The 72,089-nt window shown below is 35.1% G+C and overlaps 1 pseudogene; it reads left to right on the forward strand.

Annotated features, from left to right (window-relative positions):
- The first annotated feature begins 16,526 nt into the window (after nt 1–16,526).
- Nucleotides 16,527–38,137, forward strand: LOC110199054 (START domain-containing protein 10 pseudogene; annotated as a pseudogene).
- Nucleotides 38,138–72,089: the final 33,952 nt, after the last annotated feature.

The following is a 72,089-nucleotide window of genomic DNA, read 5'->3' on the forward strand; positions in this document are numbered from 1 at the left end:
CACATCCTTTAAATACAATGACCAGAGAAGCTAGTAATTGTATTGTTTTTCATTTATTTTAGTTTAAACCATACCTCTAGAGCGGGAATATTTAAGAGAAAAGAAAAAAGATATAATTCTAGTCAAGTAGCCCCTCTTAGAGGAGAATAGAGGGCCATCCTCATGAACCCTTTTCTTAGCTGTCTTCCAGGCATGAATCAATGTCTCCTTTGGAGATGAGTGTGCAATATTCAAGATACATCTTTCTATACTTCAGTTAACAATATTTAGACAATTCATGTGGATACATACATACGTATACACACACACACACACACACACACACATATACATATACATACATATATCTTAAATCACACACATACACACATGGCTTATGCATAAACAACTGAATTCAAGATTGAAAAACACTTGACAATACACACAAGGAAGCAATTCAATTTTGGAAGAATATAAGTATGTGATGTGCTCTGTAAATCTTAATGAGTCATTTTAATATAAGTTATTACTATTATTATTATTCTAAACTCCTTGGAGATCTGTAAACTAATATAAATTACATACAAAATAGATTTCTGGCACATATTGTCTCCTTGCTGTCATTGTGTTCATTACAAACTTTGAACACAACCAGCTCTTTTTTTATACAAGTATATGTTTTTTAAGGTTATTAGGCACAAATCTTCATTTTCTGAGTCTTTTTTTTTTAGGCAATTGGGGTTAAGTGACTTGCCCAAGTTCACACAGCTAGTGTCAAGTATTTGGTCTGAGGCCAGATTTGAACTCAGGTCCTCCTGACTTCAGGGCCAGTGCTCTATCCATTGGGCCACCTAACTACCCCGCATTTTCTAACTCTTGAAACTTCAGGTTTCACAATACCTCCTGAGTAATGAATTTTAACAGTAAACTTTCCCCTTAGGAATGTATTGATACCACAGATTTTAAATATATCACATTAATGCCAACTTATTTAAACTAAGACCTACTACAAAATAAATGTCAATTGTGTTGTAGGATTGCAAAGAAGAGAGTTAGAACGAATCCTTTTGTTGTTTTTGGTGGTGGTGATAATGGGTACACCATAAAATAATATTTGATATAAGTCAATGGTGTCTAGAGGATAAAGTACTAGATTGTGAGGAAGAAGACCAATACTCAAATCTTGCCTCTGATCCTTGAGAGCTATGTGACCCTGGATAAGTCACTTGAATTCAATGAGCCTCACACAACTTCCTAGAAGATAACTATTGTCTTAAGTGAGTAGTCATCTGTAATGTAAGGGGAAGTTTCCTCAGCAGGAGTCACATATACCAACAAAATAATGTAATATCCATACACAATGAACCAGTTTCTACAATAATAAGATACTCTTTTTAGGAGCTGCAATAACTATTTACCAAATTTGACATAGTGACCCAAAAATTATTAAACCATTTAACATTTATAATTTATTTCAGTACTTTGTAGAAAATGGGAGAATTACGTTCCTTCTATTTCAAAGAGTTAGTAAATGTATGAATGGGGGGAGAGAGGAGTGAAACAAACCTCTAAGTGCCTACTATGCACAGAATACTGTGCTATGTGCTTGAAAGACCACCAGGCCTTACCATATGCCCTTTTACTTCACCCTCCGAACACCCAAGCATAGCCATCTGGTGTGCTGATGCACTCTAGAGACCTTTGACCTTGTAATCTGCTCTAGAGCTAAACTCTCCCATTTGTGCTGTCTCCTGTAATTAGAATGTGAGCTCTTTGAGAGCAGGAATTAACTTGCTTTTCTATTTTTATTTCAGGACATAGATAGTATTTGGCATATAACATCCTTCATATTCGAAGAAGACCAATGACATCACGGGATGCTGACTTTGGCATGAACTGGATTTAATTGAGGCAAAGTCATAAGCCTCTCTCTTCCAGAGTTATCATCTCTTTATTCTTTCATTGGATAATGTCAAGTTTAGAAAAGCTGTGGTAGTGATCTCAAAGGATTGAACATTTAATAAAAGGATAAATAAGATAGACAGGTTTTATTAAATACAAAGCATTACATTGAAAATACATCAGAGAGTTACAAAACAAAGCACTATGTGATGCTAGCGGGAATTCCCATGATGCTATTCCATCGAATAGAGTTTTTAGAAAAATCAAGGTATTGCTACATTTTCTATTTCCTTTCTTTTTCTTTTCTTCAAAAATCTTCAAGGATCTATGATTTATCAGTGTACTATCTCCACAAATTCAGATGAAAAATCTTCTATATCTTAGCAAGTAGTCATAGTCACAACCATAGACAACTAACATTTGTTAGGAACCTACTATATGCCAGGCACAATGATAAATACCTAAGATACAAAGAAAAGCAAAAAAAAAATGTCCCTTGCTCTCAAGGAGCTCACAGTCCCATTGGAGAAGACTAAATATAAAAAAAAAAACTGTTGGCAAACAAGATAAACACAGGATAAATTGAGAGTAATCTTAGATGGAATGGGTGTGGATATTGAGGGAGAAGGATTTAGGAATGAGAGACAGCCAATGAAAATATTTGGAGCTGGGAGATGGAATGTCACATGCAAGGAGGTCTTCCTGAGGTGCTATGCCAAAAAGAAAAACAAACAAACAAACAACACAACATTAACTGGTAGAAAATGGTCTAAAGATGAGCCTTTCCAAACTTGGCTACACTGGTCTTTCAGTGAGAATAACAACTGTCTGCTACTGGGCTTCTGCTCAGTCTTGCAAGCTTGGTAGGCCCTACCATACTTTCCTCTATCCTTTTGTACCTCTGTGCCTTGATCAGGCATTGTAGTAGGATGTTTATGGAGTTTCCACTCTCTCCTAAACTGAAATTAAGCATTGTCCCATTGCCAGTTGGACAAATGTCCAATGATCAAGTAATAGTTTTCTGCATATTGGCTTGTTTGCCTTCTGAATTCTTGGATATTTGACAAATATTTCTATTCAAAATTAATTCAATGGAAAGATTTTTAGTACTGCCACAACTAATCTATCTGAAACCATTCTGTTAAATATGTGAGTAAAAATATGTAAGATTCAACCCCAGTTCTTCTAAATTTAACCCCTCATCTAGTGTGATTTCCATTATACCACACTGCCTACTTAGCTGGTCTTTTGAAAACAGATAGAACATGTCACCAGGAAAGTGTCTGAACTCTTTCAAGTTTGACATAACTTGAAATAGCATGTATTTCATTTGATAAAACCCATATAACTCAGGATTGCCTCCGTATCACAGTGACTTACTGAAATAGAATTTCTGCAGAAAACTGATTACTCGTAATCCTATAGCACTTTAATGCTTACAAATTACTTTTCTCACTCTGTAAGGTAGGTTATGCCAAGTGTTGTTGTCCCTATTTTGTGGATGAGGAAACTGAGACTCAGAGACTTTTAATGACTAGTGCATGATCACCAAGCTAAGTATAAGGGATATGATTCAGCCCTAATAAAAAGGCAGCATGTCCTCATAAAGTTCTGGATTTGGACTGAGGAAGATTGGGGAAGACCAGGATTTGAGTCTCACTTCTGATACTTACTGGATTCATTACCATGAGCAAGTCATCTAACTTCCATGCATCTCATTTCCTCATTTATAGAATGAATGGAATGGGCTAGATGGTCTTCATAATCCCTTCCACCCCTAAATCTATGATCCTATGAACCTGTAAATATATCAACAGCTCTCTTCCCCCTTCACTATTCAGTATTATAATTATGTGAGTGCACATATCCCATAACACAACTAGGGCAGGGGTCATATTTGATTTCAACTTTGTTCTTTTCTCAGAACCTAGTAAATTGCTTGAGCATAGTAAGCTCTTAATAAATGACACTGACATTTTAATTTGAATCTGTTTCAGATCTGATAAACTGTTGAAATTCATTTTTGCCAAAAATTCTATTTCTGGGAAAGGGATTAGTTCATTATTTTAACAGCCCCACTGTTACTTTTCCACCCACCCCCTATCTCTGTACTGTTATCAGGTTTCTTTGATGTCTCAATGTTCTATTGAAATAATAGCAGAACATTGTGATCTGTCTGGCATCATGGGGTGCATTGGAGATGTATTGGGCTTGATGTGCCTGGCATGCTAAGAAATACTAAAGCAATTCAAATGATTCACTTTTTGTTATCTTTACATTTCCAGTTCTGGTTCCTCAGCCAATTTTGTATCTCCCAATTTGGGAAGTTAGGGGGAGTTATCTTGGGGAGCTGAGGGTTATGTTTATCATCTGATTGTCTTGCCACATCAGAAAACAATGTCATGCACGCAAGCCTGTGAGAGAAATCTTTATTAAAATAATCATGTTGAGCAGCAGCCAACAGTCTATTTATGTTCTGTGCTAGAAGCTGGGCCTGAGGATGACTCACTTCCAGTTATTCCATGAAATGCATTTATAACAAAGGTCTGTATTCATTGACAGTCTGAGATATAATCACAGTTTCAAACTCATAATATGCCAAGAACAGACACAGACCCAAGAACAATGATTCTGTGAACAATAACAATAATTTTTAAATGACCAATTATATATCGTAAATTCATTGAAAAAAATCTGTAATATTATCTGGGCTAGTTTTCTTCTGGATGTATCTGAAATGTGATTTATCCTCCTCATCTGCTAGTATGAAGAGGGGTAATTTGATTTGATGTGGCCCAATGCCATGCAAACGAGAGATATGCCAATAATCTAGGTTCACTCTATCTATTTGACAGATACATAGTATTTAAACCAGATGAAAAATCAACATGTTTATTTTTCATCAAGTTAAGGTCAGCAGAAATATTTCCATGTAAAGTAATATGCCAACTTCAGATATCGTCTTGTGAAGGTTAATTTGAATAGAAAAAAAAAATCATAGCACAGTCCCAAATCACCACCAACTCCCTGAATCTTGCATTCAGCTACCAACATATTTAATACTGTCACTTTAAATAGATAAGTGATGGGATTTAATAAATCTTGCATTCAGATACCAACATATTTAAAACGATGGCTTTAGACAGATAAGGGGTGGGATGTGGAATCTTTTTTGTTTTGAATAGAAATATGTATCAGATATCCAAGTATTTAGAAGGCAAACAAATTAATTCATAGAAAACTATCACTTGATTATTAGACATTTGTCCAACAGGCAATGAGATAATTCTTAATTTGTGTGTGGGAAAGAATGGGAGACTATAAAAAGTGAAAAGTTTACTTATTCCTTAAAGGTGAGTACAGGGTGAGGCTTGTAAATAATGGACTGGAAAATATGGTTCACATTTAAGAAATGGAAGAGGATTATTACTCAGAAAATGTACTGCACAGTCAGCTGATTCGGAAACAACTCTTATGTTGAAATTGAGTCATTTCATGTTCGTTGATGATGATGATGCTGATAATGTTGTTGTTGGTGATGCTAATGATAGTTCACAGTCATATAGTATTTCTTTTGTATGGAGGAGTAAGTTTGGACATGGTGAACACAGGCCAATACAAATATGAGCAATATAAATGGCATGAGATAAGTATATAATAAACTGTAATGATTTTGTGGTTGGAGCAAAAGTCGCAAACAATACTAAATTAAAAGAGAGTAGAAAGGTGAAAGAACACCATATGCAGTTACAAAAGCTCTAACCCATTCAGATGAGTTACTATGCTGACTAGAGGAAAGAAACTTATTCTCATGACCATTATTCTTTATAAAAAATTATCAAATCTAAAGGATACTTCATGGCTCTTGACTTCTGTCTAAGGGGAGAACCCTGATAGACAATGGCAGCAGCAATTTGGAATACAAACTTATTTATAAAATATTGTGTAAGGGCATATCAGAATATAATCAATGAATTCTCATAGAACTGTGGAATCAATAGTGAAGGGAATATGAATTTTTAGAAAGCTAGGAGTGAGAGTCAACTAAACCAAATAAACCTGTGGCCACTGGTGGCAAATTGGATAGAGCACTGGGCCTGGACTCAGGAAAGCTCAAGTTCAAGTCAGGCCTTAAACATTAGTAGTTGCGTGACCCTGGGCAAATCATTTATCTCCTATTTGCATAAGTTTCCTCAACTATAAAATGGGAATAATAAAAGCACCTACTTCCCAGGGTTGTTGTAAAGATCAAATGAGAAATATTTATGAAAGGTATTTACCACAGAGCTTGGATACAGTAAGAGCTGTATAAATGCTTATTTCTTACTTATGTAACCACTTAAAGAGCATATTATAGATGAAACTGCATAAGAGGAAACAAAGGGAAAGAAAACAGAACAGATTTTTCAGCCTTTTCATAATAATCAATTATTATTACTATTGATAATGGAGCTTTAACATTTGGACTAGAATACTGCAGTCCTCATATGCTATTTCAGGAACTGAAAATGGCACTCAAGAAAAAGTTGAGCAGTAAATGGAAAATACCAAGGAAAATTAACTAATAAATATTTATTAAATGTTTACTATGTAAACTCAGAAGAAAAACATGAAAGTGACAGAATTTTGAATATAGGAAGACTTTTTTAAAATTTTAATCCTTAATTTAATATGCCAAATAAAAGTAAAATTATACATAATGTACAACAGAAAAAGATGACTACACATTAAACTGTAAATATGTTACATAAAGCTTGCTTTCCCTTTTAAAGATTTAGCAAACTCAACATGTAACTTTCAGAACTGTACTACTTATCTGTATTTACTTCTGGCCTTCCTTCTCTTCCCCTCTGTGCATTTAAACAAAAAAGAAAAAGAAAACTTTAAAGACTATTTTTTTTCTTCCTTTCCCCTTTTTATTTTTGTGAGGCAATCAAATTAGTAGTTTCTCTCCTTTTCCTATCCCACAATTTTTTCTTAATATGGGAATTTTTTTTTTTTGAAAAATGAACATAAACAAAAGTTCTACATTGTTGAGTAAAACAAATTCCCAGGCTATATATGTCCAAAAATGATATCTCATTCTGAATCCTGAGTTCATCACCTCTTTGTTAGGAAATGGGTAGCATGTATCAATAACACCAATTCTTTGAAATGGTGATTAATCATTTCATTGATGAGAGTTGTTTACCTTTAAAACCAATTTCTCTTTAAAATATTATTGTTATTTTATAAATTATTTTCCTGATTGTGATAAGTTCACTTTGTATCAAGTCCTAAAAGCCTTCATAAGTTCTCTGGAGCCATTCTTTAGTTTTTGATATGAACCAAATTAATATTCCATTACATTTATATATCACAATTTGTTCATGCAGTTCCTAATTTGTGGATACCCCAATTATTTGCAATAATAAAAGAACCAATATAAATAATTTGGTAAATTTTTCCCTTTTTTTCATGTCTGTGAACTTTAAGCCTGGTAACTGTATTTTTAGGTGAAAGAATACACACTTTCTACTTTTAATAGAAATTTTATCAAAGAGTAGTTGAGATCTGTTGTTTTATCCAACAGTATGGTATTATACTAGTTTGCTTCTTTATGTTGCATACTGCCACATTGATCAATTTCTATTTTTAACCAATAACAGAGAGGTTTGATGACCTGTTTTGTAGAATATTTTGAAATCTATTATTGTTGGTCCCTCTTTTTTTCTATTATTTTCCTTGAGATTTTTTATTATTTGTTCCTCAAAAAAGTATGTTATTTTTTTCTTCTAGGCCTCTGAAGTAATTAATTGTTTGTTGGTTTGACTGGCATGGTACTAATTAAGTAAATTGATTTAGGTAGTACTGTCATTTTTATTGTATTGGTATGGCTTAATCATGAGACATTAATATTACTCCAATTGTTCAGGTCTTTTAAAAAAGTCTCTATAATGAGAAGTCCACGGTTGCAGTCATATAGGTTCTGACTGCCTTGGTACATAGGATCTCAAATATTCTATACATTCTGCACTTATTTTGAATGGAATTTCCCTATCTCTTCCTGCTGGGTTTTGATGGTAACATTTAGAACAATTAATGATTTATGTGGGTTTATTTTCTATCATGCACCTTTGCTGAGGTTATTAATGGTTTCAATTATTTTAGTTGATTCTATAAGTTTCTCTAGAGAGGCTGTCATATCAATTGCAAAAAAGTTAGTTTTGTTTCTTCTTTGCCTATGCTTATTCTCTCAATTATTTTTTTTTCTTATTTCTATAACTAGCATTTCTAGAAATATATCAAATCATCATGGTGATATTTTTGCTTATCCCTAATTTTACTGTAATGGCCCCTAGCCATACTCCATTATATCTAATGTTGCTTGTTGGTTTTATATAGACAGTATTCACTATACTACCTTTCAAAGGTTCATTTATTCATATGTTTTCAATATTTTTAGCAGAAAAAGATGGTAAATTTTATCAAAAGTTTTTTCTAGCATTTATTGATATAATCAGCATAGATAAATAGCTATGCACATATACACATATACATAAATATGTGTGTGTGTACACACACACACAGACACACACACACGCACACACACATACACATATATATCAGGCAGCATGATACAATGAATAAACAAATTTTTTTTATAGCCAGGAAGATCTTAGTTAAAGTTTGATGTCTGATACATAATGACTATGTGACCTTGGGCAAGTCACAATGTTTTAGTGTCCTACACAGCTCTCTCAAACTATAAATTTACAAAGGAAACACCAGCCAGAACTGGAAGAGGGAAATTTCTCACAAATTAGTTCCCTATAGCAATATAATCACTGGTCCAGTCCCTATTTATTATTGATGAAATCATATACATACATATATCTGGAATAATTCCCAAAGAGTTCTTAAACTACCTATATCCAATGACCCAGCAATGCTACTACTTGACCTATTTCCAAAGACAATTAGTGAGAAAGGAAAAGAACCTATATTTTCTTCATTTTTTTTCTTTTGTTGTGGTGAGGCAATCAGGATTAAGTGACTTGTCCAGGGTCACACAGCTAGTAAGTGTCAAGTGTCTGAGGCCAGATTTAAACTCAAGTCCCCTGACTCCAAGGCCAGAGCTCTATCCACTGCACCACCTTGATGCCCCTAAGAACCTGTATTTTCTAAAATGTTTGTAGTAGTTCTTTTTATGTTGGCAAAGGATTGTAAATTCAGGGGATGCCCATCAATTGGGAACTAGCTGAACAAGTTGTAGTATATGATTGTGATGGAATATTACTGCACTACAAGAAATGATGAGCTTAATGATTTTATGAAAACATGGATAAACTTATATGAAATAAGAAAGAGCTAAATGAGCAGAACTAAGAGGACACTGTGTACAATACCAGCAATATTATTTTAAGAAGGACTTTTAGTGAATACATTATTTTGTCTATTATAAATATCCAAGTTAACTATGAAGGAAATATAAAGAAACATTCTATCTGCATCCAGAGAATGAATTAATAAATAGAAGTATGTATAGAACAATTATACATATATATGTATATATATATATACATGCATATTCATATACGTATATATAAATATTCTATACATACTTTTATGTATGCCTGTGTGTGTATGTGTGTGTGTACCTATTTAGGTCTCATTATAGCCATCTCTTGGGGGGGAGGGAAGAAATTTGCGTGATAATTTTACTTTTTTTTTAAGGAATAGCGAGTTGTATATAATAGATTTATAATTTCTGTGCAATCATCTTTTTATTGTACTATGTTATGGAAATGATTGTTTTAAATGAAATAAAATGGATTAAAATGAAATTAAAATTATTAAATATTAATTACTAATAAGTTAAAAACAAAGTTTGAAAATATATTGGATACAAATTTACTAATGTATGTATTTTTCAATAAAATGTCATGGTTTTAGATTTCCTTATATATATACATGCACAGATATACATGTACATACATGTATATTAGAGAGCATTATATTTATTTTTTGCATGAATATTATATGTGCACATTTTATGTATTATATATATGTATATGTATTAAGTATTGTATTATATAAAATGTATTTTGATCATAGTCCAAACAAATTTCAAAATGCTTTGTCTTTTCAGTGTTGTTTTGCGTAAATTAAACTGGTTCTGTATATTTTATTCTTCATCAATGTGTAAAAATTTTTCAAATGTATCTATTTGATTTGTTTTTTCATACAAATTATTAATTGCACTACTACTTTATTATTCACTTTAGTTTAATTTTGCTTTCCTTACTCTTTATCAGTTTATATTTTTTTCACTTCATTTTGAAATCTATTTTAGTTCTTAGGGCACAACAGAACTCTATCACGTTCATGTACTCCAATTTATTCAGCCATTCCTCAATCAATAGGGATCCTTTTAGTTTGAAAAAGTTTTACCACTGTAAAAAGAGATTATATAAATTTTTTGAACATATAAGACCTTTTACAATTTCTTTAATCTCTTTTTGGTACAAGCCTTACAATGGTATAGCTGGGTCAAAGGCAATGCATGATTTAGTATAATGTAAATTGTTGCCAGGAATATTTTACTAATTCATAGATCCACCAAATTTGCAACAATGTACCTGGTTTCCCATATCACCTACCAGATTTATCATTTTCCCTTTGTACTATCTTTGCCAATCTAATATATGGCAGGGGAAATCTCGGAACTTCTTCAATTTGCATTTTTTTTTGAAATTAATAGTGATTTGGAGCATTTTTCATAGGAGTATAGATAGTATAAATTCTTTTTTTCTTGATAACTGCTTGCTGATATCTTCAAACCATTTACCATTTAAGGAATGACTTATTCTCATAGGTTTGGTTCTCCTCTTTATATATGTAATGATTTTTCCCCAGTTAATTATTTCCCCTTTACTCTGGTTTTACTGAATTTGTGCAAAATATTTTTTAATTTATTTTATGTAATAGAAATTATTCATTTTATCTTTAGTAATACTCCCTATTTTTGATGGTCATAAACTTTTCTCCTAACCAGAGCACTAATAGCTTTTCCTTTGTTTCAATGATTTTTTTATTATGTGAACTTTTATCTCTAGGTCACATATCCATTTGGAGCTTTTCCTCACATGAGGTTTGAGGGGTTGGTCTAAAATGAATTTCTTCTAAACTGCTTTCCAATTTTCCTTCATTTTTTGTTAAATAGTGAGTCCTTTCAATAGCTAGGGTCTTTGTATATCAAATACTAGGATACTAGACACATTTGCTTCTGCATGTTGTATAGCTGATCTCTTCCACTGATCATTTCGATTTTTTTTAACCAGCACAAATTGTTTTGAAAATTACTGCATCATAGTACACTCTGAGACATGATGATGATATGTTCCCTTTGTTCTCACATCTTTTCATTATTTCCCTTGTGATTCTTGATCTTTTTTTCTTCACCTAAATTTCATTTGTTTAGTTCTATAAAATAATCTTTCAACAGTTTGATTTCTATGACATTGAATAAGTAAGTTAATTTAGGTAGATTATCATACTTATTTTATTGATTCATTATACCAATGAACAATTTCCCCCCAATAATTTGTCTGTACTTCTATGAACAGTTTTATACACTCATGTATGTATATCTATGCACGTGTATACATATATATGTATACATCTGTGCATGTCTATATACATATGTACACATATGTATTTGGAAATGTATAAATATTGTACATTTCAAAGTAAATTCCCAAATATTTTATACATTTTCTAGTAATTTTAAGTGGAATTTTTCTTTTAATTCTTCTTGCTTGATTTTATTTCTGGCATATAGACATACTGATGATTTGGGTAGACTTATTGTATATCCTGCAAGTATGCTGAAAGTACTATTTCAATTAATTTTTTAGTTGGCTCTTTAAAGTTATTTAAGTATATAATCATATAAAAATAATGGTAGCTCTTGGTTACAGATATACACTATTTTACATTTTAATAAATACATTTATTATTCTTATCTCCTAAAATACAAACTTTTTTTTTTTAATTTTATGAAAAGTTTTTTTTTTCTGTATCTGTTGGAATAATTGCGTTTTAAAATTTTGTTATAAATATGGTTTATTAAGTAAATTATCTTCATAAAATTATACCAACCATCCAACTTTGGTATAAACCCAATCTTGACATTGTATATAATTTTTGAGATGTGTTCTTTTAGGCTTTTTGATAAATTTTATTTAAATATTTTGCATTAATATTAATTAGTGGTATTGGTTTTATAGTTTTACTTTTCTGGTTTGATTCTCACTGGTTTATGTATCACGATCATATCTATGCCATGGATGGAATATGTAGGAAGCTTTCATTTGCTATTTTGACAGTTTTCATATTACTGAACTTAGTCATTTTCTGAATTTTTGTTAAAATTCACTTGTGAATGCATCTGATTATAGATTTTTCTCCCACTTTGGAATTTGAATTATTGCTTATTAAATTTTTTGGTTTGAAATTGCATTGCTTAAATTTTCTAATTTTTGTTCTGTTTATTTGGGTATTTTATATTTTTGTGTACATTTATTTATTTCATTTAAGTTTTATATGTATTTACACATATATGTATGCAAATGTACATATATATCTACATAGGGTTGGGCAAAATAGTTTAACAAAATTCTTTGTTTCTTCTTCACTTATTTTGAAGTTATGTCTGTCAGTTTTGATACTGGTAATTTATTTTTCCTCTTTCTTATTTTTAATGAAATTAGCTAAAAATTATGGATATTATTTTTAACAAAATAATTCCTATTTTTATTAACTTGATGTTTTGTTGTTTTCAAGTGCATAAATCTCTTCATTCCTTGATTTTCAGGATTTCTATTTTCATTTTTAATTAAGAGTTTCAAATAAGTTGGTTTTTTAGGGGTTTCTTAAACTCTATTTGCAAGTCATTGATTTTTTTCCTATTTTTTTTAATAGAACTGTTTAGAGATATACATTTTCCCCTAAAGACTATTTTAATTTCAAACTTAAAATTTTGTCATATTGTCTTACTATTGGCATTATCTTTAATAAAATTTACCATTTTAAAAATTGACCTTTGACCCATCAAGTCTTTAGGATTAAGTTATTTATTCTCCTTTGATTTTGAATACTTTTTAGTGGATCTTTACTTAATAAATTTGTTGTTGCACTGTGATTACAGAAGTATCTTTGTAATATTTCTGCTTTTTTGCTTTGCCTTTTTATGCTCTAATATATTTTCTAATTAGAAATTTCATGTTCTAATACATGACTATTTTTTTTCAAAGGTGCCACAGATTCTTGATAGGACGCCAACCTTGTCATTGTATGTTTCTTAGTATGTAATTGCAGTTTATTTGATATGTCTTTTAATATTTTCATCAATAATCATTAGTATTATGAATTTATTTCTCTTGTTCAGAAGTGTCTAACTCTTCATGACCTCATTTGGGGTTTTCTTGGCAATGTGTCATTTACTTCTCCAGATTATTTTACAGATGAGGAAACTTAGGAAAACAGGGTTAAATGATTTGCCCAGGGCTACATAATGTCTGAGGCTAGATTTGAAATCAGGAAGAGAAGTCTTCCTGACTTTAGGCTTCAAATTCAATCAGCTACACCACCTAGCTTCCCTTCCTATTTTTTTAAATTTTTTTCTGCCTTACTTCTGACTGTATTAAGTAGAAAGATTATATTTATATATTAAAAAGTTTGCTTATATCTCCTTTTTCTATGTAAAAAAAAATAGTTTATATGCTATCATATCTATTTTTATTTCAGTGTTCGATTGAATTTACTTGTAAATGTATTGGGTCCAGGATGTTATTTTGCTTTTGAAAGTTGCCTTACTGCTTGTTTGTTTTGTTTTTTTTTCCTGATAGTGGGCTATTTAAAAAAAAATCTATATTTGGTTCCTTAATCATTTTATTTTATATTTTGTAAATATCCATTTCACTTAAGTTCCTTCTCTTATTGGCACATAATTAGGATAATTTCCTTTATTACATCTTCAGTTGTAAATTTCCTTTTGTTTTAAGTACTGACCATTTGGTTTTCCTCCTTTTATAATCAGTCTAGCTATTTCGTTATATTTTTTTTATAAACAACTCTTAGTTTCATATATAATTTCTTTTTACTTTCAAATTTATTAATTTTTTTCTTTCATTTCAGAATTTTTAATTTGGTTTTTAGTTGGGATTTTGATTTTTTTTTCCCCCAGGCTCATTCCAAGGTGCTTTATGGGATACACATACACACATATGTGTATAAATGTGTGTGTATATTATGGTCAATAGATTATGTTTAACATTTTTGCTTCTTATTTAGTTTGCCTGTGAAGTTCTAATACATGATAATTTTATAAAGAAATTATGTACAGAAAAGTTGGATATATACTCTTATTTGTTCCCATTTAATTTTTGAAGATCTATTTCACTTAACTTTTCTAATATTACTACTACTACCACCACCACCACCACCACTACCACAAGTACTACCAAATTCTTTCTTAATCATCTTGCCCTCCTTTTCTTCCTCCTCTTCCTCTTTTTTTCCTTAAATTCATCTTAATCTTTGAGGAGCACATTGAGGACCCCCATTGTTTTTTAATATCTATTTATTCCTTTAAATAGCATTACTTTTCCTTTGAATTTTTATATTCTAAGCCATTTAGTGCACATATTAAGTAATGATATTGATTCATTATCTTGGTTGCCTTAGAGGTTTGCTTGTTACATCTTTTAATCATGACTGTATTTGTTTTCACCTTGTCTGAGATCATGATTTCTATCTTTTTAAAAAATATATCTGAAGTATAATAGATTTTATCAAACCTCTTTCTATTTCAATTGTGTTTCTTATGAACAGCATAATTTTTTTTTATTTTGCTTTGTAATCTATTTTGCTATCCACTTCAATTTTATTCATGTTTATCCCATATTCTTCTTTTCTTAATACCAACAAAACAGTATAGACCAACCTGAACTCCATCTTTGAACCTTAATATCACTAGGGTACTAAGATACTATTGTATCTTTTCCCATTAGATTATGAAGACTTCTTTCTATAGCCTGGGCTGTGTGGTTGCTAGTCTGACTATTTGAAGCTCAAGTGTATTTATTTGCCTTTCTGGTTCCTTCTTACCCCTGAATTTGCCTTTCAAAGCTTCTACTCAGCTCTGGCCTTTTCTTCAGCAATGTTTGAAAAAAATGTTTTCCTATTATATCAAAGGTTCATTTTTTTTTCCTTGTAGAATTATGTTATTTTATAGGGTAAGTTGTATTTATTTATAAGCCTTTAGCTTTAAAAGAATTTTTTTTAAATATCATATTTCAAGATCTCTCTTTTTCTTTTAATTCTGTAGCTATCAAGTTCTATGTGACTATGACTGCAATTTCTTGGAACTTGCACTCTTTCTTACAGCTTGCAGCATTTTTTTCCCTTTTACTTGGAAGTTCTGGATTTTGGCTATGATACTCATGGGAGATATTATTTTATTTTTCTTTTAGGAGGTAACAATTGGATTCTTCTTCATTTTTTTTCTTGGAATATAGTGTCCAGATTTATTTTTACATAATGATTTTCAGATAGTATGATGATTTGTAGAATATTTTTCCTTTCCTTATTTTCTAGATCACTTTTTTTAATATATGCCTTGTATTTTCTTTTTCATTTCCCCCAACTTTTAATTTCTTGTTGATGCATGAAGTCATTGATTTCTATTTGTCCTATTGTAATTTTCAAAATCCAATTCTTGAGTATTACCACCATTCATTCTAAAGTAATAATTCTCTAATCCATTATTTTCTTCCTAGCTTTCATCTCATTTATTGTTATATTTTATATCTCTACCTTCATTCCCTCTAGATACCCATGTAGTACTTGTGGCCAAGCCATTATTTTCTCCTGTGATTTACTTATATATATTGTGGAGTTTTTATTTCTTCCGGGTTTATTTCTTGAGTCTGTCTCAGAAAATTATAACTCTTCATTTCATTTGTCATTGTTTTTCTGTTTATTCATATTTGACACTATATATTTTTGTCAAATTCTGCTCCTTCTCATACTCTTAGATGATGTGGCAATACCTTCTTTGTTGCCTTTTTGCATAGTCTCAAACCTAGAGTTTCTTCCAATCCTTCCTGTGACTTTTCACATGCCCTAACTAGAAACCGTTGAATTACTGTTGAATTGTCATGAACAATAAATTAAAATCAATTCCCACCCCTTTTATAAATTCTTCATAAAACATATTAAAAGAAAATTTCAAAAGTTTATTTCATTTTCAAAGTGCTGATGACTTTTTTCACCATGTGTCACGCCAGTGAATTATTTTGTAGTTACTACAATAGTTTTATTGATATAATATCTTACAATAAACACAAATAACAGGCCACCAGAACTATCCAGCGTGCTACTCTGACTGTTAACACCCACTTCATCATAATGATTCTGGTAGTAGGCTTTCTTCAAGATTCCAAGTGTTTTAGTCCCCAGGTATTACTCTGACCATATCTTCTTTTTTGCCTCCTGATATAGCTTAATGTGAGTATTTTGTACACTAGACATCCTGGGTGCTAATTTGCATATCTCCTACTGTGAGTTCAGGTGTAGGAAGCCTGGCTTCTGGGTTGAGCATGGACTACTTGGGCTTTGGATTGGCTCTGTTGCCTCCTGCGGGTCTGGTGCAAAATTGCCTCAGCACTATGCTGGCAGATGCTGGCACCTGCTATGACTCTGGGTTTACCCGCCTGTATAACAGATGCTTATATGGTAGTCTGGCCTTATCAACTGTTGTGGTTCAAGAAGGCTACCTAGTGGCTAGGATGTCCCTGTTGCCTGTTATCTCTGGGGTGGAAGTTGCCTTCAACTCTTTTTTATGTTGTGTGTCCAGGCTGCTTGCATGCTAAGCCTTCCATCTATCCTGGTTTCTCTCTCCTCAGAGGCTCTACCATTTTCCAACAATAAGCTTGTGGAGTACTGGACTAGATAGAGGATCCAAGAGCCATTTTTATCCTCTATTTTATTTATCACTCTAACTTATAATACATTTTTAGAGCTTTTCTGAGGATTTGTGGGGATTCTGGACTGCTGCTGCTCCTAATACACTGCCATTTTAGTAAAAAAAAATATAAGAGATTGAATTTAGAGAGATGGGAACAGGCCAAAGATTAGCAAATATCAGAAATTATATTATTTCCAAATGTAGGTGACCTGAAGTATATCAGTGACTTTGGACCCCTATATTTACTCATTTCTAAAATACATAGATAAATATATAGTGAGATAGCGATATAGACAGGCAGAGAGAGGGAAAGAGAGAGAAAGAGAGAGAGAGAGAGAGAGAGTGAGAGAGAAGAGAGAGAGAGAAGAGAGAGAGAGAGAGAGTGTGAGAGAGAGAGAGAGAGAGAGAGAGAGAGAAGGAGAGGGACAGAGGAGAAAGATAGTACCCCAGAATTCTTAGTGCAATTTTAAGCTTTATTTTTATGTATATATGTAGCCACTGATTGAATATATTGTCTTCCCAATGGAATATAGGCTACTTGACGGGAAGGGCTGATAAATTTTTAGTCTTTGTATCCACATTGCCTGGCACAGAAGTGATTAATCAGTCTACCTATTTGCATTTTAAATTGATACTATATAGGGAAATACACACATATGCACACACAAATATGTTTTCTACCATATATACATGCATCAGAGGCAAGCACTATAGACACAAATATAAGATGAATCTAGAAGATAATAAAGGAAGAATTGGGCTAGATTGAATTTTGAAAATTTTGCATTGGTTTCAACAATTCCAAGTTGCTCTTTAATAATACAAAAGCTCACATTTTATACATAAATAGTCTTCTAGTTTTGTCATATGGCTAAAATCATGCATTATCATAATCTCCTAAGAATAAGAATTGCTGATGACAAAAAGGGCAATGAACAAAGCATGATAGGCAAGATCAGTCTGTAGAATATTAACTATGACTTCTTTGCTAAAAGTGGCATAAAGGAAGGAATATCATTCAGGAAATGTATGATTAGAAAAGAAGGTGAGCCAGTCATGAGTCAGATTACTGACCAGTACCCACTGAATACAGTGAGAATGGGAGGGGAGGACAGGGGTGTGTGAAGCAGAATACCTAGATGAGTATCTCTGACATTTTATATAGATCCCTTTGAGAAGGTTTATCTTAGGAAATAAAGATGAACTGCACTACGAAAAGGCATGAGTAGGAGGTTATGTGGGACACTGAAAGGATTACTCACATGAATCAGAAATTTTTTAAAAAATTAAAATTTCAAAGTGATATTATTATTAGCCAAAAAGGACAAAAGATAGGTCTGTACAAAGTGCTATTAGAAATCTGAAGAGGAAAAGAGACCATCTGACTGGATGACCTCATTGAATTCAGAAAGAAAGCTCAGAATGTCTCAAGAGTGCTTTCTTTTATGAATTCTGCTTCATGTCCAACCCACTGTCCAATGATTCATCTTGAATCAGAATGGAAAAACAAATGAGTAAAAATATTCTCATTAGACAAGTAGGGCAAAAAGTGTGCCTTCAATGTGTCTTCAAACTACATTCCAAACTAAAGCTAAATGGGATGGTGATAGAGCTATGGTCCCTTGGACTTGAATTAGAGATGAGAAAATATAAGCTGTCTTTTGCATTTGTATTCCCAACACCTAATCCATGTCTGGCATATGATAAATTCTTATTATTTATTAATGTTTTTTTTTAAATCAGCTAGTTCATTACAGAGTTCACTCCTATAGTTCCTTCAGAAATCTGGGAGGTGACTATATTCTCCATCTTTAATGTATCCACAGCACACAAATTTGTCTTCCCTTATTGCAATTAGACTGTGTCCTGATGAAAGAACAAACTGGATTGGGAGTCAGGAGACCAGTTTCTCCTTCTTACTCTTTGGGAAGATGACTTTACCTCTCTGGGCTTCATTTTCCTCATCTATAAAATGAGGGAGTTGGTCTACTTGAATTTTAATGTCCCTACTCAAAGTTGAAGTGAAGTTAGATCTTTGTGTATGTGCATTAGTAGACTAGGGGGCACAGCGTACAAAATTGAGACATTCTGACATTTGCTACTAGAGTTACTTCATAACATGCATGCAGTTATTTAAAGTTACATTTTGGTACAAAACTACTGTAGTGACTTCCATTTTTTTAGAGATGGCAGCCTCACTGCCACACGGATCAGTAACTGTACTTCCTGTTTCTCACACAATCTATATCTTCGATTATAAGCACTAAATTTACTTTGTACAATGTGTGCCTTTTTTACATCTTTTGCAAGATCATATTTATTTTAAAATAAAACATTGGATAAATTCATTTGTATTAGAAAAGAGTTTCTGTCCATATTTAAGGATGTTCATTGATGAATTTAGAATTTGGTACAGATGTTGTTGTGTTTCTTCTGGATGTTGTATCTCTTATTGGACCTATCCAGATGAAGAGACTTGAAAGAACCCCACAGAGGGGATAAATTTGGTCAATTGTACTACTTATCTCATAATACTAGCCAACTGAGAATTGTGTGCTCAAAACAACACATTTGAATTAATTAATGTCCTACTGTAGAGATGACAGAGGAACATTTATTAATTAATGCATAGATACACTCTTTATCATTAAACATTGGTTATCGGCTAAACAAAATTCTTGTTAACATTAGCCTCTAGCAGCCTGATGTTGATTACAAACCTGTTTTAACAGCCATGTGGTACATGATATCAAGATTTTTGGAACAACATTATATTCATATATGTATGTTTATGTGTATACATATAGATATATGATGTAATATATATTTATATGTATGCATGGATATATTCAATTTAACAATAATTTACTAGGCACCCACTATATTTTCAATTGTATAAACATTTACTAAGTAACTTTAATAAACCAGGGATTGTGTTAGACTCTGGGTATACAAAGACACAATCAAAAAGTTTATAATCTACAAGTACATAGATAAGTGAATACAAAATAATTTCAAAGAACTTTGAGGGTAGGATGAATTCTAATGACTGGATAAGTCAACAAATAAATATAAAGGTAATGATATAATGATACAATGGGATAATTCCCCTCTATTTGCAAATGAATTAAGAAAATTGGGAATCCAGCAGACATATAGGCAAGATCTGTAAAGCCAGGTGTCAAGTTGCAAGATGAAGAGAGAACTTCAATTCCATCTGATAGTCATTTCCCCAAATGTTTTATTGTTTTTCTTTCTTTCTATGGAAATTAAAATACATCCTTGAAATTCGTAAGACCACTGAGCCTTGTGGGTTTTCTTTGAAATTTCAAAAGGCTTTCCTGTATTTGAACACCATCAAATCACCACATCCTGCTGTGCCATCTCAGCTAATGTAAATCAGAGAAATTACCTCAAAAGGCTCTCACTGGCCTAAAGAAATATTAGAGAAATCTTATAAAGCACATCAAAGCACCACCATACTCATCAGAGGTGTCATAAAGAATGCACAAAGGAACACAGGGTAGTTGAGGAGCTGAAAAAAATACCCATTTCCATATCTCTGTTTCCAAGGACTTTGTCACCTAACCCAGTATTGTTGTAAAAGACTTCTGAGCCTTCTTTTTTGCTCCTAGTCAATCTTGCTTTCCATCCATTGTGCTCACTGGATTGGAATATGGATAGATCATTCTTCCTAAGGAATCACTTTCATCTTGGCATTCTCTTGAACAAAAACCTATCAGATAAAGTGCCACTCCTCAGCCCAGCTCCCAGGATCATCTATTTCCCTGATTCTCCTTACCTATTAAAATTGGTTTCTACCATTCCTGAATATAACTGACTCTTACTAGTATAAGGTATTAGTGACCATCTTCTTTGCCTCCTCACTGCCCTTTTCATATATTGTGTGCATCAATGCATATTTCATTGAACACAGTACCCCTCAAGAAGACCCCATCCAGAAGCAGAGATTGAGCCTCAGACAGGATTTGTTACAATGTGATGTGACATGATGCTAAGAAAACATGTCTCACAAATAGAGGAAGGTTGGTGGAAATGCCTGCTCCAAAGGAATTGTGGGAAGTTTTTAGTATGTTAGGATCTAGAGGGGCCCAGATCTCCCACAATAAACCCAGTCTAGGAAATCAACAAAATAATAATCAATACATGATTTGTAGCATTTTCCAATTGATGGACTGAACTAGGTGGTTGGGCAGATAGAAAGAATGGAGTAAATATGAGAGATGTCATAGATGTAAAAAAGATAAGACTTAATGAATGATCGAATGGAGAGGGCATTGCAGTGTAGAATTGAGAATGACTGATGTGGACCTTGGTGACCAAAAGAATGATAGTACTCTATAAAGAATTGATGGACTTTGGACAATAGGTGGGTTTTTCAGGAAATAGACTGAGTTCTATTTTGGAAATATTGAGTTTGTGATACTTATGGGATATCACATTAGAAAAGGCCAACAAGGAACTGGTGGTATGGAATTGGAGTTTATCAGAGACAGTAGGGATGAACCTTTAGATTTGGAGTGCATCTGCATAGCAATATTGATTGGACTGATGGGAAGTGATGAGCTCACTTATGAGAAAACATGGAGACAGCAAAAAGAAAGATCTGGGACAAAGATTTGGATTATACCCACAGTTAGAAGGCAGGATATGAATGCTGATTTAATAAATGTGACTAACAATGAGTTGTCAGATGTAGAAAGAGAAGCAAGAGAGAAGAATGTCACCAAAACTCGTTGAAGAAAGAATATCCAAGAGTAGGTGGACAAAATATCAATGCCCCCCGTAAATCAAGTAGCATGAGAACTAAAAATAAGGCATTCTGATATGGCAACTAAAATAACATTGGTAACATTGTGCAGAGAAGTTTCAGTTGAATGATGAAGTCAGAAGGTAAAGGGCTGAGGAGAGAGTATGGAAACAAAAAGTATGGACAGATTTTTAAGAGCTGTTATGATGAAAATTAAGTATAAAACACAACATAAATTTGGGCTTTTCCTGGAAGGTGATGTAGTATAATGGACAGAGTGCTGGATTGACATCAGGAAGACCTGGAATTGTCCCTGGCATCCAGAATACTTGGTTCAAATCCTAGTTCATTATTGTGAACTGCATCATCCTAAACAATCCACTTTAATTCTGTGTGCCTCAGTTCCCTGAAGATTAGGTACAATTATAAAAGCTCCTATCTCACAGGGTTGTTGTAAGGATCAATGAGATAATATATGTAAAGTGTTTTGCAAACTATTTACATATGTGAGTTATTATAATTATATCTAAAAGAAAAGATCTTTAAGGCCCCTTACAGAATATCCCTTATATGGCTTTTGAAGAGTGTATACCACAAAATAAAAAATCTAGGGGCTAGAAGGGGACTTGGAAGCCATCTCGTACAACTCTCTCATTTTATAAGTGTGGACAATGAACCCCAACAAGACTAAGTGACCATCTCAAAACCATACAGGTAATAAACAGTAAAGAAATGATTGAAAGTACTGTTCTCTAGCTCCAGAGTCACTCTTTACCATGCCACTTCCAATTGCAAGCTAAAGTAGTTTCCTTTTCATTCTGCTTCCTATGAATCATTGATATTTAGGCATATTTGGCTTAACTATCATATTACATATACAGTGAAATGCTCTAGAACATATCGTAATGAAACTTAGAGCACAGCATTTGGTTTAATGCTAACTCTTTCTAGTGTGTCTATTTTCTTGTTATATTAGTAATAGACACAATCCTACAATGAAATCAATGAAAATATGCTCCCTTTTAAAAGCAAAGTACTCCTTTACTTGAAATAAATTACTTCTGCTAGGCAGATCATTTGACTCCTGAGAACAGGTAATTCACATCAAATAAGCATGTACTTTACTAGAGCTAAGCTATGACTAACAGTAAGCTTTTTGATTTGTATCACTGTGCCTCAGTTTCTTTATTTATAAAATATGATTAATATTATTAACCTACTTCATAGACATCTATTATGAAAAAAGATACATTGTAAGGTGAATACATTTCTCATTACGTTTTTGAAACTCAACTTTCAGTACTCAGACACTTAGGCCACTTCACCCATATCATTAAAAAAAGACCTCTCGAGTTTCATAAGTGTTCAGGAGTTATTTTTTAGTGTTGTTGCTACTGCTGCTGTTCACTTATTAAAGGCCTACAATTGATGGGGACTATAGGATAGAGGGAGCAATAAATAATGTCATTTGCAATTGGACAACTCTTATAGAATTGAATTCTTTTCAACTGGGTGCTTTGTCTAGTCAATTTCATTCTGGCAGCTTTGAACAGGAACTTGAATGTTTCCTCCTTCCTTCTGTTCTTTGTTAAAATGATTTGTATGCTTACTTCCTACACATCACTTGATAAATGAACCTCACATTGACCTATTATAATCTGTTTTGTGTTTCCTTAGACACACTTCAGATCACTTCATTTTCAATTTCAGGTTGATTTTAGTTTTCTCAAAAGTGAAATCCTGATAATGTTAACTAGTATGCATGGTGTGGATAGGGTTATGTAAACATGTGCATCGCAGTCCTCCTAATGTCACTCAAATCTAACCTGATATTGCCTCTTTTCTTTGGCTTGCCTTTGAAAAAAACAGTTACTCATGTCAAATTACATTCGAGTTCTGGGTGTTTTGACTGCAAAGACAAATGTTCAGATGCTGAGGTCTAGGGCTGTTACTATAAAATGCATTTAAGTGGTAACAATTTGGATTCAAGTTCAGTTTACAGGGCATCTTTGAGCTAATTCATTGCACCCAAAATATCATAGTACACATCAGGAGAACTGTGTGACATCATTTGGGAATGAAGTATTTCTATAATTAGAGAGTGATAGAAAGGTCATCAATAAGCAGGATAAATAGCTGTATACTTGCTTCCGGAATCTGCCAAATTTAACCCTGAATTAGCTGTATTGTTCTAGAAAAATGGTAAAGTCATATAATCATATAGGTAAAGATGGTGAAATTTGACATTTTTATGTTTGCAGTCAGGTGATTGAAGGCCACAACATCAAAGTGGTTTGTGTGGAGTCAGAGACGTAGTACAACAGAGTCAGAATCAGTTCTGACTTCCAGCCAAATGGTCTAACATTCCCTCAATCTAATATTATTCTTGTGAACATTAGCAGGCAGAAAACAGAAAAGAAGCAGGTAGAAGAAAAGGAACACTTCTTTTTCATTGCCAGACTCTTTATATTAATATTAAATACAAAATAAATGTCATAATATAAAACACGAAGAAATATTACAAATATAATCGCTAATAATTGTCATCTTTTTGAGAAGGTAAGCTTCCAATTAAATAAGTTGACACGGTTTCGTCCAGAATTTTTCTGAACTCCTTAGCATCACAGAATTGCAGAGTTGGAAGAGTTCCTAAGTGGCCAATTGTTGAATTCATACCATTTCCTCTATAATACATTAAAAAAAAATTCTTGCTTAGATGACTCCAATGAGGAAGAATTCACCAACTCCTAAAGCAATCCATTCTGCTTCAGATAACTTTTTTTTTGGCTAGGCAATGGGGTTAAGTGACTTGCCCAGGGTCACACAGCTAGTAAGTGTTATGTGTCTGAGGCCAGATTTGAACTCAGGTCCTCCTGAATCCAGGCTGGTGCCACCCAGCTGCCCCCCAGATAACTCTTAAATATTAGAAAGTATTGTTGTGGGGTTTTTTTGTCCCTTTACTTCAAGCTTACTTGTTTCCTTTCCAGTTATAAGTCTACATTTTTTTTTGACATTGCTTTTCAAGCTTTCTGTTAGTGGTAGATGCAAAATCATGTACAATCCTCAGTGTGACTTCTCTTCACTTGATTTTTTTTCTTTCTGGATACTTTCAGTAATTATTCTTTCAACTGGATTTTTACAACATCTCTGGGTTATGATTTTTTTATAACCACAATTTCTTTTCCATTTCTTCCTTCTAGTGCTTTCATTTCAATTATAAAATCATTTAAAATGATTTTACCACCTTTACTCTTGCTTCTTTCCCCCTCCCCCGAGTAATTCTAGCTGAAATTTTGTCTAAGCTGAATGTTTTATTGAGGACTTGATTGTAGATATTTTGGAGTCATTCTCTTTTCCCAGGTAGGTGTCACAGTCAATCTAACACCTTTTTATGATGGTATTCTTTTTTATTTACTCATATTTCTAGTCTTGCTTCCTGAATTAAGACTTGGTGTTAGGGGCCAGGCTCTATAAATTCCTGAGTGAAGGTCTGGATCTTTCTTGGTTCCATTTTGTATTTCTTTTGTGTTACCTTCCATTTTTCCTCCAGGTACTGAGTGCTATGTTCTTCAAGGATCTAAGGGCAGTTTAAGCTGGACTATACCAAAAGCTTTCTGATCTTAACAATCTACAACCCACCTGGGGTAGCTTTTCACACTTTCTTCCTTCCTCTTCACATCCCTACTGCCTTTTTCATATTCACATTTGGGTCTGACAAATATAATTTTGAACCTCCTCCTTTTGAAGTTCTAATAGAGTCTTTCTTGTTCCACCCACCCTCTGCTAGAAGGAAGGTTCTATGTGTTTAGGATGATAGAACTGCAGACTTTACCTTGATCTGAGACCCATACCTGGTTTTACAACTGTAGGCTTTAGATTAATTTATATGCTGGTTCTAAGACCCTACTTCACAATTGTAGGTATAACTGTTGTCTCTTCTGTTCCTGCTCCAATCCAATAACCACTTCTCACCCTAGTGAGCCATTCCTGCACTAGGTAGATCCTATGAGGCAAGTACAAATATCATTCCCATTTCCCAGATGAAGAAATTGAGGCAAAACAAAGAGTAAATGATTTAATTATAGTCACATAATTAATGAGGTAGGATTTTCTCTCATGTCTTCATAATTACAAGTTCAACACTATTTTTCTTATCCCACACTGCCTCTAATTTATTAAATGCCTACACAGTACTTCTAATCCATGACACAAGTTGATTTAAAAGAGATCTAGGGGCTTTAATGTACTGCAAAGCTACAAAAGAGTCAATGATATGACACAGATGCCAAGATGGTTAATCTGACCTTACGCTATACTTACGAGAGAACTGGCATCTAGGATTAGAGGTGATAGTCCCACTATCCAACCATTGGCGAATGGTTGATCATATTTGGAATATAGTGTAGGCTTCTAGGTGCCATATTTTACCAAATATATTAGTAAGATGTATTCACAGGAGAGTAATAGGATGGTAAAGGGTCTTGTTATCATGCAAGGATAAATTGAAAGACTAGAGAAGCCTTGAGTGATATGACATATACACAAACACATATACATACATACTGTCCATGGAGAAAATACGTGTGTATGTACATATATATATATATATACATATATATATATATATATGTGTGTGTGTGTGTGGGTGTGTGGGTGTGGGTGTGCGTGGGTGTGTATGTATGTATGATATGTGAAGGGTTGTGATATGAAATGAGAATGGAAAAAATGAAATGTAGTCTCAATATGTCTAGTTGGACACCCCCAGACCCATATTCCTACTCCCACCCCTTCCTGATCTTAATACCCCAAAGTGCTCCAACCCTGTCAGATTGCTTTCCCAAACCACTTGACTGTTACAACTACACTCACAGTTCTAGGTGTAACCCTTATGGCTAGCTACTGTGGGTCTTGAGTCTCTACCATTGTGTTTTTCAGTGATAAATCAGGAAAATGAATTGAATTTTAACAAAGGCATTTACTTGAAAGGCAAAGTAAGAATAAAAATGATTTAACCTTCTATCCATACATATGGTGATTAGCTCTATCATCAATGCACATACTGTCCATGGAGAAAATTGATCATAAATTTAAAACACCATGGTGGGGAACACATATGGCCAAAGCAATTCATAGCATTGGAATAGTAGATGGTATCAATGTATTTTTTTTTCTTTTCAGGGACTATTCCATAAAGTTCAATAATGGGACTAACCTCTGGGCTAGACTAGACTCCTCTATTTTGTACTACATATATCCGTTAGGTTTGATTTCTTCTATGCTGTATTGGGCCACTTTGCTACTGGCTCCTCTGCTGGGTCAGGTCTTTTTGGTGCCACAGTAATGGCATACTTTTTAGAAAGGACAAGAGACCCTTAGCCTGGAATTTGTAAAATGACCTCTGATTGTTTTCCGTTCACTAGTCACTAAGGGACTTCAATCTTCCAGCCAGCAGGTACCAGTACGAAGTCATAACCTCTCTTCTATCAGGCTCTGAGATCCTTTCTTTGAACAATTTCTCTATTTCAGAGCTAAGTCCCCTCAGTGACAACCCTCACTTTAACTTATGGTGATTAGTATATTTATCAACTATGTATTGCCGTAGGTTAAGTCAATAAGGCAATAAACATTTTTCCAACAATCACAAAAAAAAGTTTTCTGCTTGACAGCTCTCCATTTTTGAACTCCAAAGTTCTATTGATCTTATGCAGATGAGCAGCTGAGAAAGTAAGCACTGAAGCATTCTTTTGCCTGGGAATTACAATATTTTCAGGGTACTTTATTATTGTTTGTCAGATTCAAATCTCTCATATTTTTGTTTTTGCTACTTTCAATGTGAAAAAGCAAAGTCTGACAGGTCATACCCTCACATAAGGAAAATTTTCCTAATAATCAGCACTATTCTAAAGTGGAATGGTACGGATTACAAGGTACCAATTAGCCAACAAGTATTCATTAAGACCTTTACTTGCCAAGCACCATACTAAGTTCTGAAGATAGATCTAAATAGGTAGGCAAAAATAGCCCCTACCCTCAAGGAGCTTATATTCTAATGGGAAGGCAACATGTAAATAAATAGGTACATAAAAAGTATAAATAGAAAGAGTAGATCAAAGGTGAAAGTACTGGGAAAGACAGCAGTGGCTTCTGAAAGACAGGGAAATCTTCTGGCAAATGATGGTATCTGAGATGTCTTAAAGGAATTCAGAGATTCCAATAAGGAAAGGTGCAGAGAATGAGTATTCTTGGCATAGGGAAGTACCCAGTGATTACAAAAACATGGAGATAGAACATAATGTGTTATTTGAGGTACAGTATGTTGGATCAAAATGTTCCAAATTCTGGAGAGCATTAAATGACAAAGGACTCCACATTTGATCCTGGAAGTAACAGGGAGTCACTGGACTTGATTGAGTGGGGGATGACAAGATCAGATCTATGCTTTAGGAAAATCACTGTGGCAGCTGTGTGGTGAAGATGGTTTACAGCAGGGAGAGAATTGACACAGAGAGAATAATTAGAAGGCTATAGTAATAATCCAGGTGAGAAATAATGTGGGCATGAACATGAGTATTGACTCTGTGGGAGAAGAGGTAGGACTATATATAAGATTCTTATTGGCGTATTCAAATCTCTCATGTATCTTTGTCTTTGCTGCTTTCAATCTGAAAAATTAGCAAAGTCTAAAAGGTCACACCCTTACATAAAAACAAATCCTTATGATCATCATTATTCTGAAGTGTAATGGGCTGCCCTGGAAGGTTATCAATTGATCAACAAGTATTTATTAAAACCTTACTTTATAGAGATGACAAAATTTAGTTTTTGAAGCATGGAGTTCCTTTTCACTAAAAGTCTTCACGCAAATGCTGGCATGACCACTTGTTGGGTATCATGCAGAGGAGATTCTTTTCATTTCTGGGTTCATTTGGCTTCAAATATTCCTCCCACTACAGAAACTCTCTGATTCAGAGAAAAAAAAATCAGATTAACCATGGGAGAGATGACTGAATCCCCCTAAATAACCTATAAAACCACTTTGAATAGTCATATATGCTAAAGGATTATCTAGAAAAGCTATCTCCTCACCAGTCCTTTATGGGGCAAATTTTAAGATAAAGAGATTTTTCTCTTATTGAAGTGACTAGTAGGCTATATTCTCCATGGTTGTTTAACTACATATGGGAATCTTAGGAAACAAATAGTAGCCATTAGAATACGTTATGTGTGTGTGTGTGTGTGTGTGTGTGTGTGTGTGTGTGTGTGTGTGTGAGAGAGAGAGAGAGAGAGAGAGAGAGAGAGAATGAGCACTACATTTATAACAACCAGGCAACTGGAAAGTTTATTGAACAGTCAGTGTGATAATTAAGGCCATCTCTACCATACTTGGACATATTTTGTTCAAATAAGGAAAGTCAATTAAATAAAAGAAAGAGAGAGAGAGATAAAAACAATCAAGATATAAAAAAGGTTTGATATGTCTAATAAATTATTCTAGAGTGGTAAGTGATAGAGCAATGCCTGGGCTACCATGCCCTTTTGCCAGAGCTATAGTATGGAGAGAAAGAGATACATTTTGGAAGGTGTTCAGCATTACTTGGCTTAAGCCTTCACTCAGAATCAATGTTTTCTTTTCTTTCCCTTTCCTTTCAGAACAGCCAAGAAGATAGACACATAATTCACAAAATCACAAGTTTTGTTTTGTTTTAATAAAAAGAAAAAAAAACATTATTGAATAATCAATTCAATACCACAGACCCTACAATACACCTTTCCTAGTAATACCCATCAATGAAATTTTCCCACAATTACTCAAGCTCCTACTTACAAAAATCTCACAGGTACTTTCCAAAATTATCTACTGTTCTTTGTGATTGTTTGGCATCTTATTTCTCCATTATCCTTTGGTTCTCTCAGTGTAGCCACTTGTCCATGGACTACAGGTATCTCCTGTGCACCCGTTTCTGTTTCCTTTCCACTTCACCCTCAAATTAGATCTGATTCCCTGGACAGGTGTGGAAAAATGAGTTGAATTACATTTGTAAGAAATAAGCACATGTATGGAAAGAGATTCATATTTTCATTATTACTTAGACTCCTTTTCAGCATCATTCTTAAGGATCCAATAAGGAATCTGAGAGTTTGTGGCAAATCCTGCTTCAAATCCCCTGTGAAACTCTTTCAACTCTTCCAAATGATTAGGACAGTAGTTGTTGAACAGCTGTATTTAGATGTCTTCCCCTTCAAAAGATCACACACAAATTTGGAGTAGTCCATAAAGAGCTAGAGTGAAAATACATCAGGATTTAGGAAGGAAGCTTCCCCCACAGAAAATACATTTAGGAGCATTCTTTTTAAAATAATTGTTTTTTATTTGGAACTTGCTCAATATGAATGAGCATGAACATTTCCATAAACAACAAAGAAGATGAAAAGAGAATTGTATGTGAAATCATGAATCTTATTATATACAGCTTTTATTTTCATTAAATATATCTTCCCCCCTTCCCCTATTATGCTAGTTGCAAAAGTATCTTTCTTGTCTGTGTTCAACTCTGAACTTCTAAGATGTTCTGTTTATTTTTTTTAATGTTTAATTGACTTTTTTTTTCCTGGTCCTTGGCATCAATATCCCTAATGTGCCTTTCTCTTTTCTCCCTCAAGGAAAAAGAAAAGAAAAACAGAAAAACAAAGGAATAATCTAAATCTGAATATTAATGATGTCCAAAAAATATACCTCATCCTGCATCTCTACTCCATCACCTCTCTACAAGAATTGGGAAGTATGTTTCATCGTCATTGGTATTTAGCTATCATGATTGGTCAGCCATTCACCAACTGATGGATGCCTGTTTTGGTTTCGAGTTCTTTGCTGCAATAAGTATGCTATCACGAATTTTTGTATATGTATGTATATATGTATAAGTGTGTTCTTTTCTTCTTTTTATATTTTTGGATATACATATATATGTATATGTATATATATATGTGTGTGTGTGCATTATATATATATGTATATATATGTATATGTATGTATGTATATATGTGTGTGTGTGTGTGTGTGTGTGTGTGTGTGTGTGTGTGTATATATGTAGTAATGGCATCACTGGATCAAAGGTTATACACACTTCAGTGATTCGGGGTGTATAATTATTAATTGCTTTAGAGAATGTCTTAACCAATTCAAACCCAACCAACAGTGCATTAGTATATCTATGCTACCACATCTCCTCCTCTCCAACAATTATCATTTTCCTTTTTTGGGAGTCATCTTTGTCAATCTAGTGCAAGTGAAATGGAATAACACAGTTGTTTTAATTTTCACTTTCTTATTATTAATTTGGGGCATTTTAAATAGGTATTTTTTATTTCTTCTTTTGAGAACTGACTGTTCATATCTTTTGACTGTATAGTGGAAGGAGTAGTTCTTGTTCCTATAGATTTGAATGCATTTCCTAAATAGTGAGAAAGCTTGATTTACTGGTTGGCAAGATGGCCTCAAAGCTAGGAAGATCTATGTTCAACTCTCTCTTCTAATGAATAGAGCGCTCCTTGAAGAGAACTGCTTCCTTTTTGTCTTCATGTCCCCAGTGTCTACCACAGTACCTGATATTTAATAAGTATTTAATAAATATTAGTTATCTGATTGATCTTCTCTGTAGTCATGCTATTATCCATTCTATCTCAGTTGAGTCTACAAGGGCTTACTTTCTAATTGTGTTCTTGAAGGCTTTTCAAGGAGAGAGTAAGTCTGCTAACTTACTTACTTACTTACAAAGAGTAAGCCAGACTTACTCTCCGCTTGAAAAGTCTTAAAGAACATAATCATTTCTATACCACAATGAAGTAACAGAAATGAATGGATAACTACTACATATGTGATTTGTAAATATATGACTATATTTTAAAGGTAATTATAATGAACAACATATGGCAATGTTATTCAAAGAAGATAAATATGAAAATGGTTGTCCTTGGGTGGTTCAGACTTCATGTTAAGCTTGGATATATCATTCTTAGGTATTGAAAAATAAGATCATGTCTTAAAGCTGAAAGAAGGTTCACAGATAATGTAGGTCATTTTGTGGGTAAATAAACTGAGGTCCACAGAGATTGGCTTGTTCAAGGTCATACATTCTCCAAAATAAGCATTATGCACAGATCCGGGTTATGTAAATTATAAATATCTTTCTTAGGCGTCCATAGTGATCTGTACACAAACACATGCAAAGAATCACAATCTAATTGCTGGTTGGGAAGGCATCCAGCACATTGTTATAGTGCCACAGCCATTGTAAGAAACATTTCCAGAATTTCTTTTTATCCTCATCCAGGTTCTTACTCTAGCCTTAATGTTCTGCATTAAATAATTGATTCTCAACCTCTGCAGGTGTGATTAGGAACGCTGACACAAAAGGAATGGGGAACATGCCCTGCTCAATCACGTCATTATTATTTGCCTTTCAAATATTGTTCATTTGAGTTAATCAGTGCTGATTCTTACCTCTGGAATCCTTGGCAGGGGTACTTAGCCAGCAACTGTAACCAAAGTGGCATTATTCAAAATTCCGGTCCTTGTATGACTGCGATACACTGCCAGTACAAGTTCAGTACAGCAATAATCATAGATGACCTTATTGAAAAATAAAATTTAAATTCAAGGTGCTGTGTATATGGAGGGGGGATGGAGTAGATTGAGATGAAATTCAAGGGTGGAAAAGAATAAAGTATCATGTAACTGTAGCCTGCTGCTCTAGGTAAATTGAAACAGAAGTCCAAAGATTGCTTGAACAAGGAAAGGGAGTGATGGAAATAATGCTAATTTAAGAAGACACACCAAACCATAGCAAAACAGAGTAAAATTCGGGAACCAAACAATGGCCTAAAATATGAAGTCATGAAACAATATTATTTAGTGGTTGAGAATGTTAACATATAAAGAGGGAGGCTGTGTGGTACTGTAGGAAAAAAATGCTGAACTTTGAGTCAGAAAACATTAGTTCTAATCCTAGTTCTGCTGGACAAATCACTTAATCTACCTGGATTTTAATTTCCTTATCTATAAAATGAAGGCAAGGGCTGGATTCATGACCTTTAAATCTATGATCTGGCTCAAAATCTATGATCCTATGACATATCACCTTCTAAAACTAATACTTCTCTCAATGTCAATTTCTTAAACATTGAATGTGATCTCTCTAAACCATGGGGACACACAGAAGGGCAAGCCAAAAAGCTGCCAATTTAGCAGGGTATATAATTAAATAATCTTTTTTATTCAAAATATTTAATCCTGGCTTTGGAAAAATATAGCATTTTAGCATCAATATCATTGGCCCTTCTCATTTCTGCTCTAGGGCAGAGATTTCTGCATTATCTCAATTATGCTGAAAGGTTGGCAAGGATAGTATTCTATTTAACCACCATTATAAACTGAGACCATAGGACTCAGTGTAGCCAAATGCATCTCTCCATTGATTTTGCTATCAGAGCTATGAGTCATCTAAGAAAAGTGTCACTGATGGGATGTATGGATGTATGTCTGCGTGTGTGTGCGTGTGTGTGTGTGTGTGTGAATGCATATGTATCTTTATATAATATAATCTCTTATAGACAAATTATACAGCTGATGATGTTGCTATGAACACTATAAATGCAAATAGAGACAAAACAGTCTTCTCACTAAGTAACCACTCAGATAAGCATCTGTGGTTACTTTTGGTTTATTGTTATTATTTACTTCTCCAGATCTTTGCCTCAGGGTTTTTGCAATGTTTTTCCTCATATTGAGTACTCTATTTCCAATTGTCACACTTATCCTGTCTGATCCTCAGCAGCATAAGCCATGTTGTTTCCAGTTATACTTCACTGTTCTCCAAAAGTCTATATGATTCTTTGGTTGGGTTTTTGTGGGGTTTTTTGGGGGGGAGGGTGAAGGGGGTTGGTTTTTGTTATTGTTGTTTTACCCTGTGCTTTTTGAGTTGCAATGGAGGTATAGTAGCTATAGACTAGTGCCTTGCCAGTACTTAAATTACTAATGATCTAGTCTCATCAACTGATGTGACCTGTGGCTTGTTAATGTCACTTATGAAATTGATCCAGAAAGTGGAATGTGATCTCTGTGACAAGATCATGGCTTTCCACTTATATTGTCATTTGGATAGTTCAATACTACTGGGAATCTTTATTTTGTCTCTATTTTGAACCAATTCTATAGCCTTGTGGCCTCAAACTCAGATTTTATAGTGACTAAATTTTCTCAGCGTTAATCTATTCATACTACTACTACTACTACTACTACCTAAATCTTGGTTTATTTTCATTACATCTTGTTAATTCATTTGCCTGTTCATCTTAATCAAAGATATTAAGCCTTCTCTCATCTATTCATGCTTTCTTTCCTTAATAAATGGACCTCTCATAACACTTTGTTATGCAACCATCTAATGCAGTTATTATGAAATGTGTATTGTAGCTTGTGTTTATCCTCTAAGTAGACTGATTATTTGACTATTATATCATCTCCTTCAAGAAAGAAGGAAACCTGCGTTTATTATGAGCTTACTGTATAATGCTACTATATAAGCACTATACTAAGCACAACAATTTTTTAAAAATTTTTGATCCTCAAAACAACTCTACTTGAGTTTTCCCAATTTTGCAGTCGAGGAAACTGAAGCAACAGAAGTAATTTGTCTAGGATAGGGGTGCGGAACCTGCAGCAGCCTCAAGACCACATGTGGCCCTCTAGATCCTGAAGTACAACCCTCTGAATACAAATTGCACAGAAAAAATCCCCTTAATAAAAGGATTTATTCTGCAAAACTTGGACTCAGTCAAAACGCCACATCCGAACAACTAGAAGACTACATGTGGCCTCTAGACTGCAAGTTCTCTACCCCTGGCCTAAGGTCACATGGTAAGTGTCTAAAGAAAGGTTTGAACTAAGGTCTTCCAGACTGCTGGCCCAGCACTCTATGAACTGCCACATTGAACTGACTCAATACCTCAGGGGCTAGCCAAGGACTCTGTACATAGTAGTTACTTGTCCTTCATTTTCAAAGAGGACCAATGACTATACAGGGTGATATCTTGACTCATGCCTGAATTGGATTTATGTGAGATGGAGTTTCACAGAGTCATCAGCCTCACTCTCTCTTCCAGAGTGGTCAAAGTCCAGTGTCAAGACAAAAGTCAGTATGACTGGCAGTGGCCCAGGATGTAGTGGGTAACCTTGGCTTCTTTGATGTTTGAACAAACTCTAAGCACTCCACAGCACCTGTTTCAGCCACTTCCATGGCCATTGGAACAAATTGTTCTCATCTATCCATTCTGCTAGGATTCACATATTTGGGGTAGACATTCCCCTAAGTCACTGATGGGTTTGATGACTGTCAGTTACCCTCAACCTGCTTTAGCCTGTCTGCCGAGACAATTTACCAAGGTGTGGCCATTGTACATGTCATAACTTCTTGGAGCCACAGATGAGAGCTGGGTGACAGGTAGACACCAAAAGTGGATAAGCAGCCCTGAAAAGGGCTGAGCAAACCCTCAAACCAGTCCTCCTTGAATGCCTATACATCCCCTGCACACAGTAAGCCCTTAATAAATATTTATTAAGTTTTCGTGTTTTTTAAAAGACATCCATTCATTTAAGCTCTTAATAAATGCTTAGTGAAAGAAAGAACAAACGTTGTTAAATGAATCAGGAGAAAGGACTGCATAATATACCTTGGAGAAATGGCTCTTTCACCTGCCACCCAGCCCACTATACCCTTAGGGCCAAGCAATGTCATTCCAGGCTCTCCTATCTCTTTCCTTCACAAGGGAAGAAACTAAGTTATTCTAAGATTAGCTCTTTAAGTATGTCTAGGAGAAAGGATTCATTAATATTTCATTTTGATGTTGGGCTACCCAACTCTCATAGGGAGGGGTCCTTGGAATATGTTGACCCTTGGTTCAGTATGCTCTGAGGGTCTGAACCTGAAACTACAGCTCACTGAACCCACATTGATTTATTTATCATTCAGTATAAAGTGGAAACATCTACCTTAGAGCAAACTCATTTAGTCGAGTAGTAGAATCAGAGGATTTACACTAGGATATTTCCCTAAAATATAGGGTACATTCCCTCAAAAATATACATATCATACATACATAGCATTAAGCTATTAAGGTTTAATTCTGCAGTAAGATTTTTGGGACACCCTATGGCTTACTTACTATTTTTCTCCAATTAACTACTTCAGAGGAAAGGAATGTTTGATTTCTGTCTGTATTTTCAGGTACTAGCACAGTGTCAGGTCCTAGCATGTAGTCTGTGCTTAATTAATTCTTCTGAAATTGGATACTGTGGTTGATTTGGAGACAAAAAGACCCGAGTTTAAATCCCAGCTCTGCCACTTACAACCTGTGTGGCCTTGGATGCATTGTTTAATTTCATTAGATTTTCAGAAGCCTCATGTACAAAGTAACAATGGGCTAGATCACCTCTGGAGCAGCAAGGTGGCACAGTGGATGGAGCTTCAGGCCTGGAATCAGGAAGACACTCACTAGCTATGTGACCCTAGGCAAGTCATTTAACTTGTTGGCCTCAGTTTTCTCATCTGTAAGATGAGCTGGAGAAGTAAATGGCAAAACTTTACAGTATCTTTGCCAAGAAGACCTCAAATGGGATCATCAAGAGTCAGATGCTACTGGGAAAAAAAAAACAGTAACAAAGCAACAACAACAGATGACCTCTAAGGTACATTCCAGATATGAAACCTGCAATATTGTGAATTGGCTATATGAAAAGTATACATACTTTGTGATACCAAAGTGGATACTCAGGAAATGGTACAAATGGAGCTCTTTTGGAACTTTTTAACTTTTGGGAAAATTTTTATTTTTAGGTTACATAGCGAAATTTGACACTGTGTACGTGTCCATTGCCAGATAACTCAGCTGGCACACCACCATTAATAGCCCCTACAAAGATTCATCGTAACTTTTTTACTTTTGAACATCATTATAGCACATCATCTGTCCTTGAATTTTCTGACCCATTTAAATCAATGACTAATTAAAACTAAGCATTCACTAAATGATCAAATGATCCATAGTTGTGGCTACATATAATCTCTTCCTTGATTTTGTTCATGCTAGAAAGAAATTGAATCCATGGAAAAAATAATAGTGTGATGGATTAGCAGTCAGATGACTAGAGTTCAAATTACCACTCTAACATTTGCTACATATATGACTTTGTGCAAATTCCTTAATCTCCCTAAACCTCAATTTCTTCATCTGAAAAAGAGAGCATTGGACTAGCCGGCCTCTGAGATTCTTTTCAGCTAAAAATCCATGATTCTATGAATGGTCAGCAAGGTATACACTTCAGTGCCTCTTGTTCTTGGTTTCTGCCTGACCATTTGCTTCTGCTGTGTTCTGGAATTTGGAAAAAAGTAATTGGGACAATATTCCAAGATAGATCCATCATTCTTTCTTCCTTGACCCAGAAACTTCTTCATATGGTTGGCCCCAATGGGAATAAACTCATTCTACTATTATATCAACTGTGAAACTACTACTATTATATCAACAGAACAAGAAATGGTAGGGGGTGGGGAGAAATAACTCACTGGTCCCAGGTTTTACCTGTTAGTAGCTCACTTTATTGTGTTCACTTCATTAAAACCAAGAGAACGTTGCAGAGCAACCAGGTCACGTGTTCGAAAGAAGTCAAGAAAAATTGTCAAGACAGCATACAGGTGCCTGATGACTAGGGCTTCCAGAACTTTAGGGCTGAGCATGAGGCTGAAACAGTCTGGAACCTGACCTAGAGCAAAGGTGGCCTGGGAGTATGGATAATAGCTGTGGGGCTAGATGGGCCCTTTCACAAGGATTCCAGATGGAGTACTGAAATGTGCCAGCTAAAACTATCCACATAGTGCTGCATGACATCGAATACTGTAAGAATTGATTGAGACTTTTGACATCCCTGAAGAATCATCATGTCATCACATTCCAATCCTGGGTACCCATGAGAGTCGATTACAACATTATGACCTACATAGTCAAGTACCCAAAATACCAGCCCAAAAAGACCTAGTAAGAGGTGAGCTCATCCAGAAGGGGCTTCTTCATCCAGAGCATAGGCTCCAAGAGCTATGTCATCACCTACGTGGCCCAGGTAGAACTCAAAGGCCCCTTAGCCAAGTGGATAAAAAATAAGTCATCTGTTCTTAGCTCCCAAGGCAATGAAGATGTATGAGGCATGGACAAAGCATGTAGAATGGAAACAGAAGCATTGGCATCATTTCAAGCCATACGTAAACCCAGAGCTGAGTCCCCTACCCAGGGTGGCCCTGTCAGAGCTGTCTGTCCAGCATGCAGACTCCCTGGAGTACATCAATGAAAGCACAGTGGCCAAGAGCCGGGATGAGTGGGGTGGGGAGAGTGAAGGTGGTGATGACAACTCCTCTCCTAACTAAGGGACTCCTAGAACACAGGGGAACCCCAGGCCAGTTTCTCTCTGTCCTGTTGGAGAGCAGGGAAGGAGAGGGCTGGAACCTGGGCCATGCTACTCTACATCCTCCTCCTTCTCCCAGAGAAGCTGGTGAACAGTCCCCTTGCCTGGAGGGTGGTGATAACCCTTTAGAGTACCTCCCTCTTCCAACCCAGGCTGGTCTCCTTCTACCAGGGCAGGAGTGGGAAATGGGAGGGCTGATTTATAGCCCCCAATAAACTGATACAATAGGCAAAAAATAAACAAATGAAATGGGAGAGGGTTTAAAAGAAAATTAGATAGAAAAAAAATAACAAATTTTGTTTGGAAGAACAAAAGGTTAGGAACTTCAAAGAAACCAGGGGAAACAAAAAAGATGTAAAGGAAGCCCATTCAGTACTATCAGACCCTAAGCCATATTATAGGTATTGTTGAAGTGTAAAATGGATAATTTTGATTATTTTAAAATAAAATTTTCTTGTATAAATTAAACCTATCCAGCCAAGAATGGAAGGAATATAGAATATTGGGGGGGGGGTGAAACTTGCATAGATAATCTCTCAGATAGAATAGGATTAGGTTGAAATGTTGTAGTATAGAAAATGACAAGCTGGTTGATTTAGGAAAACATGGAACCTCTTGGACTTATGAATGAAGATGCTTTCCACCTTTAGAGAAACAGATGACAAGTTGAAATAAGCAGAGTATGATCTTACATATATGTGTATATGTGTGTACATTTATGGATATCTGTGTATCTTTTATATATTCATATATATATATATACATATACATATACTTGTGTATATGTATTATATATACATATATATGTATACACACACACACATACGCATGTGTATGTATATCCATGCTTAATTCTATCCTTCATGGGGGTGGAGGGAGAGAGGGGAAAATAAAGTAAAAAGTGCACAGCAGAGAACAGAAGAAAATCCACAAGGAAACAAAGAAAAGCTGTATGGCTTTGAAAACAATGTGTAGTATTAATTATATAGGTTTTCTGGAAATGAAAATGTATTGCTTTATATTGAATGCTCTCTTATGCTCTTCTGTGTAGATGCAAGAATTTTTTTCTTTTCTTCTTTTGTACTTAAATTTAAAATAAATTTTAAAACTTAAAAAGAAAGAAAATTAAAGGAAAAAGAAGCCTCTCATATAGACGTCATTCTCCAAGAGTTTAGCCATGAAGTAGAAGAGAGTTACAGGATGATTATGGGTACAGATAGTCAAAGAATTTTGTTGTTGTTGTTGGTTTTGGTTTGTTCTGGCATTTGTTTTAGGATGAAAGAAATGTGGAATAGGTAGAACTCCAGTTGGGTCCTGAAAGAAGATTTGATTATAGCCAGAGGAAAATAGGCAGCCTGCATGGAAGAAATAGCATAAACCAAAGCAAAGAGAACTTGCTTCCATCTCTGATTGGCTAGGTAGTCAGCCATTAAGTATCTGACCTACTCCACTAGCATTTAATCTTAAAAGCTTGTTGCTTCTTACTTATCTACTTATACATGATGGCTATTTTTTCTTTGTTCTTATTGTTGTCATTTTCCACTCATTTTAATTTTGGAAGCACTGTCTATGTCAGATCTTCCCTGAAGAGAATTTGGTTTATATAGATTATACTTCATGGGCTTTGGTATTTCCATTACTCTGATAATTCCATAGCCTGTTTGTCCATAACAGCCTTCCTAGTGTTTTTCTGTGCTTCATCATGCTGTGGTTTTTGCTCATCATGCCCTCCCTGCCCCACCCCCACACACACCCACAGGATGATTTCCACCCAGAGGAAATGTAGTGCCTGTTTCACAGTCCACCTATTTGTACTTTTCTGTGGGTAAACTGGCCTTTGCTTCTTTATAATTCCATTTTCAGATGATTATAACCCAAATGGGACATGTCATATCATAGGAAAATGTTAATGTAAGATTAACTTAGAGTCACACATTCCCTTCATCTAAAAAAAGAATTAAAAAGAAATTAATCTTTAAAAAAACATTATCATGACTTCCAGCACTTTCTCTCTGTCCCTCAAAATATCCTACTACTACTATATATTCCTAGCTCAATGTGTTTTGGTTCTGACACAGTTGGGCTTGTGGGGGGGGGGAGGAAAGAATCCTTCAATTTAGTAACTGAACTCTAGCAGTTTGTGCATAATATGGGCCAATTGTTTTTGGCATTATTTTATTATGATTTGAGAGCCAAAAATACTCAAATGTAAAAATCAGCAACTGAATATATGGAGTAAGTCCAGTAAGTCATATGGTCTAGGTTTGCAATGGGGTTTTGCTTAAAATATTAGCCAACCTGATAACAATTCATACTTCAAAAATTTCAAGGCCAACTCTAACATAACCCTTAATGGGTTTAATCATCCTTAGTGCCAAAAGAAGTCACAGAATATAAAAGCTTGTGGGCCCTGACTGGCAAAAACTAATTTGATTCCCAGTACTCTCCGCACCCTTCTGGACTTATGTATAGGGTAGCTATGCCCAATACATCATAAATCAAATTCCATGTGAGGGCTGTGCTATAGGAGTTGCACACAAATGACATACTTACTGGGAAGGAAGGGCAGGGAAGAATGTTGGGAGGGAAATTCTGCTTTTGCCTTCCCTAATGAGAGTTTTAGCCAAATCAGAGGAGACTCAGATTCAGTGATAGCAATTTCCTTCAATTCCAGGAAATGCCAGGTGTGACAACGGTCTGCACAGTCAACTGACTACTCTCTAGGATGGGATCCCATTCTGTTAGGAAGTGTATGTGAAACATACTGGCTCAGAGTGAATGAATAAAAGGTATTTATTAAGATATTAATTACTGTGATCCTAATGCTGTGCTAAGCACTAAGGATATAAATATAAAAGTGAAGACAGTTACTGACCACAAGGAGTTTACTCTCTAATAGGGGAATATGACACATTTGGAGGAGTGATATTAAAAGATGGATGTTTTGGGCTGGAAAGTAGCAGAGATAATGAGTGATGACATGAATAGTATTGATAAACTTAACTCTTCTCAGCATACAAGGATCTAAGACATCTCCAGAGGCCTCCTGATGAAAAATGCTATCCACATCCAAAGAAAGAATTATGAAAGTTGAATTGCTATCTTTTTTTCCTCTTCTGTTGAGTTTTGTTTCCTCTTTCTGGTGGTTCCTCTTATTGGATTTAATTTTTACTTACAACATCACTAATGTGAAAATATGTTTAATAGGAATGTAAATGTATAGCCTATATCAATTGTGCGCTGTCTTAGGGAGGGTGGTGGGGAGGAAGGGGGAGGAAAATTTTGAACTCCAAAGCATATGGAAGTGATTTTTGATAAATCAAAATAAATTAATTTAAAAAAAGAATGTAAGCTCCTTGAGGGACAGAACTCTATGCTTTTCATATGTGTACAAGGTGTCCCAAAGCACTTAGTACATTTTTAAGCTTAATTGTTTAAATAATATTTTAAAGCTTTGATAGCTTAAAAATACACTAAGACCTTTGGGGTACCCTGTATACTCAACACTTAAAAGAGTGTCTTGTACATAGTAGGCACTTAACAAATGCTTTTTCATTAGTATATTTTTTACACTGCTGCTCATATTTACTCATATAATCATTTGAGATAAATTAAGTATATAGCTAGGTTTTGTTTATCCCTATTTTCCAGATGAAAACAACTGAGGCTCAAAGAGATTATTACGCTGTTTGAGGTCACATAGTGAATTAATTAATGACAATGCCAGGAGTAGATTTCTAAATTTACTGATTGCTATCCTAGAGCCTTGTCCACTGTGCAATGTGGCCTCCCTTACTCAGCTGGTCTTAATTTCTCAGTGCTTAGCTTACTACCAGGAAGTGATTTAGGCCTTGGGGAGCAAGGAGTTCAATGAACAGCTGCACAAGATGAGGTAGATAAGGTAAGTGCTTAGAGATTCAACTTGTTTGCTTGCTCTTTGTGACAGCATGGAACATCTTAGCCTAGTCCTTATTTTGTTCATGGATTAATGAGAAGTCAATGATCAACTCTTAAATAGCAGTGTTCATTTACTCTGTGTTTGGCAAACATTTGTTGAAAGGTTGTACTTTGATTTCTGCACATGCAGGAAATGCATGTTTTCTTAACACAAAGAAGGGAGCTGAGCAGATGAATATGAAGCCAGAGAAAATGCAGAGAAAATGGAATTCCCTCTTCTGAACATGAGCTAATAGTGAAAGACTTGTTCCTTTCATGCTTAAAATATGTAAAAGAAAAAGCACAAAGTCTTACTTTCCGAATCTTAGTGGCAAAAGAGATCTTGAGCTTCCTTAGATGTAAGGATATGGAAATTTAGGGCAGAAAGGTGATATAGCAGTAAGATATATACATATAAATGATATAAATATACATACATACCACAGTGAAAGTGAAGCCAGAAATTGTGTGCATACATGTATATGATATGTATGTATGTGTGTGTATATGTGTGTATACATATATATGTACATATAGGATATGCATATATACTGAGTACTTCTTTACAATTATTATCATTTTCATTGAATGTTAGCTGTTTTCTCAGGCAGGAATAAGTACTTGAAAAATACATGAATTACAGTAATGTTATTATTGAGTTGGCTAGACTACTTAATAAGATATGATGGCCAAGGCTTCATGATACAAGTCATAATGACTTAGACATATGTAAAGGATAGACAAACACAAGGTTAAGTAGCACAGGTAATTTGGAGTCAGGATAAAACCTGAAAGTGGGAAAAAATTTGGAAATGTGTTATTCAAAATCCTAGTAGTCAAAGAAATTGGTCAGGGAATCTACATCATAGGCTGGGACTGATGAAGAAAAATTAAATAAACAATACTTTCAGAAATCAAAGTTCAATACACAGAAAAGGTCATTGAGAGCAACTATAAGATAAGCAGAGGATTTCTGGGGTCTTTTATGCTAATTTAAAGAAGATTTCTGGTCACATGACAAGGAATGTGATGCATTTATTATTACTAATTGGTTGAGAGAATGTAGATAAGATGTTATGTGAAGGATGGAATTGGTGTCAATTGGTGGGGGACCTTTTTGGAGAGGAGAACACATCTTTTTAGAGAACACCTTCCAGTTCTTGATTTAGTAGCTTTTCTCCTGAGAGAGTTCAGAGATTTTCCTTTGGGTAAGATCAAACCTTTCTCTTGGTTTCATCTGAGATGTCCACAAAGGGTTTTTTGCTTTTATTTTCGTTTGTTTGTTTTTTACATTATGTGCTTATTCTGATCTAATTTGTTTGATGTTTTGAATGATTAAATTAGTTACTCACTGTTTGCTACACTGTCTGCTATTTGTTATTGTGGTTTGTATAACCAGTCTTCGGTAAGAAGAGAAGCTGGGACAGTGGGAGAAAGGGAAGAGAATAAGCATTTATTAAGGGTCAGGGTCTGTGCTAAGCACTTTACAAATGTTATATCACATGATCTCCATAACAACTCGGTGAGGTAGGTTCCACTATTGTCCCTATTTTAGTTATGGAAAGTGAGGCAGGCAGAGGTTAAACAACTTGTCCAGGGCCACATAGCTAGCAACTGTCTGAACTCACATCTTCCAGACTTTAGGCCCAGTTTTCTATTCACCTTGGAACCTAGATTGTCTTGCCTTCAAGGCCAGTTGTCAATTTGTTACATCATGGTGACTCCTCACAACTATATAGACTACTTGGTTTTCTTTATTTTCCAAATGAGATTTTGTCTTGATTAGGATCACTTATGTCTGTGAATGAATGAGAATCTTTTAATTTCTGACATTATAATGCACTTGCACAAAGCATTCATTTTACTCTATCAAGCTTAGCTAAAAATGTCAAGCTTGAAATTTTTAATGAAGGCATAAGTCATTGAACTGGGCAATATATAACCTTTACAATAGGAGTGTAAAAAGAGCCTTAATCAATGAAATCTATTCTCGTTCATCCATAGTGTGGACATTACCCAGTGTTTTATCTATAACCATAAACTCGTCTAGAATATATAGATGATAATCAGCTTATTTTTGCCATTTTAATAGCTAGATTGGACTCCCCATAAAACTAATTTAATTGAGTATGAAAAATCACTAGCTAATTTCAAGAAATGCCAAAATGATTATGATGTGACAGGTTACATGGTCACATAAAGACAAAGTATAAGCCAGGTATTTGGTGAACTACATTATCTCTTTCACATCACAGGAGTACCATTCAATGACTGTAGAAGAAATTTACTAAAGATTACCCTAATTGATTATGTTTTTCCATGTTTTTCTTTTAAAAATAATAAAAAATTAAGATTCCTATCATTTTTGGACTTTTATAAATTCATCTGATTAATTCTTATGTATAGTATAATTTCTAAATATGTTTATTTAATTCTGGCCCACCTCAATTTTTACCTTGTAGCTTCAATTGGCTGTAGTATATATTCTCTTCTAGCTCAGTATTAAGCTGGGCATTCTAAAAAAAAGTGACATTTTAATTCAGAGGTGAGAGAGAAAATAAATCTGTGATATAAGTTGTATGATAAGTTCATATAGCTCCCAAAGTACCTTGCAATTAATCTGCATGACATGCATTATTGAAACTTAAGATCATTAGCACTGGAAACTTGGCAAGGACATAGTACTAAGTTTTAAGAATTGGTTTCTGATGTCATTTCAGAGCAAAGGCTGAAACTCTCCCAGAATAGCATATCATATATTGTCTGGAGAACTTGAGATGAATCCCAAGTGAGTTCAGAAATTACCCTGATAAAAGTAAAGGAAATGTCTAAAGAAAACATGTTGACTGTCAATTATACACTATGAAAAACTTTACCCTACTTTTGACACAGTCAGTGATATCTTTATCAATACTGTTCTGATCCTTTCAGATTATCTTAAGTACATATGATTTATGCCTATTTTCACATAATAAATTCAGAATAGCTGCAGTGAGTGAAAAATTAAACATCAAATCTTTTCCCCATTAATGTCCAGTAGAATTTGAAATGTGCGTCCATCTTTTTTTAGTGTAACAACATTATAATTCAGTTTTAACAACGCTAAGATTAACTCCAAGGACCATCCTGCCTTTGTCAGTACATAATATAATTCTTCCATAAAATCCTTGCCAAGTTAATCAAATGAACAATTAATCTACATGATCTTTGTACACCGATTAAAAGTAATCATATGTGACAATGAAACACACAATTAATTCACCTTTGATTAGGAGATGAAGCACAGTATTACAGAAAGAAACTAAACTGATAGTAAGGAACCTGGGTTCCAATCTAAGCTATTTTATTTGCCAAACAGGGAAGTTGAATAATGATCTAAAACCAAAGAATTATAAAATCGTTATCACCGGAAAATACCTTATAGAAGATTTATTCCAAATTCTAAATCCTTTAGGAATTTCTTCTAGAGTATCATCATGTAGCCTCTATTTTATTACTTACAATGACAATGAAAGTCAATGTTTGTAGGATAACATGTTCTATTTTTTTCTTAAATTTCCACTAACTGAGAACATATTCTTTCTAATATAACCAACGATTTCTTCATTGCTAAATTCAAAGCTTTGCTCTCAGTCTTCAATCTCCTTGACCTCCTTACACCTTTTGATATTGTTGATCACTCTTTCCTCCTAGGCACACTTGTTTTTCTTTTGACATCTGACACTACTCTCTCCTGGTTCTCAAATAATTTGTATGACCATTCCCCATCTTCCTATGCTAAATAATCCTCCATCACCTGCCTTCTAAGTATCAGTCTTCTTGAAGATACTATTTTATTTTCTCTCTATCCCATCACTTTTGAAGATATCATCAGCTTCCATGGGTTTAATTATCTCTACAGTGATGACCCCTAAATCTTTTTATCAAGTCCTCATCTCTCTTCAAAATTTCCTTATTTCTGTTGAGAACAACACTACCATCCAAAGGATCAAGATTTAAACTTAGGAATAATACTTGATTCTTCTCTCTACATCATCCCTTGTATCTATTCAGGTGTAAATATAGTCAATTCTCCCTCTACAGCATGCAAGCCTTTCTCCCTACACATACAGATATGACAAAACTATTAATAGAATCCTGATTAGTTTCCATTTTTTCTCTTCTTTGACCCATCCTCAAATGATCAACAATAGTCAAGAAACATTTATTAAATGTCTACTAGGTTTTAAGCCCTGGAAAAATGAATATTAAGAAAATGAAACATTACCTATTCACAACGATCTTACAGTCAACCATACTTTATTCAGTTACTACAAAGTTACTATTATGTGATAGGCCCTGTGCTGAGAATTTAGCATATCAATTAAAAAGACTGAAACAATGCCTAGACTCGTGGAGTTCAATTTTTTCTTCTTTTAATATGTTTTTTTTTAATTTATGGAAGAAAGCATTTCCATAATGTAGTAAAATAAAAAGGATAATTAAACATGAAACTAGAAATCTTTAATTTATCGTTAGACACAAATAGGTGTATATATATGTATAATTATTCTATATATAATATATACATATATTCCATATATGTACATATATACATTATTTATTTATTAGATGCAAATAGTGTCTTTCTTCATATGTCCTTTATACTTAATTTAGATACATGTAATACTCAAAATGACTTATTCATTCAAAGTCATTCTTTTTTTTTCTTTCTTTTTTTTTTTTTAGTGAGGCAGTTGGGGTTAAGTGACTTGCCCAGAGTCACACAGCTAGGAAATATTATGTGTCTGAGGCCAGATTTGAACTCAGGTCCTCCTGACTTCAGGGCTGGTGCTCTATACACTGCACCATCTAGCTGCCCCCCAAAGTCGTTCTTAAAACAACATTGTTTTTACTGTACACCATGTATTTTTGGTTATGCTCATTATACTCTTCATTATTTCATGAGAATCTTTTCATATTTTCTAAGATCATTGAGTACATCATTTCTTATAACACAGTATTATTCCATTATAATCATATACCACAACTTGTTTAGCCATTTTCCAACTGATGGGCATCCCTGCAATTTACATTTCTTTGCCCCACAAAGATAACTTTTATAAACATCCTAGAACATATAGTTACTTTTCCTTTTTCTATAATCATCTTTAGAAATAGACCTAGTAGTGATATTACTGCATCAAATGCTGTAAGCAGTTTAATAACTCTTTAGGCATAATTCCTGATTGCTCTCCAAAATGGTAAGATGGGTTCACAATTCCACAAATGGTGAATTCATGCCCCTATTTTTCCACATCCTCTGCAACATCTGTCACTTTCCCCTTTGATTATTTTAGGCCATCTTGTAGGTATAAAATGATTTCTCAAGGTTGTTTCAATTTGTATTTCTTTAATCAATAATGCTTTAGACTATATGTTGTTTGATTTTTATTAACAAGGAGATAAATACATGTTGTATTAGAATAATCATAAAGGGAATAAATATCCCAAAATAATTGGGATAAATACCAACAGATGAATGAACATTAACAGATTAGGAAAACATTCATATAGAAGATGGTGCTTGAGTGGTGTCTTCAAGGAAGGGAAGAATTCTGCAAGGTAGAGTTGAAGAGGGAGTGCATTTCAGATATCAGAAATGGCCAGTACAAAGACTTAGAGACAAGAGATGGCATTCCATGTATGAAAAACAGAGAAAAAGCCAATTTGGCTGAACCATAGAGTAAGGAAAGATGAATAATGTATAAAAAGAATGATAAGATAGATAAAGGCCAGGTATGAAGGAACTTGGATGCCAAATAGATTTTTGTTTGCTTATTTGTTTTTTTTTTTCTTTGGAGACAGCAGGAAAACACAGGAGATTTTGAGTAGGGGAGTGACAAAATCAGGATACTAGTAACTGAAAAGACATATGGGATAAGGGAGAGTTAGGAGTCAGGTATAACATTGATATTTTGAACCTGGGAGACTAGAAGAATGGTCATACCTTTTGATAGAAACAGGGAAGTTTGATAAAAGAGTGTATTTGGGGTGGAAAGGTACTGAGTTTAGTTTTGAAAATGTACAGTTTGATGTGCCTCTAGGACATCTGCCTTGAAATGTTCAACAAGCAGTTGCTGATGTAGGACTGAAGATCAGGAGAGAAATTAGGGCTAAATATGTAGATATATAAATCATCTGGTTAAAGATGTTATTTAACCATTGGGAGCCATTGAGGTTCCTGAGAAGATATAGAAGAAAAGAGTAAAAGGTCCAAGACAGTAACTTGCAAAACAAACAGTTATAGAACATGATATGGATAAACCCTTAAAGAAGACTGAAAAGGGAAGTTCACACAGGTGGATAAGGGAATATGCACTTATTAAGCACCTATTATATGTAAATTATTTTACTTGATTATCACAACAATCCTGGCACACAGATGCTATTATTATCCCAATTTTCCATTTAGGGAAATTGAAGCAAAGGTAAGTGACTTGCCCAGAGTCACACAGTGTCTAAGGCCATATTTGAATTCAAATCTTCTAACACCAGGTCCAGTTCTTCATCTACCGTGCCACCGATGCCATTGGTAGGAGGAGAACCAAGAGAGAGCAGTACAAAAACAAAGGGAAGATGGAATATATATCAAGATATCCTTTAACATGGTCAGCATTATCAAATGCTATAAATAGGTTGAGAACAATTAGGCCTACCAAAAAAAAAGAAGAAGAAGAAGAACATTGATATCAGACTTGTCCCTTGATAAGTATGGAAAGACAGTTTAAATTGAATGATGAGGTTGTAAGCCAGATTTTAAAGATCATATGAGCCAGAGGAGAAGAAATGGAGGCAACAAATGTAGACAGGTTAGTTGTTTTTGTTTTATAGGAGTTTGGCTTAGGAAGAAATATAATATGTTGGCTTAATGAAATTGTAGGATCTAGTGAAAGGTTTTGTTTGTTTTCTTGTTTTAGGTTGGGGGAAACTTTGGCATGTTAGAGGGCAGAAGTAAAGGAACCAGTAACTAGGGAGAGACTAAAGTTTATTAAAATAACTCAGTTGATTGAAAGAGTGAGGAAGTAATATGTTAGAAAGGAAAGGAGGGGATCAGATGAAGGGCAAATATAGAGGATTTGGCTTTGGCAAGAAAAAGGTCCACCTCATTATCAGAGATTGGAGGAAAAAATGGAAGGAAAAAAACTTCAAGAAGTTTTGAGAGAAGGAAATAAAGAGGAGCTCGTGGAAGTAGCCTTAATTTTCTCAGTAAAGTAAGAAGTCCCCTTTGGAAGAATGGGGAGGAATAATTGTAGAAAGCTTGAGGGGAGAAGAGAATATTTGAAGGAGTTTCTGTAGGAAGACAGGGAGTCATTTGCAGGGGGTGTCAAAAAACAAAGTTACTAACCCTTCAACAAGGACCCAGTTTAGTTTAGAGAACAAATTTGCAGTGTTACCAGTTCTTACAATTGTGTGACTTCCCTTAGCTCTTTCTTGTAGCACATGAGCCACATTGGAGGAGGCAGATGGTAGGAGTAATCAAGGAATAGAGTTTGGAAAGAGATGAGTTGAGGAAGAGACTAGAATCCTTTTCCATTGGGATTCCTCCCCCTCATAGGTGCCACAATAGCTTTCATGAGAAATAGGTCTGACAATATCATTCTCCTATTCAAAAATCTTCAGTGGCTATCTATAGAATAAAACAGAAAAGAATAATATTTAAGGTCTAAACATGATCTAACTCCTACCTACCTTTCTATTCTTATTTCACAATATTCCCACTCATGAGCTCCATGTCCCAGCAAGACTGAACTACTAGCTGTTCTCTGAACCTGATACTCCATCTCCTACCCCTCATATTTTATACAAGCTGTCCAACATGGCTGGAATGCATTATCTCCACTTCTCAGAATTCATGTTTTTTTTGAAGTCTCAGCTTAGATACTATCTTCATCATTGAAGCTCTGATTCTTCCAAGCATTAGTGGGTCTCTTCTTCCTCAATTTTCCTTGTTTATTTATATTCATGTTATATATTCCTGCAGAGTATAGCATCCTTGATGATAGGAACTCTTTTCATAGTGTTTTACTATTCTCAGAATCTAGCACAGTGCTCTCTCTCTCTCTCTCTTCTCTCTCTCTCTCTCTCTCTCTCTCTCTGTATAAACATATATATGTATGGATATAGATATAGATATATGCTTTGAGAAATCTAAAACCTTCTTGATTTGGGTATTCTCTTCAATGATATATTGAAGTCCATCTTTGCCCTCCCACAATTCTTGTTCATGTTCTCCTAGAAATAATTCATAAGGGTGCCAGCCAACACAGTAGGGGGCTTTCTCTAAATCATTTGATGTTTTGTGTTGCGAATAAATTGTTGAAGAGGTAATAAGGAGTGCTCAAGAGTGCTCAGGAGCACAAAGAATCACAAGTCAGGAAGTTTATTTCTCATAGACATACAAGAATTTGGCCCCCTAGCCATTTATGCCCATGTCTTGAGTATACCATGGAATTCATATCCTGATTGAGGGTCCAGAGCTCTGGATCTCTGAACTTATATATTACTGTGGTTGCTCGACAGATTCACAGAGACTAAGTGAGAGCAGGATCTTAGTGCCAGTCAATCAGTGAGTGTCCTGGACTGTGATCCTTATCAATCACAAGGGTGTTGTGATTAGGAAAGTTTGCTAATCTTACATATCTGGCTTAATTGAAGTTTTCTAAACTTATTTTCATCAGAAGAGTCTTGAATTCCTCATCTGAATGAAATTGACTAAATAAGAAATTCCCAGGACACAGATTGAGTCAATCAGTAGCCAAAGAGAAAAGCATTTCTGTCTAGAAATGCTACCACCTAGCAATTGGCCAGTCCTCACATGTGTGTAACAATGGAGCACAAGGGTTGTCCATCAGTCGTCCCTCACTCTGGCCAAGTCATATTTTCCTATCATGCCTTTCTCTAATGTTATCTTGTGTCCTACTTTTCTTGTACAGTTCATTACTAATATGTTAAAAAAAAAAAACAACCTATATGGGTCTACAATGTATCTGCTCATTTTCTTTTAGGTCATTCTCATCCTAAATTCATCAAAGAATCTTTGCCTTTCTCTGTATCCTTCATGCTTAGCAGAGTGCCTGGAATGTAGTGTGTGTGTATATATGTGTATGTGTGTGTGTGTGTCTGTGTGTCTGTTTATTGACTGACTTTTTAGTATTAATAAATCCAGAGTTTTTTTCATAAGCTGTCTCCATCTTATACTATGCTTATAAAATTCATTCTTTTGAATAAAAAACTTTATATTAAGCTTTTAAAATGTCACCTTTCTTTTGTTTGGGTCTACTGTTTCAACCCATGTATTTGAATATTAATTCTGTCATGCAATCTATTATGTATCCATCTAAGTTTTGTGTCAGCTACAAATTTGGTAAGTATGCATTCTAAGTCTTTCCAATAATAACAATTAGCTCTTTAAAGGTTAAAAACATTATTTTACATACATTATTGCATTTGATTTTCACAATAATGTGAGCTAAGCATTACAAGTATTATCACCATTTAACAAAAAAGAAGCTAATGATCAGAGAGTTTAAGTGACTTATAATCACAAAAGTGTAAGTTTGTGTTTGAACCCAAGTCTTCCCATTTGGAGTCAGGAATACTCAATCCTTTATACTGCACTGTCTTATTCAAGTTGTTGATATAAATGTTGAATAAGAAAGGGTCAAGGAAATCAATTCTGATGCTTACCACTGAAGATTTTCCTCCAGAGCGATAACAGTCCATTAAAAACATTCCTTGAGTGCCATCATTCAATAGTCTATGAACAATGATGACTGACATATATAAATGGATTGGTCCATTAGCCTCAGGATTGACCCTGGAATCAGGAATACCTGGATTAAAGCCCTGCCTTAGCCCAACATAGACAAGTCATTTAACCTCACAGTGTCTTGGTCAATTATGCATTGGCACAGGTAATTTCTAAACAGTTCAATTTTATACTGATAAAATCATAATCTCGGTTAATATATAAATGTTCATATACTGAGTAGATCAATCAAATCATCCCCATCCCATCCAAATTAAGAGAAAAAATGCTACATTCTAGCACCTTAATCAGGTAATAACAAGCCTGGATTAATTAATCATAGACCTTGGATTAAGTGTGAAAAGGCCTTAGAAAAACTATAATAGCATTGCCTGGAAATGTTTACATACTGTGAATTAACTAAAAAATATTGGCCCAGTTCTGGGATAGAAGTGTATGTCAACAGTGTAGAAGGATGAGGGGACGTCAAAAGATGAGCTGGCAAAATAATCTGAAGCACAAGGACAGCTAGGTAAAGAAGAATGAGAAAGACAGGCCAAGCTATGTCTGAGGAAAGAGAGATCAAGGAGGGCCTAACAGTCATCATCAAGCAGAAGATTCAAGCTGACACCAACACTTGGATGAATCTCTTTAATGACTGAGGGAAGTTTCCAAATAAGGTCTACTCTTTCTCCAAATTCCCCTATTCTAGTGTTTTGATTAGCACACTGTAATATACACTGCTTGTTCTTTACCCAAACACTTCCAGTAACTTCAATTTTGCCTCTAAAATTTACACAAAAAGACTAGGGGACAGGAGAGATAAAAATAAATGTAAATTAAAGCAAAATCCAAGTCTCTGCCTAAATGTTAGGAATTTTCTGAACTGGTGCTCAGAGCAGCTGTGATGAGATCCTTACCTTTTCATTTAACATAAACATGCTGAAGTCTCAAAGGAAGAAACTGTGGGCCTGAGAGATCACAAGAGGGTATTAGATGGATAGATAGAGACAGACAGTTCAAAGGAAGGAAGGAAGGAGAAGGAAAGAAAAAGAAAGAAAAAAGAGAGAGAGAGGACAGGACAGGACAGGACAGGACAGGAAAGGAAAGGGGAAAGGAGAGAGGAGAGAGGAGAGGAGAGGGGAGGGCAGGGGAGGGGAGGGGAGGGGAGGGGAGGGGAGGGGAGGGGAGGGGAGGGGAGGGAGGGGAGGGGAAAGGAGAGGGGAAAGGAGAGGGGAAAGGAAAAGGGAAAGGAAAAGGGAAAGGAGAGGGGAAAGGAGAGGGGAAAGGAGAGGGGAAAGGAGAGGGGAAAGGAGAGGGGAAAGGAGAGGGGAAAGGAAAAGGGAAAGGAAAAGGGAAAGGAAAAGGGAAAGGAAAGGGGAAAGGAAAAGGGAAAGGAAAGGAAAGAAACTTCCTTGGCCAATGCAATACAGACAGTACATTCTCTGTCCCTTTTAAGTAGCTGACCAAACCACAACCCATAAGTAGTCTGAACTGCCCTATTGGAGACCCAACTGGTCAGTTCCAGTTGCACAACTCCTCTCCTCCTCTCCCTTCCCCCCCTTACCTGAATATGTTCTACCCAAAGGAAGGTAAATTTTGTTGGCAGAAACATACCTACTTAACTTGGGGTTTACTGGCTAGATTTCTTTCTCAAAGACCAAAACCCAATTCACTCTGGATCTTATTAATTGGACTACAATACATGTGCACCCTGCCCAAGCCCCACTTAATGGTTATTTTTTGGGCCCTCCTGACTTAGAGTGAATGTAAATAGTAATTGTTTATCTTTTAGCCAGCAACCCTGAGGGTCTTCCCCTCCCAGTCTGTTTTTTTTTTTAATTAAAGGGGCCATCCCTTGACTAACTTCACTGAATGGGCATTGCCTCACTCAAAGTGAGAACTTGAGAAGGCCTTAGCTTAAAAACACCAAGGTCCCCACTGCATCCTGGGCCATCTCCAGTCATCCTGATCAGCATCTGGCCGCTGGACCCAGATGGCTCTGGAGGAGAAAGTGAGGCTGGTGACTTTGCACTGCCCTCCCTCACTCAAATCAAATTCAATTGTAAATCATGTCATCATCTCCCTGATGTCATGGTCTTCTTGGAGAACAAAGGACAAACCACACAACTAAGCGCTAAGGAGTGACTTTCCCAGGGTCACATAGCCAGAATATTTGAGAGGCAACATTGACCTCAGTCCTTCCGGTCTTCAAGCCTAGCTCTATACATACACACACACGCACACGCGTGCACACACACACACACACACACACACACACACACACACCCCACAGTGACGTGTGTGTGTGTGTATATATATGTGTGTATATATATGTATATATATGTATATGTGTATATATATATAGCAATTCAAAGTTTGAAAAGTATTTTACATACATTATCTTATCTGATGCTATTAACAGCACTGTGAAATACATTGTAGAAGTATTATTATCCCCATTTTACAGGTAAGGAAACTAAAACTCTGAGAGGTTCAGGGACTCGCAGAGTTTGAATAGCTCTTATGCCAGAAACAAGATTTAAAGCCAGCCCTTCATGACCACAAGTCCAGTATGCTATTCACTATACCATATTGCCTCTCAAATTCATTCAATTTTTACTATAATACATCTCTCATTTCTCCTTCTTATATACCAGGATAATGTGAGTGACTTTTTCAAAAGCTTTGATGAAATCAAGATAGCATGTTTTTGACATTCCTCAATCTCCAATTCTAACAATCTTCCAAAAAATGAAAAGAGTTTGACTTGGCATGACTTATTCTTTGTGACCACATAGTTGTTTCTAGTGATGATTGCTTTCTCTTTTTCTACTTGCCTATATTGCCAAAAATCAACTGCTTAATGATTAATTCTAGTAATTTCCCAGAGATCAATGTCAAAATTGCCAGCCTCTAGTTTCCAGATAGTACCATAAAGTTCCTTGTATCTCTGAATAGTGTCTCTTTTTAGAAATTGGAATCTTTGTCCTCCAGTCTTCTGTAACCTCTCTATTATATCTCTTAAATATTGTTAATAAAGTTTCCACAGTAATATCTGTGATTTCCTTTGGTACCTAGTGATGAAAATTGTTTGTGCCTGAGATTCAAACTGATTTAAAGCACATAATTGTTCTCTACCCTCCTATCCTGAACCTCAGTGGTTTCTCAACCATGATTTATTTGCATCTTCACTTCACTTTTATGATTATGATGATTATTCTTCTTGGTAGAGAAGTCAGGTATCATGTATTCTCTCATTCTTAACATATATCAGCTTCACTCAATAATAGATCTTACCAGTTTATCTTCTTGTTTATGACATAGTTTTGCTTTGAAAGATAAAAGGTTTTATTTTCTTAATAGTATTTTATTTTTCCCAGTTACATGTCTAGGCAATTTTTAGCATTCATTTTTACAAGATTGTGAGTTCCAAATTTTTCTCCCTCCCGTCCCACTTTGTAAAATGGTAGGCAATTTGTTATAGGTTACACATGTGCTTTTATGTAGACCATATTTCCATTTTAGCCACAGTTGTGAAAAGAAGAAAAAGATCAAAAGGAAAAAAAAAACACAAAAAAAGAATAAAGTGAAAAAAAAGTATGCTTTGATCTGCATTTAGAGTCCATCAGTTGTTTATCTGGATGTGAGATAGCATTTTCCTTTGTGAGTCCTTTGTACTTATCTTGGATCATTGTGTTGCTGAGAAGAGTTGAGTCATTCATAGCTGATCATCAAACCATGTTGCTAATACTGTGTATAATGTTTCCTGGTCCCGTTCATCGCACTTTGCATCAGCTCATATGAGTCTTTCCAGATTTTTCTGAAATCTGCCTGTTTATCATATCTTATTGCACAATAGTATTCCAGTACATTCATATATACAGCTTGTTCAGCCATTCCCGAATTGCTGGACATCTCCTCAATTTCTAATACTTTGTCACCACAAAAAGGACTGCTATAAATATTTTGTACATGTAAGTCCTTTTCTCTTTTATATGATGTCTTTAGGATACAAACCTAGTAGTGGTATTGCTGAATTAAAAGGTATGCACAGTTTGGTTGCCTTTTGCAAATATTTCTAAATTACTCTACAGAATGGTTGGATCTGTTCACAATTCTACCAACAATGTATTAGTGTCCCAATTTTCCCACATCCTCTCCAACATTTATCATTTTCCTTTTTGGTCACATTAGACAATCTGATAGGTGTCAGGTGGCACCTCAGTTGTTTTAATTTGCATTTCTCTAATCAAAAGAAAATTAGAGAACTTCTTCATATGCCTTTGGATAGCTTTGATTTCTTCATCTGAAAACTGCCTGTTCATATCCTTTGATCGTTTCTCAATTGAGGAATAGCTTGTATTCTCATAAATTCAGTTGTCTATGTATATATGAGAAATGAGGTCTTTATGAGAAACACTTTCTGTAAAGATTGTTTCCCAACCTTCTGCTTTCCTTCTAATCTCAATTTGCATTGGTTTTGTTTGTACTAAAGCTTTTTAGTTTAATAAAATCAGAATTACCTATTTTACATTGTGTAATATTCTCTATCTCTTGTTTGCTCATGAAACTGTAACTCACTTAACTTCTTCAAGAATTTGGATACTATACTATTTGGTGCATATATTTTTAGTATTGATATTTCTTCATTGTCTACGGTACCTTTTAGCAACCTATCCCTTTTAATTAGGTCTATGTTTGCTTTTACTCTCTGAGATAAGGATTGCTACCCCAATTTTTTTTTTGCACGGAGTTCAGCAGATATTTATTTTTCTTGAAAGTCACAAAAAATATAAAATGTGCACCATATCACAGATTTTTATATTGAAAGCTTGACACCACTTCCTCTTTTTCTTTGGGGTTTTACCCATTGGTGTTTTGACATTGTTGTCCTCTTCTGAGTTTGTGTCTTGATCTTCCCTGCCAGCATAACTTTCTACAGTCAGATTACTTTTTATTGCATGAGTATGTGTGAATATATAGAGAGGAATATACATATTGCCTGTATTTACGGAATCTTGTTTTAGCTCATCTTCCTCTTTCCTAGGATCCCTCTCTCCTGCCCCTCCCTCAGTGGAAGTGAATATTTTCTAGCCAGTAGGATTAATTTTCATATTATTTGGTTGTGATTTTGCCTTTTTCTTCTTCTTTTTTTTTTAAAGTCCCTTTCCCCCTCCCCTCCCAAGTTTCTTTTTTCTAAAAGTTTCAGGTAAGGGAAAAAAGATGAATCTCTTTTATCCTATGCAATAATAGAAATCACTGGCCTTCCATTGGAAATGCACTTGGACAAATTCTCTCTCATTTGGAACTGGGCATGTTTTGTTCCTCATTTTAAAAACCTGGTCAAAGTATAATACCCTTGGTGGTTCTTGCATAAAGGGCTGTACACAATTTCAAGACTGAAGTGAGAAACATCAAACTTTTCTCTTACTCATGAAGTTGTGGCTCATGGCCACTTAAAGAAGCCTTTTAGATACCTTTTGCATTTAGCCTAACACTGCCAGCCTTTCCCAGGGAAAGTTTTCATTTCTGCCAAAGTGCTGTTTCAATAGGCATACCCCCTGCACCTCTACCATTTTTGTCTTTTTCTTCTTGGCTCCAGTTTAGTGTCAAAAAAGATTAGATAGGATATATAAATACTTTTTGTTTTGTTTTGTTTTGTTTTTAGTAAAAGCCTTTTGTCCTTAGGGAAATATGACATTTGTGAAATATTTTTTCATAAAATTTGTTAATAATCTTCATTTGCCTTTTCTTTCTTTCTTTCATTTTTTTCCTCCTAGAGTTGACACGTACAAGAGGGATGCTGTCTCTCAGCAGCGGTCCTTTGAGATGGAGTTGAACTCAGTGAGTCCTCACCATAAAAGGATCATAAACTTATTTGGTTAGATCAACCTAGCTACCCCAAAGCGGAAAAGTTTTGTTATTTATTATTATTATTATATTATTATTATTATTATTATTAATTATTATTTTAGCTACACCATCCTATTTTTCCTCCTGTTTGTCTTCTCTCTCCTTTTACCTTTTCCAGTCCCTCCTTCTTAATCTCCCCACCTTGTACTTCCTTGTTGGGTAAGATAGATTTCTATATTTAACCAATTGTGTACCCTCTTTTCAGACAATACTGATGACAGTAAGGTTCAAGAGATATACTATTGCCCACCCTCCCATCTTCCCTTCTAATGTAATAGGTTGTTTGAGCCTCAACATGTGAAATAATTTACCTCATTCTACCTTTCCTTTCCTTCTGCACTTATTGTAAAGCTCTTTGTCATTCCTTAGTTATTTTTTAATGTCATTACCTCAAATTCACCATATGCCCATACCCTCCATCTACGTATATTCCTTCTAGCTATACTATTAGTGGTACAATTTTTAAGAATTATCAGTATCATCTTCCATGTAGAGGTGTAAACAGTTCAACAACATTGAATCCCTTATGTTTGTTTGGGGTTTTTTTTGTTTTGTTTTGTTTCCCTTTTTACACTTCTCTTTGGTCTTGATATTGGAAATCAGATTTTTTTGTTCAATTACAATCTTCTCTTTATGAAAGCTTGAAATCTTTCCATTTCATTGAATGACCATTTTTCTCCTTGAAGTATTATGCTTAATTTAACCAGGTATGTGAATCTTGCTTGTAATCCTAGCTTCTTTGCGTTCTGAAATATCATGTTCCATGACCTCTGATCCTTTAAAGTTGCAGTTGCTAATCCTGAATGTATAATCCTGAACATGCCCCCCCCCCAATATTTGAATTGCTTCTTTCTGGACTCTTGCAGTATTTTTCCTTGATCTGATAGTTCTGAAATTTGGCTGTAATGTTTCTTGAAGTTTTTATTTTGGGATATGTTTCCTGAGGTGATTTGTGGATTCTTTTAATGCTTATTTTGCTCTCTGGTTCCAGGATATCAGGCAGTTTTCCTTGAAAATTTATTTGAAGATGCTGTCCATTTCCTCCTTTTGATTTTGGCTTTCAGGCAGTCCAATTATTCTGACATTGGATCTATTTTCCATGTCAGTTATTTTTCCCAATAATGAGGTAGTTTACATGTTTTCTATTTTTTTCCATTATTTTGAATTTGTTTGATTCTTGAGGTCTCATAGAGTCATTAGCTTCTACTTGCCTAATGCTAACTTTTAAGGAGTTGTTTTCCTCAATTAGCTTTTGTATTTCCTTTTCCATTTGATCAATTGTACTTTTTAAGGAGTTGTTTCTTCAGTGGATTTTTGTATCTCTTTTTCCATTTGGCCAATTCTACTTCTTAAGCAGTTGTTTTATTTTGTTGTGTTTTTTTCCCCAAGCTGTTGACTCTTTTTTATATGTATATAATTCTCTTGCATCACCCTCATTTCTTTTATCAATTTTTCTTTTACCTCTCTTACATGAGTTTTAAGCTCCTTTTTGTACTCTTCCATTAGTTTGTTTTCTTTTTTTCTGGGCTTGACACCACTTCCTCTTTTTCTTTGGGGTTTTACCCATTGGTGTTTTGACATTGTTGTCCTCTTCTGAGTTTGTGTCTTGATCTTCCCTGCCAGCATAACTTTCTACAGTCAGATTACTTTTTATTGCTGTTGTTTTATCATCTTTGTCAGCCTTTTCCACTTCTTTTAAATTTTAGCTCTGCTCCTGGTGTGGAAGAGGCACTGTTTCAAGCTTCTTCTGCCAGGAGCTACAGGCCCTGGCTGTTTACCTGGTGATGTACTGATGCTACCCTGAGGCCCACAGGGGACCCTTGTGTCTGGTGCTACACTGAGGGGTTGGAGTAGGGAGTGACTGGTGGTGCTGGGGAAGCTGTAGGGGTCTGACAACTTACCTAGTGCTGAGTGAGTGTCCTAATGCTGGTGTCTGAGGCCAATATGATGTTTCTGTGTTTCCCTGAGTCTACACTGAAGCACATGGCTGTCTCCCTGGTGGAGGTTGCCTGTTTGCCCTGGACTATGCTGAAGAATGTGGCAATTCTTCGAGTTGGAGTCTGCCCAACCCCTAGCTATGCTGATGCACATTGGGGGTCTTGGAGTTGGGGTTCACCTGGTCCATTGCACTGAGGCTCAGGATCTCCCACTGGTTTGCTGGCGTGTGGCTTACTTCCTGTTCTGGACTGTATTCCTCTACTTCCCAAGTGAGACATTCTTTTCTTGGTGATCTTCCAAGTTTATTGAGCTAAAAGGGTGTTTCACTCTATCTTTTTGTTGGTTTGGTTCTGTTGTTCCAGGATTTGTTTTGGGATGCTATTTTATGGTTGTTTAGAGGTGAATATGGGATAGTTGTGGTGATTTACTGCTTACTCCACCACCTTCACTTCCACCTTTTAGAAGTCTAAGTTTTTTTTTGAGAGTTCACATGAAATAATTTTTCTCTACTAAAGTAGCCTTAAATTTAAAAAGAAATCTGGACAGACTCAAAATTTCAGTTTCAATAGATTCATGATTTCAATATGGTGGTCCAGATCATCTTAACTGAGAAGTTAAGTGACTTGTCCCAGGTGATAGATATCTGTGTGATAGAGATCAGGTAAAATCTTATTGATAAGTGTCTTATTGATCCTTGTCATCACCATCATTATCATCATCATGTAACCATGTATATACATTATACTGTTTATCCCTCAAATTATAAGATTGTTTTCAATTAGCCTACTAAAGATGAGCTTGTATCCTAATATTTCTACTCAACTACCAAATGATTTTTTTCTATCTATGCAATAGTTTGTAGAATGTTAATTCTTAAGAGAATAATAGGATTGTAGCAACTTGACCTAGACTATATCTTTTTGATCCCCTATACAACAGATGAGAAGAATTAGATGGTAATATTAATAGCTAACATTTACATAGCATGGTAAGATTTCCAAATGCTTTATATACATTATTTCAATTAAGTCTCACAACAACCTTTTGATATAGGTGGTATTTTTACCCTCATTTTATAGATGAAGAAACTGAGGCTTAAAGATATTATTAAAGACTTGACCAAGATCATACATCATGATAAGTATCTGAGACAGGATTTGAACAAGGTCTTCCTGACAAAATTTTCCAAGAGCTCCTTGAATTAAATTCTCACTATCTAATATAGATAGCGTCCCCTTGGGGGGAAAAATTTACCAGCCCAAGAATCTCCTCAATTCTCATAAGAATTAATAAACAATTAAGTAATTGTCAAGTTCCTAGGCAAATCTTTTAATAACCTCTTTAAGCCTCAGTTTCCTTATCTGTAAAACAATAGTTATTTCCTTAACACATTTTTTTTTGTGCCTAGAATGGTAAAGCCCTTCTAGGTGCTACAGGGGAAACATGGGTGTTTATAAAATTCATGACTCCTATCTTTAAGGAACTTACAATATAAATGCAAAGACAAAATTAACCAAATAAAACAAAGAATAATTGAGTGATGCCTAAAGAGTTTAGGGGAATAGGAATTCAGAGAAGGGAACAATCATAAATTTAATTTAGAGATTTGTATTATATTATAATGCTGTTTCCACACATGGTCCAGCTATCTCTCCTTGGGCATCATTTGACTCATTTAAATAATGAGTCAATAAAATAAGGGAGTTCTGAGTATCACCAATCGTTCTAATATTAACTCTCTGAATCTAAATCTAAAATAGACTAAAACAGATTAATTGTAAAAGGTTCAATGTAGGAGGCACTCAGTCAACAAATGTTTGATAAGTGCTTACAATAGGCCAGGCACTGTACTAAGTACTGGGGATACAAAGAAAGACAAAAACAAAATTGTTCTTGCCCTCAAGAAGCTCATATTCTAAGGGTGGAAACAAAATACAAACAATGATATACAAGTAAGATATACATATGTAAATGGGAGGTAATCCTTATGTGAAGAGGCTAGCAGTAGCATGGACTAAGAAAGAAATCCTGAGAAAGAAGAATTTGAATTGAGTTTTGAAAGAATCCAGGGAATTTAAGAAGCAAAAGTAAGGAGGATGAACATTCCAGGTATGGGGGATAAAACTGACTCGACCAAAGGGAAGAGGAAAAGAAATTCTCTTTTGACTAGTAGCCTAAGTAAAACTTTCTGTGGTATATGTGAGAAGCCTGTCCTGACCAAGAATATAATGCATTAGGGGCAGGGGGGGGTGGGAGTGTGTAGATATGGTGAGCTAGATGAGAGAATATCTTAAAATCAGGTAGATTTTTATTTTGGGACCTAATATGGTTGATATTAGGGAGTAGATTCTTGACAAGGGACTGCTATGATGGAGGGGAAGAGAAACTAAAGTCAGTATAGTTAACCAAGGAGGGTATTTCAGTTACCAAAATGGAAGCTCAGATCCTGGTCTAAGATATTGGCAATTGAAATGGAAAGGAAGGAATAAATTCAGGATATCGTGAATGAAGAAATAGCAAGATTTGGTAAGATATCAACCTTCAAAGGAGTTTTTGAACACCATTTTGTTTCTTTGGCTTAATTGAAACTAATTTTGTCTCTTGGGGAAAAAAAAACACAACAACAATAACAACTATATGCCTAGAGAGAAAATGTTTTTCACTCTGTAGGACACAGAGCTCAAAACAGCAAAATGATGATTCACAGAATGAGGCAAGTAATTTAATGCCCTTTTCACTTTCTCTCACATATTGCTATACCATTATCTCATGTGATAATTATCATTGTTTGAGCTTTTCAAATAGATGGTTTGCATTTTCTTGCATTTATAATATTATATTATACTTAATTATTTGGTTTAAGTTTTAAAACATTTGCAGCATTGCAAATGATTTTATGATATTCCATGATTATGTTTTCATACAGGGGAACACAGTATAATGGTTATCACAGTATAAAGGGAGATTCAAAATACAAAATTTTACTTTATTCCCTACCTTGTAGAAATGGACTATTACATATATCAAGGAATAATGTATAAAGAAAAATGAACCCAAACTCTCTTGATTTTAGTGTAATTCTGCTCGCTTGTTCCAAAAACATTTTTAAAATTTTTTTCATAGTATGTGATTACAACAAAAGTTTGTCACACAGAAAGTATTTATTATGTACTTCTATTCCATTAGAAGAATATGCCCTTATTCAAGTGCTAAGTACTAGGGATATAAAGGAAAAACTGGGTCCTTACCCTTAAGGGTCTCATATTCTCATCATCATCGGAAATTTTAAAGGACAGTTGCTTCAGAATTACTGCCATAGGAAATAATGTGATTAATCTAAATTATTTTATGCCAACTCCAGGGCCCGCAATGTGCATCAGCATAGCCTTCATTATAAGCATCCCAATACATTATTTAATAGTTGGGGCAATGCGATCTACCAAATGATAGTTACCATAGTGAACCTAGAACCCAGAAATCACAGGATAGTAGGGAAGAATTTATTGATGAGAATAACTAAAGAAAATAAATTTAAAAAAATATTCACTCTCAAGTTTTCAGAGAATGAAAAATATTTCAGACACCACTTTGAAAGACTTTGCATGGGATAATTACAGCCATGAAGCATCATAAAGTGGGGTATGATAATTGATGGCTAGTTAGAGAAAAGATATGTTGTTTTCATCTCTGTTTTATCTTTTTAAAATCATACTTAAAATTGCAATAAAATACCCAAACATGAAAGCCATATGGCAATTGGGAAGTAATGATTCTCATATAAACAAATTAGGGAAGAATTTGCAATCATGTTTCAGTTTCCTTCTCCCTTCTTCCTGTGGCTCCCTTTTACCCCTGATAAGATCCTCCAAAAACTTTCATTTGGACCCATACCAGCCATCTTTCATTTTCTAGACTTTACCTCCATGTGCCTCTCCTCCACCCTTTTTCAGCAACCTTTTTGGTTGTTTATCTTCCTTCAGTAGAATGTAAGCTTCTTAAGGTCAAGGACTGTCTTTCTGTTTGCTTGAATATGAATCCCCAGAGCTTACCAAAGTACCTGGCACACAGTAGATATTTTACACATGCTTATTGATTTAACTCGACTTCAGATAATATAATACTCCTATATTGTACTTCCAGATTTACAAACTGCTTTACTCACAACAACCCTGTGAGGTAGATAGTATACATATTATTGAAGCAGAGTTTCCAAAAAGGTTAAGCGATCAGTTGATAATCATATAGTCAAGAAGTTTCTGATTTGAACCCAAGTCTCTGGTGACAAATTAATCATTCTATCATTTAGGTTATACTGATTTTTAAAAAATTGAAGGGAAAATCATTAGTTTTGGAGATACATACAGTTTTAATAAAGGGGAACTTAGAGCTTAAACTATTTCTTCTAGGCCATCTAGTTAGTGAGTAAACTGACAGGGTAAATCAGATATAAAACTTTCAGTTGGACATTCAGACCTCTTTGCTAACCACAGGCCTAAATACCCTGGCTATTTATACCATTTGTTTACTTTTTGCATTTCCTTCCCTAGGACAGGGACTTTCTGCTTCTAGTCAGTTTCGCTCCTGATTTTGGCGCATAAGTAAAGTTTCCAGTATGTCTGGAAAATGTTAAATCTAACAAATTCCTTTAAAAGAGATGATGGGAACATTCCTCCTGGGATTCAGTTATCCTGAGGATAGTTTTAGCAATGATAAGGACCCAAAGAGACCCACCAGTAAAAAAGAGCACAGTCATCAGTAATATTCACAATTAAAAATAATTAAATGACAACATCACTAATGTGAAAATATGTTTAATAGGAATGTGTGTGTGTGTATGTGTGTGTGTGTGTGTGTGTGTGTGTGTGTGTGTGTGTATATATATATATATATATATCAGATATCAGATTGCATGCTGTCTTGGAGAGGGAGGTCGGCAGGAGGGAGAGAAAAATTTTAAATTCAAAAGCTTATGGAAGTCATTGCTGATAAATCAAAATAAATTAATTGAAAATAATTAGAAAAAAATATATAAAACCTCTCTTCATCTCTTCTAGAAAAATAGGAAATACTCGGTACTAAGCTATTGACTCCTTACACATCTCTATCACTCCCTGGGTCCTGCCTGTATAACATCAAAACTTTTGATCAATATTGCATCTTTTTGCTCAAATTTCTTTACTTCTAAATTGGCAATTCTTTATGATCAAATACATCTGACTTAATATCAAACCTATACCAATGGAGTAAGGAAGAAAAGAAAGGAACAAACACTTATGACATGCCAGACACTGTGTGAAGTGTCTTACAAAGTTATCTCTTTTAGTCCTCACAAGAGCCTTGTGAGGTCAGTGCTATCATTATCCCCATTTTACTACAGAGGAAACTGAGACAAATAGAGGTTCTGACTTACCCAGGGTCATACAGCTAGTAATCATCTGAGGCCAGATTTGAACTCAAGTCTTCCTGACTCTAATACTCTATCCACTGTGCAAATCAGCTGCCTAAGTGGATGACAAAAATTTGATCTTTTTCTATAACTATCTCATTTAAAAAGGAGTGACATGTGGTGTATAAGAGGATCCATTGTGTATGAGCTATTTTATGTCACTAATATTTTGAGGAAGAGAGTTGGGAGAGTAACTTATCTAGCAGGTAAGTGATGCAATGGATAGAATATTGGGTCTGAAGTTAGGAAGGCCTGAGTTCAAATTCTACATCAAATACTTTCTTTGTGCCCCTGAGAAAATAACTTAAACACTGTTTGCCTCAGTTTTGTTTGTTGTTTAGTCATTTTCAGTCATGTCCAAGTCTTTGTGACCCCTTTTGGGGGTTTTCTTGTCAAAGATACTGAAGCAGCATGCCATTTCCTTCTCCATCTAATTATATAGATGCAGAACTGAGACAAACATGATTAAGTGAATTGACCAGGGTCACACAGCTGTAAATGTCTGAGGACAAATTTAAACTCATGAAGATGAGTCTTCCTGATTCCAAGACCAGTGTTCTATATGCTACACCAAGTAGCTGCCTCTTTGCCTGTTTACCCTTCTACAAAACAGAGTTAATAGCAGCTACTTCCCAGGATTATTGTGGGGATAAAATAAGATATTTTTATGGCACTTTGAATACTTTAAGGTACCATATAAATAGCTACTGTTATACTCAAAGAAGGTTATTGCTCATCATTTCTCTCATCTCTCAATGTCTCTATAAGTACATTCCTTTTGTTTGAAAGAATTATTGGTAAAGATATGAAACACGAACTTTCAAGCCAATACAACAAATGCTTATTAAGTAACTACTGAATACATTTTGCTACACACTGCTGATAAAAGAACAATATGAAAAACAGCCCCCACCATCAATGAGCTTACATTCTTTTGGGGTTGGACAGAGCAGACTATGACATTAAAATAACTAATATATTGTTTAATCCTTTATATTCAGTCCATATTCTAGCCTGACATGATTTTATTGAATCCTGATATTGCCATTTGATATATTCATAATCCCTCCCATATTTCTGCATCTGTACATTTGTTAAGCATGTCATCCATGTTTTTATCCAAGTTATTGATGAGGGGGATGGATTGATAACAATAGGGTTTTAACATTTTTCTTTACAATGACATGACTGTCTCATTAATAAAAAAAAAAATTGTGTGTTCTTACCAAGTCTAGATCAGCTGCAGCATCTTTTGGAAAGGCTAATTTTTGTAGGAGCCTTGTCTTTTATTCTACTCAGGCTGAAGGAAAACAGAAGAGTTACCATGGTGATAAAATTTAGAAGGGGTTCTAAAAAGCCAAAGATCTCTTATTCTTTCCCTCCCTAGGCAAAATTTGTATTTTAAAATAATCTGATGAGCATTGAAGACCAATTGACTTTATATAACACTGCCATAAAGATCACTGTTATGGAAGTAAGCAAGTACTGGTAAAATGCTCAACTGACCTTATGGGAAATGTAGTGATGTCATTCTAATGCCAGAAAGAGAGGGGGAAAAGGGGTAGAGAGACAGACACAGAGACAGAGATGGGAGGATGGAGAGATAGGTAGGAGATAGATAAATGTAGATATATCTTCACATTTCCATATACATACACACATGCATACATATATGCATGTGTATACATATACATATACATACACACATGCATATATATATGCATGTGTATACATATACATATACATACACATATACATATACATATACATATATGTATGTGTATACATATACAGACAGATAGATACATACATATGTGGCTATAGATATAGGAAGATAGATGGGCTTATTTTGGTATGAATGGGAGAAAATGGTCATCAAGCAACATGTACATTGGCTATTTCATCCTTTTTACCACTTAGGTGTTAGTAACAGTCATTCTACTAACATTGGTTGCTACAGTCATTTAGCAGAGTGTGATGAGTTAGCACTCAAAAAACAAATAAGTGGCACAAAAGGGAGTCCTTGAATCTCTAATTATTATAGTAAAGCATCTTACATGGGCATATTTTGACTTCATTTACTTCTATGGTAACACAGTAGTTTATACTAAGAACATTTTCAGCATCTGTCAACTTAGGATGAAATGTAGTTTCAGAATAATGTTGAAAAAAATGCTTAACATTTTATACATGGAAACTCACTTGAATGATGACAAAACTATAAAATGCTATGATATAATATCCACAGAACTCTCATAATTTGCTTCTGCTTATTCTTATGGCATTGGCAAAAGGCCTTTGGAAACATAAATAAGATACATTTCACTACAGTAACATCATGATTAGCTAAAATCCAAACTATAATATGAGGAATATTATTTGGAAAAGAAAACTAAATCTTGATTTTTAATTGGATTGTAAATAATATGAACCGGAGGCTGGACTGCTTTTTTGGATGTGATTAAATTGAAGACCCAAAAAGCAAAGTGCTTTGTCCAAAGGACACAGTTATTAGTGACTGAGTTAGGATTACAAAAGCAGTTCTTCTAATGTGCAATCCAATATGGATAGCACTATGACATGGTGTGATTCAAAAACATTTTTTTATATATTTCAAGGTACAAAGGAAATCTATTTTTATTTCACTTAATCAATTCATTGTTTTTAATAGACCCACAAGGGAATTTATGTTTGGAGTTTTGAGTTTGCTTTTTTTTTTAATTTAATAATAAATGGTATGTCGTTCACAATATTTCTAAATGTAGCATGTATTCTATCAGCCAAATGGCACAGAGTGTCAGGCATGGAGTCAAGAAGACCCAAATTCAAATCTGTTCTCAGGTTTCTGGGAGTGAAGATGGAGGAGCCAGAAAGAAGTTGCTATCGCTCTCCCTTTTGTGCCCTCTATAAAAATAAAATCATAAAATGCTATCCCAGGAAAATTCCTGGAACAGTGGAGTCAGCAGACAGGGTGGAGCATTCTCTTAGCCCAGGAAACTTGGAGGATCAGCAATATATGTCCATTTCACTAAGGTAAAAGGGCAATACATTCCAAGACAGGAAGTGTCTCAACAAACCAGTAACAAGGCCCACTTCAACAAACCAGCAAGCCCCAGGATGGTGGAGCAGGCAAATGCCAACAGTAGGACCCGCCATGTGCCTTAGCCAGGGAAACCAGCAGACTCTTCCTCAGAGAACCAACATATTTTCTGGCACAGCCCTAGGTGGGAAGACAACCTTCAGCAGCAGACCTTCAAGTACTTCCATGCACTCCTGGGCAAGTAGGCATCCTCCAGCAGTTGAACTTCCATTTTATGGACAAATAGAGGTTACATATCTTGTTCAGAGTCACACAGCCAATAAGCATCCAAGGCCAGATTTGACCCTTTTCAGGAAATGAATGAGTAAAAAAGACTTCTAATGCAATAGAAAAATGTTATAAATTAAGTAAATACCTTAAGATATCCACAATTATCAATTACGTAATTACAGCTAGAATCTTCAAAAAGTCAACAGTCAACAAGAATTTATTTATTTATTTATTTAGTAAGATTCATTAGGTTTTTTTTTAGTTTTCAACATTCACTTCCATAAGATTTTGAATTCCAAATTTTCTCCCCATCTCATCCTTACCCCCAACCCAGTATAGCATGCATTCTGAATACCCCTTCTCCTAATCTGCCCTCCCTTCTACCTCCCCCCCTCCCCTTCCCCTTCTATATTGCTGTGGGGCATGATAGATTTTTGTACCCCATTGCCTATATATCTTATTTCCCAGTTGCATGTGAAAACAATTTTTAACATTTGTTTTTAAAACATTAGGTTTCAAATTTTCTCCCTCCTTCTCCCCCCCACCCTCATTGAGAAGGCTTGTACTGGTTTAGTCATGCAAAACACTTCCATAGTGGTAATGTTTTAAAAAACTAAGCATATTTCCCTTCATCTTATCCCACCCCCCATTTATTCTATTCTCTCTTTTGACCTTGTCCCTCCTTAGAAGTGTTTACTTCTGATTACACCCTCCCCCTATCTGCCCTTCCTTCTATCATCCCCCTGCTCTCTTATCCCCTTCCCCCCAATTTTCCTGTAGATTTCCCTATGCAATTGAGTGTGTATGGTATTCCCTCCTTAAGCCAAAGTCAAAGACAATAAGATTCACTCATTCACTCTCATCTTCCCCAATTTCCCCTCCACTGTAAAATCCTTTTCTTGTCTGTTTTATATGAGTTAATTTACCCATTCTCCTTCTCCCAGTATAATCCTCTCTTACCCCTCATTTTATTCTCCAGATATCACCCCAACATCTTCAACTCACCCTGTGCCCTCTATCTATCTATCCATCTATCTATCTATCTATATACACATATATACATACATACATATAATTTTTTCCTTTCAACTATTCTAATACCGACAAAGGTCTCATGAGTTATAAATATCATCTTTCCATGGAGGAATGTATAAAGTTCAACCTTAATAAGTCCCTTATGATTATTCTTCCCTGTTTACCTCTTAAGGCTTCTCTTGAATCTTGTATTTGAAAGTCAAATTTTCTATTCAGCTCCGGTCTTTTCAGGAAGAATACTTGAAAATCCACTATTTCATTGAATGACCATTTTTCCCTTGAAGGATCATACTCAGTTTTGGTAGGTACTCCTATCTTGGTTGTAATCCTATCTCCTTTGCCCTCCAGAATATCACATTCCAATCCTTCCAGTACCTTAGTGTAGAAGCTACTAAACCCTGTGTTATCCTGATTGTGTTTCCACAATACCTGAATTGTTTCTTTCTGGTTGCTTGTAACATTTTCTCCTTGACCTGGGAAATCTGGAATTTGGCTACAATATTCCTAGCGGTTTTTGTTTGGGGATCTCTTTCAGGAGGCGATTGGTGGATTCTTTCAATTTCTATTTTCCCCTCTGGTTCTAGAATATCAGGGCAATTTTCCTTGATAATTTCTTGAAAGATGATATCTAGGTTCTTTATTTGATTATGGCTTTCAGATAGTCCAATAATTTTTAAATCCTCTATCCTGGATCTGTTTTCCAGGTCAGTTGTTTTTCCAATGAGAATTTTATATTTTTGTAGATATCACACTTCTATTTTTTTCATTCTTTTAGTTTTGTTTCACAATGTCTTGATTTCTTACAAAGTCAATAGCTTCCAAGTGCTCCATTCTAATTTTTAAGGAAGTATTTTCTTCAGTAAGCTTTTGGAATTCCTTTTCCATTTGGCCAGTTTTGCTTTTGAAGGCATTCTTCTCTTCATTGGCTCTTTGGACCTCTTTTGCCACTTGGGTTAGGCTATTTTTTAAGGTGTAATTTTCTTCAGTATATTTTTGGGTCTCCTTTAGCCAGCTGTTGACTGGTTTTTCATGATTTTCTTGCATCACTCTCAGTTTTTCCTCTAATTTTCTTACTTGCTTCTCAAAATCCTTTTTGAGCTCTTCCATGGCCTGGGACCAATTCATATTTTTCTTGGAGGCTTTGTATGTAGGAGATTTGACTTGGTTGTCTTCTTCTGGTTGTATGTTTTAATCATCTTTGTCACCAAAAAAAGACTTCATGGTCTGACATATTTTGTGCAGTTTACTCATGATCCCAGCCAATTACTTGAGTTTTAAACTCTTTGTTAAGGTAGAGATCTGCTTTCAGTGTGGAGAATGTACCATCCCAATCTTTGGAGGTTTTGTGCAGCTGTTTTCAGAGATACTTCTAGGGATCTATAAGTTTTCAGTTCTTCCAGGGTGGTACAATCAAGGGTGAAGAGCTTACTCCTTTCCTGTCCTGTGTTCTGGTCTATGAGTGACCACAAGCACTCTTTTCTGCCTTGGAAGTGTGAGGAAGATTCCCTCTTCACCACTACAAGCTCTACCACGCTAGTGCTCCTGCTTACCCCAGGATTGCCACCCAGAACTGTGACCCAGATCCAAGCATGGGCAGAGCAAGAGATTACTGCCTTAGTACCAGCAAAGAGATCACTGCAATCCCACTCTGATCAGCCACTTGATTCCCCCTCTGTCTGTGGGCTGAGAGCTCTGGAAGCAGCCACCCACCCTGGGCCTGCTCCAGGACTGGGTGACTTTGATGGGATGATACCCCCCACCAAAGTAAATAAAAGGATGAGAAAGAAAAGTACACTAGGAATAGAAGGGGATGAGGGGGGAGAATGAAAAGTGTAAATTATCGTACATAAAAGGGGCATGAAAAAACTATTATAATGGAGGGGAATATAGGGGTGGGGTAGCAAGCAGAGACAATTCTACTTTTAAAGGAGTTGTTTTCTTCAGTGGATTTTTTTTTCTTCCATTTGGCCTATTCTATTTTTTAAGGATTTTTTTTCACCCTTTGGTCAATTTTTGAACTTCCTTTTCCAAACTGGTGACTTTTTTTTCCATAATTCTCCTTCATAACTGAAATTTTCCCCCCAATTTCTCTTCTACCTCTCTTACTTGATTTTTACAATCCTTTTTAAGTTCTTCCAAGAGGACTTTTGGGGCTTAAGACCAATTCATTTTCACCTTTGAGGCTTCATATGTAGGCATTTTGACATTGTTGTCCTTTTCTGAGTTTGTGCTTTGATCTTCCTGGTTACCATAGTAGCTTTCTATGGTCAGGGTGCTCTTATGTTTCTTATTGCTTCTTTCAGCCTATTTCATGACTTTTAAAGTTGAGCTCTGCTCCTAAGCACAGGGGGCACCATCTCAAGCTTTTTATGCTGGGTGCCAGGGGCCTGGTCAGCGGCTTTCCATGCTGTGGCCACAGGTACTTGTGGCTTGCCCACTGCCCTGAAGGTGGCCTAGCCTAGTTGTGCTGTTTTGCTGGGGTTCTGGGGCTCACAACTTGCCTTATGTGCTGAGGATGGAAGCCTCACTGCTGGCCTGTTGAG

This window comes from Phascolarctos cinereus, unplaced genomic scaffold, assembly GCF_003287225.1.
Source record: "Phascolarctos cinereus isolate Bilbo 61053 unplaced genomic scaffold, phaCin_HiC Scaffold_5;HRSCAF=322, whole genome shotgun sequence".
NCBI lineage: Eukaryota > Metazoa > Chordata > Mammalia > Diprotodontia > Phascolarctidae > Phascolarctos > Phascolarctos cinereus.